Source organism: Pseudophryne corroboree, chromosome 3 (assembly GCF_028390025.1).
Source record: "Pseudophryne corroboree isolate aPseCor3 chromosome 3, aPseCor3.hap2, whole genome shotgun sequence".
NCBI classification, from domain to species: Eukaryota; Metazoa; Chordata; class Amphibia; order Anura; family Myobatrachidae; genus Pseudophryne; species Pseudophryne corroboree.
The window spans coordinates 372,940,775-373,012,863 of record NC_086446.1 but is presented as its reverse complement, the minus strand read 5'-3'; the positions used below and the strand labels follow the sequence as shown (position 1 = coordinate 373,012,863).

The 72,089-nt window shown below is 45.6% G+C and overlaps 1 protein-coding gene across 1 annotated transcript; it reads left to right on the top strand.

Moving 5' to 3' along the window:
- The first annotated feature begins 18,112 nt into the window (after nt 1–18,112).
- Nucleotides 18,113–64,191, top strand: SGCA (sarcoglycan alpha). Its single transcript, XM_063959901.1, has 10 exons — nt 18,113–18,204; nt 19,909–20,031; nt 29,351–29,499; nt 29,581–29,653; nt 30,558–30,756; nt 33,892–34,051; nt 41,972–42,171; nt 47,508–47,534; nt 60,013–60,236; nt 60,628–64,191. Exons 1-9 carry the CDS (start codon nt 18,174–18,176, stop codon nt 60,200–60,202), a joined length of 1,152 nt encoding a protein of 383 aa, XP_063815971.1. The 5' UTR covers nt 18,113–18,173; the 3' UTR covers nt 60,203–60,236; nt 60,628–64,191.
- Nucleotides 64,192–72,089: the final 7,898 nt, after the last annotated feature.

Sequence of the window (72,089 nt, the reverse complement as noted above, 5' to 3'; positions counted from 1 at the left end):
GTGAAAGGGGTGAGGATTCGAAGAATGAGGATAAGGTGGACATCTTGCCTCTGTAGAGCCAGTTTGTGCAAGGAGAGATTGATTTCTTCTTTTTTGGTGGGGACCCAAACCAACCAGTCATTTCAGCCACAGTTGTGTGGCAGACCCTGTGGCTGAAATGATGGGTTTGTTAAAGTTTGCATGTCCTGTTTATACAACATAAGGGTGAGTGGGAGGAGGGCCCAAGGACAATTCCATCTTGCACCTCTTTTTTTATTTTTATTTATCTCTGCATCATGTGATGTTTTGGGCAAATTTTTTGAAGTGCCATCCTGTCTGACACTGCAGTGCCACTCCTAGATGGGTCAGGTGTTTGTGCCGCTCACTTGGGTCGCTTAGCTTAGTCATCCAGCGACCTCGGTGCAAATTTTAGGACTAAAAATAGTATTGTGAGGTGTGAGGTGTTCAGAATAGACTGGTAATGAGTGGAAATTATGGTTATTGAGGTTAATAATACTATGGGATCAAAATTACCCCCAAATTCTATGATTTAAGCTGTTTTTGAGGTTGTTTTTTTAAAAAGACACCCGAATCCAAAACACACCCGAAGCCGACGAAAAATTTTCAGGGAGGTTTTGCCAAAACGCGTTCGAATCCAAAACACGGCCGCGGAACCGAATCCAAAACCAAAACACAAAACCCGAAAAATTTCCGGTGCACATCTCTAGTTGCAGCAGATCTCTTTGAATGGAGGGAGGGGGACACATTTTGTTAGTGGATTCATATTGCGTTGATTGCAGATTATCTTCTCAAATTTACATGTTCCGGCTGTTGGGGGGCAGTGAAGGAGTTGTGATGGTCAGCATTACAGAAAACGGGGGCGTGTCATCCCCGGCATCTGGGTATGCCGAGGCCAGTCGCTGCGTCTTTGGAAGCAGCTTTGCTAGTCCCGGAAGGGTTAGACGGATGACTGACATTCACGCAGATGATACTATGCCGTGTCTTCGGATGCAGCAGCAGATCACAAAACCATGCAGAAAAAAGGCTGCTATTCCACATCTATAGGCTAGCACTTGGTAGAACCACCTTTCGCTGCAATAATGTGTATGTTGGGGTTTCTACCAGGTTTGCAGTTTGCACACTGTTTGGAAGTGGCTTTTGCCCATTCTTCCTTGTAGATTTACTCCAGGTTGTTCAGGTTGGTTCGATGACTGCAGTTTTCCATTTGTGCCACAGATTCTCAATTGGATTAAGATTTGGACTTTGACTTGGCCATTGCAGAACATTTACCCTTTTGTTGTTTAACCACGCCAGTGTGGCTTTGACCGGGATGCAGTCACTATACCGGCTGTCAGGATCCTGGCGCTGAGGAGACTGATGCCGGAATCATGACAGCCAGTGAAATACCGACGCACGGAATCCTGCCGAAAGCTTGGTATTCCCACTCGGTTGGTGGGAATAGAACCTGTGGCGAGCAATGCACGCCACCGGCCTTAAAGACCCTCATTCCGAGTTGTTTGCTCTCTAGCTGCTTTTAGCAGCAGTGCACACGCTAGGCCGCCGCCCTCTGGGAGTGTATCTTAGCTTAGCAGAAGTGCGAACGAAAGATTAGCAGAACTGCGCGTGAATATTTTCATACCGTTTCTGAGTAGCTCCAGACCTACTCCTATCTTGCGATCACCTCAGTCCGTTTAGTTCCTGGTTTGACGTCACAAACACGCCCTGCTGTTCGGCTAGCCACTCCCCCGTTTCTCCAGCCACTCCTGCGTTTTTGCCTGGCACGCCTGTGGTTTTTAGCACACACCCGGAAAATGCTGAGTTGCCGCCCAGAAACACCCACTTCCTGTCAATCACACTACGATCACTCGAGCGACTGGAAAACGTCGCTCGAGCTTGGGTAAAACTACAAAGTTTTGTGTGAAAATACTTAGCGCATGCGCGCTGCGTACCATGCGCATGCGCATAAATGCCGTTTTTTCACCTAATCGCTGCGCTGCGAAAATCGGCAGCGAGCGATCAACTCGGAATGAGGGCCATTGTGTGGCAAATGGTCTTGCTGCTGGGATTCCGGCAGACAGGGTGCAACTGTCGGTATCATTGTCCTGCTGAAAGGTGAACTTTCCCCCTAACTTTCGTGCTCTAGCGGACTGAAGCAGGTTGCTGTATCTCCCTGTGTTTTGCACTATCCATGGGTCCTTCAATTTTAACAAAATGCCCAGTCTCTGCTTCCCCCGTAACATAATGCTGTCACTGCCATTCTTTACTGTTGGGATGGTGGCCCTCATTCCGAGTTGATTGCTAGCTGCTTTCGTTCGCAGCGCGGCGATCAGGCTAAAAATCGGCATTTCTGCGCATGCGTATGGGCCGCTGTGCGCACGCGTGAAGTACTTTCACACAAAACTATGCAGTTTTACACAAGGTCGAGCGACTCATTTCAGTCGCTCTGCTGATCGGTGAGTGATTGACAGGAAAGGGGCGTTTCTGGGAGGTAACTGACCATTTTCCGGGAGTGTGCTAAAAAACGCAGGCGTGTCAGAAGAAAACGCAGGCATGCGTGGGGAAACGGGGGAGTGGCTGGCCGAACGCAGGGCGTGTATGTGATCGCAAGGTAGGAGTAGGTTTCGAGCTACTCAGAAACGGCATGAAATTTTTTTCGAGCAGTTCTGCTAATCTTTCGTTCGCACTTCTGCTAAGCTAAGATACACTCCCAGGGGGCGGCGGCTTAGCGTTTGCACTGCTGCTAAAAGCTGCTAGCGAGCGATCAACTCGGAATGAGGGTCGGTGTTTGCTGAGAAATGGGCAGTGTTAGTTTTGCACAACCCATAGCAATTGCAATTGGGACACAAAAGATACATTTTTGTCTCCTCTGACCACAAAACACATTTTATCTAGGTGATTTCATATACCTTTATCGCCAGCAATGACTTTTTTCTACAGTAGTTACCTCTCATACAGGCTAGTTGTATGTATATAGGTGTTAATATATAGCCTAATTCTGACCTGATCGCAACAGCAAACTTTTTCTCTAATATGCAAAACCATGGGGGTAATTCCAAGTTGTTCGCAGCAGGACATTTTTTAGCAGTTGGGCAAAACCATGGGGGTCATTCCGAGTTGTTCGCTCGCAAGCTGCTTTTAGCAGCTTTGCACACGCTAAGCCGCCGCCTACTGGGAGTGAATCTTAGCTTCTTAAAATTGCGAACGAAAGATTCGCAATGTTGCGATAAGACATCTCTGTGCAGTTTCTGAGTAACTCGAAACTTACTCGGCATCTGCGATCAGTTCAGTGCTTGTCGTTCCTGGTTTGACGTCACAAACACACCCAGCGTTCGCCCAGACACTCCTCCGTTTCTCCAGCCACTCCCGCGTTTTTCCCAGAAACGGTAGCGTTTTTTCACACACACCCATAAAACGGCCAGTTTCCGCCCAGAAACACCCACTTCCTGTCAATCACAGTACGATCACCAGAACGAAGAAAAAACCGTGAGTAAAATTCCTAACTGCATAGCAAATTTACTTGGCGCAGTCGCAGTGCGAACATTACGCATGCGCACTAAGCGGAAAATCGCTGCGATGCGAAGAAATTTACAGAGCGAACAACTCGGAATGACCCTCCATGTGCACTGCAGGGGAGGCAGATATAACATTTGCAGAGAGATTTAGATTTGGGTGGGGGGTGTTCAAACTGAAATCTAAATTGCAGTGTAAGAATAAAGCAGCCAGTATTTACCCTGCACAGAAACAAAATAACCCACCCAAATCTAACTCTCTGCATGTGTTATATCTGGCCCACCTGCAGTGCACATTGGTGGTCATTCCGAGTTGATCGCTCGCTAGCAGTTTTTAGCAGCCATGCAAACGCTATGCCGCCTCCCACTGGGAGTGTATTTTAGCTTAGCAGAAGTGCGAACGAAAGGATCGCAGAGCGGCTACAAAATAATTTTGTGCAGTTTCAGAGTAGCTTCAGACCTACTCAGCGCTTACGATCACTTCAGACTATTCAGTTCCTGTTTTGACGTCACAAACACGCCCTGCGTTCGACCAGCCACGCCTGCGTTTTTCCTGGCACGCCTGCGTTTTTCCAAACACTCCCTGAAAACGGCCAGTTGACACCCAGAAACACCCTCTTCCTGTCAATCACTCTGTGGCCAGCAGTGCGACTGAAAAGCTTCGCTAGACCTTGTGTGAAACTACATCGTTCGTTGCAATAGTACGACGCGCGTGCGCATTGCGCCGCATACGCATGCGCAGAAGTGCCGATTTTTTGCCTGATCGCTACGCAGCGAACTAAAGCAGTTAGCGATCAACTCGGAATGACCCCCATGGTTTTACCCATTAGAGAAAGATTTTGCTTTTGCGATCAGGTCTGAATTAGGACCATAGTCAGCTGGTGCACCCGTACTTCAATCTCAGCCACTGAACTCTGTAACCGAGACAGAAATAAAGGCTAGCGTGGTCCTGGGGAAACTAATTTGTGAGGTCTCCTACAAATAAAATTGCCCCTGCCCCCTGCCACTACTATGCCTGTAACCTTGTGTCCAGACTTTCCACTGACTGGCAGCATATTATATCATGTCTGCAACAATGCCGGGAACCGAGGAAGAGAGAGTGGGGGGCGTAAAGAGAGAGAAAAAAGGGAGTAATAGAGAGAGACAGAGAGGGTGTCGGAGAGAGATAGAGGAGAGCAAGAGAGAGAGAGGGGATTGAAAGGAGAGATAGAGAGACAGAGAGAGAGGAGCAAGAGAGAGGAAGAAAGAGAGGGGATTGAGAGAGGAAGAGAGGTGGGAGACAGAAAGAGAGAGAGGTTGCCAGGAGAGAGAGAGAGAGAGAGAGAGAGAGAGAGAGCTGGAGGAAGTGAGGGAGAGGGAAACAAGAGAGACAGTGGGTGTCGGGGTGTGCCAGAGGAAAGCGATGGAGAGAGAGGGGGAGTGAGAGAGAGAGTGGTAGAGAGAGAGGGGGATAGAGAGGAGAGTGAGAAAGAGAGGGAGAGAAAGAGGGGAACAAAAGTGAGAGTGGGCGGTGAGAGAAGGTAACAAGGGAGGGAGAAAGAGAGGTGAGCGAGAGAAATAGAGAGAGACAGAGGGTGTTTAGGGACAGAGAGCGAGAGCGAGAGTGGGGTGTCAGGTCGAGAGATTTCAGGGAGAGAGTAAGAGAGAACACCACCTGTAACAGCATCAGGTCTCTGATTGGGGCATGCACTTCTTAGCATTAGGCAAATCCTCTTCCCCAGCGAATTGTGCTATTATGTACACCCACTGTAGAGATGGAGACAAATCGGTCTCCATCTCAAAAGGCAAAATTTCTGCAGCAGGGTACATTGGTTTCCACAGGGAAACATCGGGTGTAGAGTGGACCTTGATCCAGAGAGGCACCAACAGGCTAAAGCTTTAGGCTGTCCCGGTATGCATTGTGGGCCCTCCACTATAACTTCGCCTCCAGGCACTGTGAGCTCAGTTTTGAGTTGGTGCCTGTAGAAGCAGTCACTAACAGGAGGGCTGCACTGGGCAGCGCTGAAAAGCTTTTTCTGACAGAAAATTTCTTCAAAACTGGGCTGTCAGCGCTGTATGTCTGGGTGACACTTCAGTGCTGCAGCTCCATCACCTCCCAAGCGGCGTTGCATACTCCCGCGGCTTGCTCCCAGGTACTTGCGGCGGAGACGCTACGGCTCTAGGCACATGGCCGCAGATGCTCTCCTGGTTCGTGTGGCTGCTACGGGGAGGAGGTAAGAGGGTCCCCCAGAAGGGACCCGCCACTAAATTGCGTTCCTGTCGCAGTCTAGGGAGACGGACTGCGATTCTGGCGTGGACACTGTAACTGAGCAGGGAGTAGGGACCCCACTATATCTGCCAGGGCATATGAGTACAGGTCGGATATACTATTAATAAGACTCTTTAGTACCAGGTGGTGAAGTACAGCATAGGGGAATCGGCGCTTGAGCTGTAGCCTCTCCCCCGGCCCAGGGCGCCATCTACTGCTGGTGTTCCCGCTCTGGAGCTGCCTCAAACTCTCCCTCCCTGACTGAGACGCTGGGCGCCATTTTCTAAAATAGATGCGACTGGTCTCTGGGACTGCAGGGCAAGGTCTCCTTTGTAAACCCGCCTGTACATCAGCGCCGTGGTTTTACAAGCACTTACGTATACTACATGTTGATATTAAGACAGCGTTAGTTAAGAACAAGTGTACCTGTGCCAGAATATATTGTACGAGTATTCTGATATATACTGTACATCTGGACTCAGAATGTGCATTGTTATATATAATATACATATACTAGTCCAGTGCATTTTTATTGTATTACTAAAATAATGATCTGCATTGTCACTGAGACTGTGTGTGCCTGTATCTGCAAAGTGGTTTTCACTTTCAGTGTATCCTAGCTATATCTATCACTGTATTCTGTACCCTAGAGGACTAGGTGCGTCAGGGTCACATATATAGTGCTTCACAGTATTTACCGATTAAAGTGTCCTCTACTGTGTTGTACTCAGTCACCTAATGCCGGATTTATTTGCTGGTGTTGTGTACTGCGGGCTCAGTCGCATAATACCGGACTTATTCGCTGCTGTTTGTGTACTGTGGGGGAAGTTTTGTATGACGGTCTGTGTACTATGTGCCATACATCTCCCAGCCAGTCCGCGGCTCCTGTAACCAATCAGGAGCCACCTTGGGCGGCGTTCTCAACTATGCTCAATACGCTTGTGACATGCCTTATGCCCCCTATGGGACCTCCTGTGCAATTACAGCCACATATGGGCCCTCATTCCGAGTTGTTCGCTCGGTAAAAATCTTCGCATCGCAGCGATTTTCCGCTTAATGCGCATGCGCAATGTCCGCACTGCGACTGCGCTAAGTAAATTTGCTATGCAGTTAGGAATTTTACTCAGGCATTTTCATCGTTCTGGCGATCGTAATGTGATTGACAGGAAATGGGTGTTACTGGGCGGAAACAGGCCGTTTTATGGGCGTGTGGGAAAAAACGCTACCGTTTCTGGATAAAACGCAGGAGTGGCCGGAGAAACGGAGGAGTGTCTGGCCGAACGCTGGGTGTGTTTGTGACGTCAAACCAGGAACGACAAGCAGTGAAATGATCGCAGATGCTGAGTAAGTCTGGAGCTACTCAGAAACTGCTACGAGGTGTGTAATCGCAATATTGCGAATACATTGTTCGCAATTTTAAGATGCTAAGATTCACTTCCAGTAGGCGGCGGCTTAGCATGAGCAAATCTGCTAAAATCCGCTTGCGAGCGAACAACTCGGAATGAGGGCCATTGTCCCTATGGTAAATCTGCCTTGGGCGGATAATTTGTCTACCCAGTTGCAGCAATGTAGTCATTCCTTGGTTAGACATAAAACTGCCCCAAGTCACTCTCGCATCACAGGGTCATGTAAGCAGGCTGCTTCCTCCTCACAATCCACTAATCTCTCAGAAGATTCTTCTGATGAGGATGGGGAGTATACTGTCCCGTCAGACACTGACACAGCTGCTTCTGACAAGGAATCCACTACTCAGGTTAATGTCCCTAACTTAGTGGTTGCTATTAAGAAGATCCTACAAATCACTGATGATGACAAAGATTCCACTACGGTGTCTAAGAAACCTGATAGGTTTGACTGTCAGAAGGTAAATAAAACGTTATTACTTCTGATCATCTAGTGGACATACGACAAGTACCCTGGTCTTTTCCAGGAATGAAATTCTCCCTGTCTAAAAGGATGGTAGCTCGCTATCCTCTCCCTATAGAGTTGTGTAACAAGTGGGAAAATTCACCACCGGTGGATTCCCATATCACCCGTCTAGTGGTGTCATCTACTCTGCCTGTCACCACTGTCACCTCACTGAAGGAACCGACAGATAAGCGTGTGGAAGGATGCCTGAAGTCTATTTACTCCTTTACAGGTGCTGTACATAGACCCACTATAGCAGCCTCTTGGGCTGCAAAAAGGAATTGAAGCATGGGTTCAGGCATAAGCGGAAGAGCTGCCTCAGGATATATCTGACATTGCCAGACAGTACCTGACTCACATGACCACCGCCGCCTATTACATTCAGGAGGAGTCCTCTGAGGCAGGTGTGTTGGCGGCCAAGGCATCGACTACGTCCATCCTTGTTCACCGGATTCTGTGGTTGAGGTCATGGAAGGTGGACCTGGACTCCAAAAAGACCTTGGAGGTACTCCCTTGTTTGGGGAAGACCTCAATAAAATTGTGGCTGACTTGGCGGCTGCTAAGACTGACTTTCTCCCTAACACTACTCCTTCTGCACAGAAGGCAAAAGGTACCATTTTTCGCTCCTTTCGGCCTGAAGGGAAAGCAAAAGGTCAGGCATACCCGATACAATCTTGTGCTTCCAAAACCACCAAGCCCAAGGCTTAACAATCCTGGGCATCCCGTCAGCCTGCTTCTAAACACGACAAGCCTGCTGCATGACGGGACAAACCTCCCCCTGGGGGATCCCAGGGTGGGAGGCCAACTTCTGCGATTCACCCAGGTCTGGTTAAAGACCACTTCAGACGCATAGGTGCGAGAAGTTGTCTCTCACGGATACGCAGTATCTTTCAAGAGGCATCCCCCTCGCCATTTCTGCACAACGGTTATCCCTTCGGATCCGTTACAGGCACAAGCTCTACAAATAGTTGTGAGTTCCCTCCTGGATACAGGTGTGGTGGTGCAGATACCTCTATCCCAGAGAGGCAGAGGATACTACTCGACCCTGTTTCTGGTACTAAAACCCAATGGGTCTTTCCGGCCTATACTCAACCTCAAATCACTAAACAAGTTTGTGAGAATATCCAAGTTCTGTTTGGAAACACTGCGCTGAATTGTACTGGCCATGGAACCCGGAGATTATATGGTATCCCTGGATATACAAGATGCTTACCTGCATCTACCTATTGCCATATCGCATCAGCAATATCTGCAGTTTGCTATTGGCAACCTTCACGATCATTTCCAGGCTCTGCCGTTTGGACTGGCCACGGACCCCCCGATCTATACCAAGGTTATGGCCGTGATCATGGCCCATCTCCGTCACCAGGGAGTAAGGATCCTGCCGTATCTGGACGACTTGCTGATCCTGGCAAACTCCCACGATGTCCTCCTCAGTCATTGCAACTGATGGTAAACTTCCTACAAGCCCACAGATGGCTCCTCAACTGGAAGAAGTCCTCACTGATCTCTGCTCGGAGCATGGTGCACCTGGGGGCACTGCTAGACACACACAGTTAACATCTGTTTCTGTCTCCAGAGAAGGTCCTAAAGCTTCAGGACAGGATACTTCCTCTCTCGCCCAATAGTGTCGATACACTCGGCGATGCAAGTACTAGGCCTGATGGTGTCGGCTTTCGACATGGTAGAGTACGCTCAATTTCATTCCCGCCATCCCGCCATCTGGGACGGCCTACCTCATCGGAACATGTCTCACATGATTTCCTTGACTCAGAAGGTTCGTCTATCGCTGACCTGGTGGCTATAGGACCAGCAGTTCAGCAGGGGCCGTCCCTTCTGGATCCCCAACTGGGTCTTACTGACTACGGATGCCAGTCTGAGGGGCCTGGGTGCGGTGTTGGAGCAACACTCTTTCCGGGGTTGGTGTACCAGGAGGAATCACTCCTCCCGATAAACATTCTGGAATTGCGGGCAGTGTTCAATGCTTTGTCTCTCGCCCTGCCTCTGTTAAAGAACGGGCCTGTTCAAGTATAGTCATACAACACCACCACGGTGGCATACATAAACCATCAAGTAGGCACTCGAAGCAGCATGGCAATGATGGAAGTGTCAAAAATCCTTTGTTAGACGAAATGCCATCTGCCAGCAATATCAGCAGTGTTCATTCCGGGAGTCCTCAACTGGAAAGCAGATTTCCTCAGTTGTCAGGATGTGCATGACGGAGAGTGGAGTCTTCATCAGGAAGTCTTTCAACTCCTAGTGGACAAATGGGGCCTACCAGATGAAGACCTGATGGCGTCTCGACACAATCCCAACGTTCCGGTCTTCGGATCAAGAACCAGGGATCCTCAAGCAGCGTTCGTGGATGCATTGGCAATTCCTTGGAACTTTCGGCTGTCCTATGTGTTCCCTCCAGTGTCACTCCTGCCCAGGGTACTACGGAAGTTCAGACAAGAAGGAAGAATACTACTTCAAGTCGCTCCAGATGACATTGGCTCTCAGACCTGCAGGGTCTATCGATAGAGCGTCCTCTTCTACTTCCTCAACGCCCAGACCTCCTCGTTCAGGGCCCTTGTGTCTACCCGGACCTGGCCAGACTGGCTTTGACGGCGTGGCTCTTGGAGCATCACTCCTGAGGGCCAAAGGATTCTCGGAGGCGGTTATCCAAATTATGCTAAAGGACAGAAAACCTGCATTTGCACGGATATATTACAGGGTCTGGAATTCTTACTTCACCTGGTGTGCTGCTAAGAATTACGATGCATAAAAATTCAGAACTTCCAGACTTCTGGCTTTTCTGCAACAATGCCTGGACTTCGGTTTTTGTCTTTTGTCTGGCCTCCCTCAAGGTTCCTATATCTGCCTTGTCGGTGTAGTTTCAGAGAAAAATTGCGTCTATTCCTGACGTTCATACTTTCACTCAGGGTGTTTTACAGATTCAGCCTCCCTATGTCCCTCCTGTGGCTCAATGGGATCTGCCTGTTGTCCTGAATGCCCTGCAAGGGTCTCCATTTGAACCTCTTTGGTCACTGGACCTTAAATGGCTCATGGTCAAGGTCCTGTTCCTACTGACTATTGCCTCTGCTAGGAGGGAGTCAGACCTAGGTGCTTTGTCCTGTCGTCTACCCTTCCTGATATTTCACCGTGACCGGGCAGTTCTTAGAATGCACCCTGGTTATTTACCTAAGGTGGTGTCATCTTTTCACTTAAACCAAGAGATTGTGGCTCCGACCTTTATCTCTTCTGGTCTGTCCTCCAAAGAGCGATCTTTGGATGTGATACGGGCTCGCCGTATATATGTAGAGAGCACTGCCTCTATCTGGAGGTCAGATTCCCTTTTTGTACGGTTTGGTTTTCACAAACGTGGCTTGCCTGCGAGTAAGCAATCCCTGGCCAGATGGATTAGAATGGTGAATGCACAAGCTTAAGCACAGGCTGGACTCCCAGTTCCTGCTGCTATTATTGCCCATTCTACTCGGTCTATTGGACCTTCTCGAGCGGCCCGCCGTGGCGCGTCCGCTGAACATTTGCGCAAGGCGGCTACGTGGTCCTCAGTGAACATGTTTATTAGGTTCTATGCCTTTGATACTTCCGCCTCCCAGGATGCTTCCTTTGGACGCCGGGTTCTCATACCCGCTAAGGCGCGTCCCCTCTCTTGAGGAACTGCTTTAGGACATCACCCGATGTTTCCCTGTGAAAACCAATGTACCCTGCTGCAGAAAAGGAGATTTATGGTAGACTTCCCATTGTTAAATCTCTTTCTGCAAAGTACATTGGGTTCCACAGGGCGCCCACCCTGACGCACCTAGCTTCTATGGGTTTGTATGGCATTAGCCGCTGGTCCCTTCTCCTGTCGTGCGAATATGGTTTTATGTGACTAACATCTGCCTTCTCTTTTGCCTGCTCCTACATTGGACTGGTTAACAAAACTGAGCTCACAGTGCCTAGAGGCGGTGTTATAGAGGAGGCCCCACAATGCATCCTGGGACAGCCTAAAGCTTTAGCCTGTTGGAGAATCTCTGGATCAAGATCCACTCTACACCCAATGTTTACCTGTGGAACCCAATTTACTTTGCAGAAAGAGATTTAACATTGGTAAGTCTACCATAAATCTCCTTTTCTCCATTACATACTGACTGTGATGCAGAGGATAGTCGGCCAGGGAGTGTGCAGAATGGGCCGGGTTGGGGCAATGTTTGCCTCACTGTGGGGCCCCCAATGTGTGAAGGCCCCTGGGTGTCCGCCCTGCCTTTAATCCGATCCTGTCTGTAGCTCCCTCAAAGTAATAGTTGGCCTCTGTGTGACTTCTCTTACAAGTCTGCTGCTTGCTTTTGTGCTGAGTTTGGCCTGGTCTTGTGATGGCCTTGTCTTCTACTCATATAAGCTGACCTTTTTAAATTAATCACAGGGAGAGGCAATATCTTTCATCGCAATAATCTTAGAGCTTCCACAGCATATGGTTGGAATACTTATGCAAGCAGCATTTTTCAGTTTTTATTTTGAAAAAAAATCTCCACAAAAATGTTGAATTAGGAATTTACTGTGTGGAACAATCTGTGTGTCATTTTTAACATAGACAAATCTGTTAACTTTGTATTAGGGGGTTGAATACTTTCACAAGCCACTTTATATTGTTAAAAAGTGCCGACTATGATGTAAATTTACATAATTCAGACCTGATCGTAGCAGCAAAATTTGTTAGCTTATGGGCAATGTCCCTCATTCCGAGTTGTTCGCTCGCTAGCTCGCCGCCCTCTGGGAGTGTATCTTAGCTTAGCAGAATAGCGAACGAAAGATGATTGGCAGAACTGCTACTAAATAATTCCCCGCAGTTTCTGAGTAGCTCCTGACCTACTCCTAGGGGTAAATTTACTAAGGTGGGAGATTTTTAGAACTGGTGATGTTGCCCATAGCAACCAATCAGATTATATCTATTATCTGCTAGAAGTAGCTAGATAAATGGTAAGTAGAATCTGATTGGTCACCATGGGCAACATCACCAGTTCTAAAAATCTCCCACCTTAGTAAATTTACCCCCTAGACTGCGATCACCTCAGTCCGTTTAGTTCCTGGTTTGACGTCACAAACACGCCCTGCGTTCAGCCAGCCACTCCCCCGTTTTTCCAGCCACTCCTGCGTTTTTACCTGGCACGCCTGCGTTTTTTAGCACACTCCCTGAAAACAACCAGTTTCCGCCCAGAAACACCCACTTCCTGTCAATCACACTACGATCACTCGAGCGATGAAAAAACGTCGCTCGAGCTTATGTAAATCTACAAAGTTTGGTGTGAAAGTACTTAGCGCATGCACACAGCGTACCATGCGCATGCGCATTTTTGCAGTTTTTTCACTTGATCGCTGCACTGCGAAAATCGGCAGCGAGCGAACAACTCGGAATGACCACCAAAACCATGGGGGTAATTCAGAGTTGATCGCAGCAGCAAATTTGTTAGCAGTTGGGCAAAACCTTGGGGGTCATTCCGAGTTGATCGCACGTAGCAACTTTTTACTGCTTGTGCGATCAACTATAAGCCGCTTATGGGGGAGTGTATTTTAGCATAGCAAGGCTGCGATCGCTTGTGCAGCCCTGCTATGCTAAAAAAGTTTTGTGTAAAACAAGACTAGCCCTGCAGTTACTTACCTTGTGCGATGGATCCAGTGATGAAGGTCCCACGCCTGGAAAACGGTGAGTTGACGCCCCGGAACGCCTTCCTCCTGTCAATCTTCTTGTGATCGCCGCTGCGACCGCTTTCTTCGTGCGCGGCATTGCTGCTCGGCGACGTCCATCGCAACAACGTTCCTGTGCAATGCGGCCGCCGCGCATGCGTAGTTACGACCCGTTTGCACCACTGCGATGAACCGCAGGGTGCGAACGGGTCGGAATGACCCCCCATGTGCACTGCAGGTTTGGCAGATATAACATTTGCAGAGAGAGTTAGATTTGGGTGGGTTATTTTGTTTCTGTGCAGGGTAAATACTGTCTGCTTTATTTCTACACTGCAATTTAGATTTCAGTTTGAACAAACCCCACCTAAATCTAAAGGTGCATACACACGGAGAGATTTTGACTGAGCGATTTCCCTTGAACTGGCAGTAGGAGATTTTGACTAACTTTACCAGATATTTTGACTAACTTTTCCAGCAATTTTGGCTATGGGCTCATTCAAGCAAGGGGATGCTTTTTCTTTTCCAGCGACCTAGCCAAAATTGACTTGCCTGCACAGTCTATTTTTAGCAGCGATAGCGACCTGGCGGGGACGCGCATCGCTATCGCTGGCTGTGTACACATGGAGAGATATGCACTAACTTTCTGAGTGATTTTGACTATATAGTCAAAATCGGTCAGTTATATCGCTCCGTGTGTATGCACCTTAACTCTCTCTGCACATCAGGGACGTGCAGTCAGGGGAGGCAGTGCCTCCCCTGTCATTAATGATTACAGTAATACAAAGAAGATACTTCTGACACATTCTGTGTCATAAGTATCATCTTTACATTATTCTAATAATTTTTAGGTAATAAATTAGTTTGGGAGGCACTATTAGCAGTGCCTCCCGCTGACAACGGTTACGGGGATAGAGAGGGGGGCGGGGCCGAGCACTGGGCTGTAAATGCCCATTGAAAAAAAGCAGTGAAAGCGGCACTTATACATGTGCCTCATTGACAGTGACGGGCTTCCCCTGCCAGCGAGGCACATGTGATTGGAGAGCGGATCCAGTGCTGGATCTGCTGGTCCAATTACCATACGAGGTTAACTCACCCCCCTTCATTCCTCCCCTGCTGGTGGAGATGATGGGAGCCGCTGCTGCCTTCCTGACAGGATCCGCCCGCGCCCGGAGTTCTCCGTTACCCGGCCACTGGTGGTGATGATGGGAGCCGCTGCTGCCTTGCTGACAGGATCCGCCCGCGGCCGGAGTTCTCCGTTACCCGGCCGCTGGTGGTGATGATGGGAGCCGCTGCTGCCTTCCTGACAGGATCCGCCCGCGGCCGGAGTTCTCCGTTACCCGGCCGCTGGTGGTGATGATGGGAGCCGCTGCTGCCTTCCTGACAGGATCCGCCCGCGGCCGGAGTTCTCCGTTACCCGGCCGCTGGTGGTGATGATGGGAGCCGCTGCTGCCTTGCTGACAGGATCCGCCCGCGGCCTGAGTTCTCCGATACCCGGCCGCTGGTGGTGATGATGGGAGCAGCTGCTGCCTTGCTTACAGGATCCGCCCGCACCCGGAGCTCTCCGATACCCAGCAATCAGCGGCGGCCGGCGCTCTCCTCGTCCGGAGGTGGTGGTAAGCTGAAGCTGGGAGTACACTGTGCGGCGGCAGCAGGCGCTCTCCCCCTACATCTCAGGAAGCAGCCTCTGCAGTGCCGCCGCCAGCTGCACTCTCCCGCTGGCAGCTCTCTGAACACAGGACCCAGGTGAGGGGCTAAGGGAGGAAAGTCATTGGAGAGCGGATCCAGCCCTGAGCGAGCTGTGACTATCTGACTGTCACTGCCAGTGCTGCGCCCCGGCTCTCTCTCTCTCCCTGTATTCCCGAGCCTCAGCATCACCACATCATTCAGTGCTACAATGCACAGCACCTTGGCCCAGAACCTCTGTTTTATCCAGCAGGGACTCTACGGGAACGGTTTGACGATCATTAGTGCAGGGGTGAGTGGTTCCTTTCTCCCTGGCATGCCAGCTGCACAGCAACGCTGTCTCCCCATACCTGCCGCAAACCAACTGAATTTAACATTCTCCAGCAGCGGACACATCTCTGTGACTCCATAAATAAAGTAATATAGCCAAATTCAAACAGTACTTGCATTTTTGCACAGCACTGCTTCATGTCAAGTGCATAAAACCCCCCTTTTCCACCCCCATGTGTGCCTCCCCAGACAATGACCCCACCGCACGTCACTGCTGCACATGTTATATCTGCCCCCCCTGCAGTGCGCATGGTTTTGCCCATTAGTTGACAAATTTGCTGCTGCGATCAGGTCTGAATTAGGCCCATTATCGGTTGTTGCATTTAATGGGGAAACTCTATTAAATACAAAACAAGCCTAATTTTGTATTTAATATTATAGACCCTTAAAATCCAGTGGCCGAAACCACCACCACGATGGCTCTGAAAAGTGCTGAAGAGTAAATTTTATACCTAGGTACTGTACCTTGCAACGCTGCATTACTGGGAGGTCATGACTGAGGTCAAAGCAGGACTGAAACGTTCATGAAAACTATGCATGTGACATCCCAAAATAGCGTTTGCTCTGTGTTCTGTAGTTTTACAGCTATGTTGTGACTGACCCTTATTATCATCATCAGTATGCTCTGTAATACAGTTTGGGGGGCATGTACTAAGCAGTGATAAAAGTGGATAAGTGAACCAGTGGAGAAATTTCCCATGGCAACCAATCAGCTGCTCCGTGCAATTGTGTAATATGCAAATTATAAATGTTACGTCAATGCTGATTGGTTGCCATGGGCAACTTCTCCACTGGCACACTTCTCCACTTTTATCACTGCTCAGTACATGTCCCCCTAAGTCACCAACAAATCATATAATAATTGTATTACTGCCTTTCTTTTTGTGAGTGACTCAAAGAAGCAAATAGTAATTTTTAGCAACAGATCTGAGGAGAAGGTATAATATTTATTGGTGGAAAACCCAATATACAGCATATTGGGCCCAATTCAGCATGAGTTGTAGTTGTACGAAAAGTCGCACAACTACAACTCACTCCACCAGCTTGCAGGGGGCGCCCACCACACGGCAAGTCCACCCTGCATGCCAGGTCCAGTCCCCCCCTGCTGAAATTCGAGCGCATCACTATACAGTGATGCGCTCACTTCTTAAGGGTTGTCCCCTGCCTCCACATGTTTTGGGTCACAGCAGCTGTGTGTGACGTTACGCAGCCACCGCGGCCTGCCCCGCAAACGGTGCGGACATGTCTGCGTTGTCTGGACCGCGCCCATCCCAATGCCGAATCAACACCCCCACCCACCCTGCAAACGCCTCTGCCTGTCAATCACGCAGAGGTGTTCGCATAAGTGAGATGCCGTCGTATCTCACTGTGCGCATGTGCAGTACGGCTCCTGCACGTGCGCATACACAGGGCTTCAGTATGCGAACGCCCATACTGAGTTAGGCCCATTATACAGTGTGTGTTACATAGCACTCTGGCACTGTGCCAGAGTCTCAGTGCTCAGAGTGCTAACAGCGATGGTGCTGGCTACGGGAGAGGAGGGAGCCCACACACGGAGTCTGCACACGGGTCCCCTCCTCTCTAGATATGCCTCTGCTTACGGGAGTATTTATTTATTTATTAACAGTTTCTTATATAGCGCAGCATATTCCGTTGCGCTTTACAATTAGAATGTAGTAGCACAGTGACCCCCGAACCAGGAATTATTTGCATTAGCAATCGCTTTACTTTTACACACCAAAAGGGATAACCACCTATTGTAGCCGCAGTACTTGCATATATATTTAAATGTATCCTGGCAAGCTCCAATTTATAATTACTGCATTAAGTAGCAATAAGAAATTACAATCAACAGGTCTAAAACATGCTAATTAAATAATATACCCCTTAGTGCATTTTAAGGAGAAAAAAATAGAACATTGGAAATACAGTAGGTGTCAGAATTACTTTTGGAAAACTGTAACAAAATAGTCAGCGGAAGTGCTAGTCAGAATTTAGGGGGTAATTCCAAGTTGATCGCAGCAGGAAATTTTTTAGCAGTTGGGCAAAACCATGGGGGTAATTCCAAGTAGACCGCAGCAGGATTTTTGATAGCAACTGGGCAAAACCATGTGCACTGCAGGGGAGGCAGATATAACATGTGCAGAGAGAGTTAGATTTGGGTGTGGTGTGTTCAATCTGCAATCTAATTTGCAGTGTAAAAATAAAGCAGCCAGTATTTACCCTGCACAGAAACAATATAACCCACCCAAATCTAACTCTTTCTGCACATGTTATATCTGCCTCCCCTGCAGTGCACATGATTTTGCCCAGTTGCTATCAAAAATCCTGCTGCGATCAACTTGGAATTACCCCCCATGTGCACTGCAGGGGGGGCAGATATAACATGTGCAGAGAGAGTTAGATTTGGGTGGGGTGTGTTCAATCTGCAATCTAATTTGCAGTGTAAAAATAAAGCAGCCAGTATTTACCCTGCACAAAAATAAAATAACCCACCCAAATCTAACTCTCTCTGCACATGTTATATCTGCCTCCCCTGCAGTGCACATGGTTTTGCCCATCTGCTAAAAAAAAGTCCTGCTGTGATCAACTTGGAATTACCCCCTTAGTGCATATAAAGAAAGTGCACTAACACTTTTGGTGATTTTAGTTCACGTTGCAGTAAATACAGAAGTGTTGCTAGCTGAATGTTAGAGGAACATGCTATATAAGTGGTCAAAGCCAGCATAAGATTGCGGTTTGTCCCAGACATGCCACAGTCCCTATGTCACTACTGTCCATGTCTCTCCTCCCCTTCAGCTGCCATTGTCACTCTTTCCCTGTCTATCTCTTCAGCAGTCACAGGAGATATGGCACCAGAGAGAGTGGCTCTTCTGACAGGCATGTCCTAGCTATACCGGGTCTATGTGTATGTGTGTAGCATGATGCAGTTACCTTTACCCCGCTTATTGTCCCCCTCCCTATCTGTGTATTTGTTCTGTACCTTTCTCTCCCCTCTAGTTACTTCTCTATCTCTCTGTTTTCTCCTTGAGTTCACTCTTTCCAAACATCTCCCTTCTCTCTGCGATTGTCTCTCTTCACACACCCTCACCCTGCGTAGATCTGTCAGATATTTCCTTCTATTCTTTATTTCTGTGATTTCCCTTTTTGGCTCAGATTTGACAGCTCTGCTGTATATATATATACAGTATATATATATCCAAGAGATATAAATAAACGCAGGCATGTGTGAGTGAATGTGTGTATATTTAGAAGGACTCTAGTTAATATGTAAATGTGAAATATTTATACCACCCAGTGATCTGTAAGCTATGCTTGTGTTCATGTTAAACGAGTGCTTCAAAGCTGTAACTGTGAGCAGGTCACACATATTGTATAGTATAGGTGTGAACATACAAAGGCATGTAACAAAATGTACAAGTGAATGTATCATTGGTTGCTGTCATGTTTATATGTAACATGTCTATAAAATATATAGAACTGTACTGTAACATTCCGTTTATCTACTTACAAGCATACCTGCATTTATATAAGCACTATTACATTACATACAGTATGCTGAATATTCTTAATATAGATTATTTTGTTGCTGTATGTTACTATGGGACAGATTTATTAAGCCTGGTGAAGTGATAAAGTGGAAGGTGATAAAGTACCAGCCAATCAGATCCTAACTTCCATGTTACAGGCTGGGTTTGAAAAATGACAGTTGCTGACTGGCTGGTCCATTGTCCACTTTAACACACAGGCTTAATAAATCTGCCCCTATGTACCTGTAAATCACAGGTTCTCAAACTTGGTCCTCAGGACCAGGGCCGGTTCTAGCCCCAGAAGAAAATAGGGGCGTGGCTTCATAAAGGGGTGTGGTCAATGTGCCCCCAGTAGTATTGCCCCCGTTTGTGGCCCCAGTAGTATTGCCCCCATTTGTGGCCCCAGTAGTATTGCCCCCATTTGTGACCGCAGTAGTATTGCCCCCGTTTGTGCCGCTTTTGGAAAAAATAATAATAATACTTACCATCCTCGCTCCTGATGCCCGACTGCTGCTGCCCTCCGTCTCTGGCCGCTGGCGCCGCTCATCTGATCTATGGGAGAGACGTCATGACGTCTCTCCCATAGAACCGCATAGACCCTAGTGTCTAAGTGCCGCTCCCACAATGCAGTGCGGTGCGCGATGACTTCACAGCAGTACCGGCACCGGGGGGGAGGGGGGGGGGCACCACCAGTAGCGGATCTTGCCACGGCGGCAGCAGCGCCCTCCGGATGGCGGCGCCTAGGCAAAAATCCTGTGTGCCCGTAGCAAGATCCGCTACTGCTCAGGACCCCCACATTTTCCAGTTCTCCTCACAAAATCACAAGTGAAATAATTAGCTCCACTGGTGGATGTTTTAAAATGTATCATTAAGAAATGAATACACCTGTGTGCCTGCTAGGTGAACTGGGAACGTGAACTGTGGGGGGTCCTGAGAACCGAGTTTGAGAACCACTGTCCTACACGGTAGCATTGTATTGAAGTTCTGCAGAATATATTTTTATGCGCTGCTCAGTTCACTCAATATTTTTACCATGCTGTCTTTTCCTGCCTAGTATCTATCTGGCTGTTTCTTGTGGGTTGTCTCTGTGATCAGAATGTCTATCCGGCAGTAGGCGCTCTCTTTGTACATGAGCTGAACACTGAGGATTACCAACAACAGTTCCTTAATAAATCTGGTGAGTAAAGGAACGGTACATTCTCTATATGAGTGATACAAATAGGACCTCACAGAGGTTATTGGAGGCTGATAAAAGTTTAAGTTAATATGTGACTATATGGTAACTTTCTAATACTGAGTATGTTAAGCACAAATATTTTCAGAGATGCATTAGCCTAGAAGTTATTATATCTAATAGCTTTGTCTTTGTCAAGTCTCCTGCTAGGGGTGTGCTATGTTACAGGGCCATCTTAAAGTATAGAGTATAGACACACTAGGAAGCTGCCCAGGGCCCCAAAATTCTATGGGCATTTGAGCAGGGGTGAGCTGGGCCAGTGATCATCTGCTCCCTATGCTGGTGCATACTTCTTGGGAGGCAGGTAGAGAATGCTGCCTGGCCACTATGATTGTTAATTACACTCAGAACAGCCAGGCGGCATTCCCTACCTGCCTCCCAACCTGCAACCAGACAGTGAATGGCTGGAAGCAGGGTCAACATTATCCACTCAGCAAAGGGATGAAGAGCAGGGAGGCGCCAGGCTGGAGAAGTGCTCTCCCGGCTCCTGCACCTGTCACACTGTATGACAGGCAGTGGTGCCATCAGATTGAAGCCCTCCCCCATGCAAGCACCAGGGTGCAGGACATGAAAAGGAAATGTAGCTACAGTACACAGGAATGAGGTGCGGAGCTACACGGGAATGATGGGTCGGAGCTACATTGGACCTGGCTGCTACAGAGGAAGATGAGCTGCTACAGATCGGCAGCCTCTTTGTTAAGTAAGTGGAGGGAAAGAGAGTGAGAAAGTGTGTGTGTGTGTGTGTATATGTATGTATGTTTGTGTGTGTGTATTATGTGTTTAAGTGGCACTTCTGTGGGCATTATGTGTATAACAGATGCTACTACTATCGGCATTATGTGTATAAGGGGCACTACTACTAGGAGCATTATGTGTATAAGCAGCACTACTATTGGGGACATTATGTGTTTAAGCGTCACAAGTACTACGGGCAATATGTGTATAAGGGGCACTACTACTGTGGGCATTATGTGTATACGTGGCACTACTACTGTGGGTATTGTGTGTATAAGGGACACTACTACTGTGGGCATTATGTGTATATGTGGCACTACTACTACAGGCAATATGTGTATAAGCGTTACTACTATGGGCAATATGTGTGTAAGGGGCGCTACTACTGGGGGCATTATGTGTATAAGTGGCACTTCTGTGGGCATTATGTGTATAAGTGGCACTACTACTATTGGTTATTATCTGTATAAGTGGTACTACTGGGGGCATTTTGTGTATAAGTGGCATTACAACTGGTGGCATTATGTGTATAAGCAGCACTTCTGTTGGCATTATGTGTATAAGCAACACTACTACTATGGCCATTATCTGTATAAGTGGTACACCTGGGGGCATTATGTGTATAATCGGCACTACTACTTTTGGCATTATGTGTATAAGCAGCACTACTGCTATGGGCAATATGTGTATAAGGGGCGCTACTACTAAGAGCATTATGTGTATAAGCTGCACTTATTACTTACTGAGACACAGTGCTCAGGCATAAAGAGCATGATGCATTCAAATAGCAAATGATAAAATAACAGAGATTGTTAGCACACAGGTGATGGATCATGATTAGGATCAAAGTCCAGATGCTGATGACACAGTCTGTGAAATATAGTAGGAATTTGTAGCTGAAAGTTAGTACGTAATAGTCATGATCAAATAGGTTCCAAATGCTGGTTCCAGTAAAAGTGGTGCATTCCTTGTTGCACATAGATGGAAGGGTCTCTGTTCTAGAGAGCCGGCACCCTGACCCTCCAGGTACAGTACTCACCCCTCTAGTGTACGATGGTGCCATTCCCGGCACTGGTGTCTAACTCTGAGGTCCCAGCCAATGGTGTTATCCGTTTTGTTGCTGCGCCTCTGTATAGGCATTATGTCTATAAGCGGCACTACTACTGTGAGCATTATGAATAAGGGGCACTACTACTGGGGGCATTATGTGTATAAGCGGCACTACTGTGGGTATTAAGTCTGTAAGTGGCACTACTACTGGGGGCATTATGTATAAGGGACACTACTACTGGGGGCGTTGTGTATAAGCAGCACTCCTACTGTGGGCATTATGTATAAGGGGCACTACTACTGGGGGCATTATATGTATAAGCGGCACTACTACTGTGGGCATTATGTATACGCCTTTTTTCAATGTGTGTTAAGGCGCATGCTGTCCCTTTTGTAAAGTATGGGAGGGTGTAAATTTACAGTTTACAGGGGGCCCCGAAAACTTGTCAGGCCCTGCACTAGCCAAGTAGCTCCCTGGCTGTGTCCTGGGTTGCAGCAGCTGAGTGTGATGTCACCACCTCCCCCCCCCCCCCCCCGCAACGGTCCAGACACGCCTGCATTGTGCGACAGAGGGCTGTGCTCCTTCTCCCTCTCCTGTCAGCGTGATGACCATTACACTGCTTGTGACACCTATTCACATCTGTCTTGCTATGCTCAATCATAGAACCAACTCCTGGAAAGATCTAGACAATTTTCCGCTAAAATAGGGACATTTGGGATGGATATCTTACCTGCTTACCTGATCTTTTCTCCAGGCGAAGAGGACGGTCAGGTGAGAGGGGTGGGAGTGTTGTGCTATAAATCATATCATCTCAGCTCCACAGCATCTCACAGTCCCGGTTTCAGGCCAGGCTGAGACACTGGCCAGAGAGCCTCAGGAAAAAGATTGCATGGGGCATTGGAAAGGGTGAGGAAATACTATACTTTACACCAGGGTGGCAGCGCAGCTTTAAGAATTAGTGACTCATTGCACACTAAGACGCCAAAATATAACACAGTAGCAATTAGATGAAATTCATGCATGTTAAATAGATCTATATTTAGCAGAGATTTTCAACCTTTTACAACTCGCGGCACACTGAACAAGATTTAAATATCGCCAAGGCACACTCAAATATAATGGTGATGCATGGTGCAGTTGTGTGTCCTAGGATGTCATGTCGCAGCTTCTCCATAGGTAATGCCTGAGCCACATCTGAGAAAGCCAGAAGAGCCCAACACTGCCTGGGCCCAAAATTAGAACTGGCTCTGCAACCACTAAACCCAACAGTATTGATCGTTCCAGGGACTCAGTAGCGGCAATACACTGACGGGCCTGTCTGTGCTTATTTAGCGGCACACCTGGAGACTGCTCAGGGCGCACTAGCAGTGCCAGATTAAGGTCCTCATGGGCCTGGAGCTGAAATTTCTGCAGGGCCCATTACATACCTTCAGACTGTCCCGGCAGGGAGGGCATAGAGAGACGCGGGCGTCTTGGACAGCATAGAGAGACGTGGGGCAGTAGGGGGGGTATAGAGAGGCGGGGCGGTAGGGAAGGCATAGAAACGCGGGGCGGTAGGGAGGACATAGAGACGCGGGGTGGTAGGAAGGGCATAGAGACGCGGGGCGGTAGGGAGGGCATAGAGACGCGAAGCAGTAGGGAGGGCATAGAGACGTGGGGCGGTAGAGAGGGCATAAAAACGCGGAGTGTGAGGGAGGGCATAGAGAGACACGGGGTGGCATTCACAGAATAGAGAGATGTGGGGCAGTAGGGAGGGTATAAAGATGCGGGGCGGTAGGGAGGGCATAGAGACGTGGGGTAGGAGGGAGGGCATAGAGACACGGGGCGGTTGGGAGGGCATAGAGATGCAGGGAGGTAGGGAGAGCATAGAGATGAGGGGCGGTAGGGAGGGCACAGAGAGACGTGGGGCGATAGGGAAGGCATAGGGAGAAGAAAGGTGGTAGGGAGGGCATAGAGAGACGTGGGGTGGCATGAACAGCATAGAGAGACACGGGGCAGTAGGAGGGTATAGAGACGTGGGGCGGTAGGAAGGGCATAGAGACGTGGGGCAGTAAGGAGGGCATAGAGAAGCAGGGTGGGAGGGAGGGTATAGAGAGATGTGGGGCGGTTGGGAGGGCATAGAGATGCAGGGAGTTAGGGAGAGCATAGAGACAAGGGGCAGTAGGAAGGGCATAAAGACGCGGAGTGGGAGGGCATAGAGAGACACGGGGTGGCATGGACAGAATAGAGAGACATGGGGCAGTAGGGAGGGTATAAAGATGCGGGGCGGTAGGGAGGGCATACAGACGCAGGGCGGTAGGGAGGGCATAGAGATGCGGGTGGTAGGGAGGGCATAGAGACGCGGGGCGGTAGGGAGGGCATAGAGACATGGGGTGATAGGGAGGGCATTGAGACGAGGGGCGGTAGGGAGGGCATAGAGAGACGCGGTGCAGTAGGGAGAACATAGAGAGATCTGGGGTGATAGGGAAGGCATAGGGAGAAGCAAGGTGGTAGGGAGGTCATAGAAAGACGCGGGGTGGCATGGACAGCATAGAGAGACGCGGGGCAGTAGGAGGGTATAGAGACGTGGGGCAATAGGAAGGGCATAGAGAAGCAGGGTGGGAGGGAGGGTATAGAGAGGTGTGAGGTGGTAGGGATGGCATAGTCTCGGGGCGGTAGGGAGGGCATATAGATGCGGGGCAGTAGGGAGAGCATAGAGACGAGGGGCAGTAGGGAGGGCATAAAGATGCGGAGTTGGAGAGAGGGCATAGAGAGACACGGGGTGGCATGGACAGAATTGAGAGACATGGGGCAGTAGGGAGGGTATAAAGACGCGGGGCGGTAGGGAGGGCATGGAGATGCGGGGCGGTAGAGAGGGCATAGAGACGCGGGGTGGTAGGGAGGGCATAGAGACACAGGGTGGTGGGAAGGGCATTGAGATGAGGGGCGGTAGGGAGGGCATAGAGAGACGCGGTGCGGTAGGGAGAACATAGAGAGATCTGGGGCGATAGGGAATGCATAGGGAGAAGCATGGTAGTAGAGAGGGCATAGAGAGACGCGGGGTGGCATGGACAGCATAGAGAGACGCGGGGCGGTAGGGAGGGCACAGAGATGCAGGGCGGTAGGAAGGGCGGAGAGGAGGAGGCGCCGGGTCCCAGTGAGTATGCGGCGCAGGGATGGCTATGAAAGCCTTCTGCTAAGCCGCTATCACAAATGGGCCGCAGCAGCAGCTGTTACACTGGCGCTGCAGCCGGAGAGTGGGGGCTGTTAATGCCGGAGGGGCAAGGGGCACTGACAGCATGGCCTAGGAGACTGCTGTAAAAGGATTTATTTTACCAATTACAGCAGAGACTTGCTGCAGCAGATGCAGTGGGCCTATTTTGAGGTGTGGGCCTGGAGCTGCAGCTCCATCCGCCCCATTATTAATCCGGCCCTGCGCACTAGTGTGCCACGGCACAGTGGTTGAAAAACACTGATATATAGAAATGAATCTGTATCATAAAACACAAGTATAACGGTAATCTCAAATAAAGACTAATAAGCATAGAATAGTTAACTGAAACATGCAACAGACACCATCTGCTGAACGATGAGTCCATCTGACAAGAATAAGGCAGGCCACAGATTGCACAATATTGCAGTCAATTAGCACACAGTGATGAGGGTAGGATCGACCTCATGATAAATGGAGTGCCTCCATTCATTGTTCAAAACGTATGGAGGCAATCTCTATGTATTGCCTGGAGTTGGCTGAAGGACATTTGGGAGGCTTGATAACAAAGAAAGGCAATCCGATAGTTTTTCAACCATTTTCAGGCTGTGAACGATTATCATTAAGTGCGCTGTGTTGGAGTAATCCTTGACTACTCCCTCTCCTTCAAACCACACATTCAGCACCTCTCACAAACCTGCCGTTTTCATCTAAAAAATATTTCCAGGATCAGACCCTTTCTGACCCAGGATGCTACTAAGACCCTCATCCAGCCACTGATCATCTCCAGACTGGTCTACTGTAATCTCCTCCTGTCTGGCCTCCCTGACAAATACCACTCTCCACTCCAATCTATCCTCAATGCTACTGCCCGGCTCATTTTCCTCACCAAATGCACTACATCCACCTCCCCTCTCTTACTAGCCCTTTACTGGCTTCCCTTTCAAAATCCATTTCAAGCTTCTCACAGTCACAAAGCCCTTACCCACTCCTCTTCCATTTACATCTCAGACCATATCTCCCTTTACTCTGCCACTCGTCCTCTTCGCTCTGCTAATGCACGCCGACTCACCTGCCTACCTATTACTTCCTTCCACTCCTACCTTCAAGATTTTTCACGTGCTGCTCCATTTCTCTGGAATTCCCTACCTCTCCCCCTCAGACTCTCCACCTCTCTACAAAACTTCAAATGGGCTCTCAGGACCCCTTCTTCACCAAACCTAGCCAAATCTCATCCTAACCCTCTGTTCCACACTCTCTATGTACCCCATATGTGTCACCCCTGTCTCTCTATCCCTCCCCTTTAGAATGTAAGTTCTAACGAGTAGGGCCCACTTCCTTATATGCTTATCCTTTTTCTTACTTTAATAATCTTCAACTGCACCAAATCCCGCAGTCTTTGGACACCTGATAGTTATTTCAGTGTCATCTGCTGATGTAGCTATGTTTATTTACCCTGTACTTGTCCTATATTGACTTCATCTGTAAAGGCCCGTACACACTGGTCGATATATTGGGCGTTCTCTTGAACGGCCGATATATCGCGGGACCGTCGGCCAGTGTGTACGGCCGATACGTCTGTGAACTCCGTCGTTCACAGACGTATCGCGTCGGCCGCGCAACACAGCCGACGGCCAATATATCTAACGATATATTGGCGCTTCGCTGTGTGTGTACGGGGCGGTCGTCCGACCGCCCGTACACATGCTGCGGCGGCCGGCGGTGATTGAGAGCAGAACTGGGCGGGCGGGCGCCCGCCCAGTTCATGACGTCAGTCCCCCGACGGATCGGGCAGTGTGTATGCACAGCACACTGCCCGATCCGTACATAGATATATCTGCAGATCAATTGATCTGCAGATATATCTATTAGTGTGTACCCACCTTAAGTCGTTGTTTTCCTGTTTTGATTATTTGTTTATGTACGTCCGCACCTGGAATATTGTGTTCAGTTTTGGGCACCATTGTATAAAAAAGACATCAGTGAACTCGAAAGTGTTCAAAGGCGAGCTACTAAATTGATTAAAGGCCTAGAAGGACTGGACTATAAGGAAAGACTTACTAGGCTGAATATGTATACACTAGAAAAGAGGCGCGTAAGAGGAGATACTATTAATATCTTCAAATATGTAAAGGGACATCACAAAGAGTTATCAGAGGAATTATTTATTAAAAGAACACAGTTTAGGACACGTGGGCACTCGCTGCGATTGGAGGAGAGAAAGTTCCGAATGCAACGGAGGAAAGGGTTCTTCACTGTTAGGGCAATCAGGATGTGGAATTCCCTGCCAGGGAAAGTGGTAATGGCGGACTGTGTAATTGGATTTAAAAAAGGAATGGATACGTTTCTGAATGAAAAAGCTATCCAAGGTTATAATACTTAAAGTATCAACGTGGTTAATCCGGGGATAACATGAGTTATAGTAGTTAACTAGTCACAAAACATTATTTAGCAAGTATGTAGAATCATCACAACTTAAGTTAAAACAGGTTGAACACGATGGGCAATATGCCTCTATTCAACCTCAAATACTATGTTACTATGTTACTCTGTAATTGAGCACTGCGGAACCCATGTGGCACCATATAAATAAAGGATAATAATAATAATAATCATTCAGCCTATCGCCAGCTTAAAACTGGGTACACGCTGGAGGGGTTGGGTATGCTTTGCAGCCACTGGGAATCCCGGCGGTCAGCATACCGACTGCGGGATCCCTGCGGTGGAATACCGGCGGGGGGATGAGCACGACAAGCCCCTTGCGGGCTTGGTGGCGAGCTGCGCTCACCACAGCTTGTATTCCCACTCTGCAGGTGTTGTGGACATCCACGAGTGGGAATAGTCCTTGCCAGTCTGCATGCCGACTGTCAGGATTTTTAGGGGGGGTTGGATGATGCCGTCGGTAATGTGACACATAACACATCCCCACTGTGACACATAACTACATCCTCACTGTGACACATAACTACATCCCCACTGGAGTGATTTGTACCTGGACGATATATTGACCGACGTGCCAACATATCATACTGTGTGTACACATCAAAATGGTGTAATGAAGGAAGTAAAGATCCCTTGTTCCGACCTTCATTACCTTGCACGGCCCCGCATGCAGTATCATCCGGTCGGTCGTGCAGCATGGCTGACCGAAAGATAACGCTACCGACTGTGGAAGCACGCAGATTGGCTGACCACACTAAACGATTCGCCCGATATGTCGTTCCAATTCAATGCCAACTACAATAATGCTATTTTGTTCCGATTCTAGGTGTCTGCACAAATACTAATGTACTGTTTGCACCAACGGTTGTTGTCATTTAATGCATTTTCTGTATGTTTTCTACCACGATTTATCTCTTCATAAATAAAGGCTCTTTGCATATTATTGTTTGCTCCCCCTGTTAAATACTGTTTTCTTTATGCAATACTCAGTATTACAAAGTTACCATGAATGTCATAGCTTTAAATATATTTAAAACTGCGGTGCTGATGTTTTTTTTATGTTTGTTTCCCTTTTTATGAGCTGCTCTAATTTTAATTGAGAGTAAAATGAAACAGTTGCAGAGCGCATGTTACAAAAGTAATAAAGTGTGAACTGTGTCTGAGGAACAGATACTGGTGGTCATTCCGAGTTGTTCGCTCGCTAGCAGTTTTTAGCAGCCGTGCAAACGCTATGCCGCCTCCCACTGGGAGTGTATTTTAGCTTAGCAGAAGTGCAACCGAAAGGATGGCAGTGCGGTGGCTAACTCTTTTTGTGCAGTTTCAGAGTAGCTCAATATCTACTCAGCGCTTGCGATGACTTCAGACTATTCAGTTCCTGTTTTGATGTCACAAACACGCCCTGCGTTCGCCCAGCCACGTCTGCATTTTTCCTGGCACGCCTGCATTTTTCCAAACACTCCCTGAAAACGGTCAGTTGACACCCAGAAACGCCCTCTTCCTGTCAATCACTCTGTGGCCAGCAGTGTGACTGAAAAGCTTTGCTAGACCTTGTGTGAAACTACATCGTTCGTTGCAATTGTACAACGCGCGTGCGCATTGCGCCGCATACGCATGTGCGGAAGTGCCATTTTTTTGCCTCATCGCTGCACAGCGAACGAATGCAGCTAGCGATCAACTCGGAATGACCCCCACTGTTTCCAATGAAACTGCAGTGATCCTTGATAAAGGGCATGTAGCCTGAAACGCGTTGGTGTGGTACTTTATATTTCTGTAAAAATAAACTTGTATTAATGTTTAGTTGCCAATGTCCTCATTTAATTCCATACTGTCATTTTTCTCTTCAGGTAATGTCCGTACTCACCCATTTTCCTTTTATGCTAATTTGGAAGGATTCCCAGACCTGCCACAATGGTTGCGTTATACCCAGCGCTCTCCCTGGCACAGTGCTTATCTGTATGGATCCCCGACCAAGCCGGGCAAAGAAGTTATAGAAGTAAAATAATTATACTGTGGAATGCCGTTAGATTGCATAGCGTCTGCTCATTCTAATCTATTGCTCAATTCTTTATTTTAGGTAACTGTATATAACAGGCGCACATATGAAATTTTTCAAGAAAAGATAATTTTCTACATTCGTTCTGCAGCTGGTAAGTGATAACAAACATGGTGCATATGTAAAGTACCAAAGCCTCAGAAGTGCGGTCACACTGACCAAGTGAAAAATGGCAATGAAAGACAGCGCCAGCATTTTCAATCAAAAGTAGCCATTTCTTCAAAAACATTGTTTACTTGCCCTTATTGTGGGCATTGTCTTGATAATGGGCCAATGTTTGGCCCACAGTGTTGATCAATGTTATATCTGCACTCCTTAGTGAAGACAAGGAGAGAATGTGTTTGCATTCGCATCTGCTTGTCAGTTGTGTAGATGCTTCTTGTTATTGTCAGTTTGTTATTTTTGCTCTCAACCAAACCCATGGGCTGAGTGTTCTTATAAGAGGAATGCTCTTGAATGGAAGTATGTGTTGACTTTTGTGTAAAAAACTTACTAACCAACACTGATCATTGGCGGCATGCAACAGATACAGTAGATATAACATGACAATAGAAATAGATACTAAGAAAGCCCGATTTACCATTCTGACTTCTTTTAAACCTATCAATCAAAGCAACCGATAAACAATGGCTTTGACAACCATTGGCTACTCAAAATTCCAAAATTCTGTGCTACTTACATTGTTCAATGGCTTGGCCTAGATTTGCTTTAAATACATTAGTTTGTTTTATCCTATTGTTTTGCCGACTCTACCCATTTATCCTTTCCGTTTGTTACCCATTTATCCTTTCCTTTTGTTAGTTTCACAATACTTTCCACCTTTGCATGTCCGTCATGTCAGATTACCAGTTTGCATGACCCTTCAAACATCTGTTCTTGGGTCTGAAATCATCTTTTTTTTATGTATGTCATCTCAGATCAAATCAACCTACTACTTTTATTCCAGTTATTTATTTCTCTCATATTAATAATTTGTTAATCCCATTATCAACTTCAAGATGTGCCGCACCTGTATCAGGCTGAATTCATGATTCAGAATATGGATGTGGAAGAGATGCTTTTGCCAGAGGCCCAGCACAACTTTCAGATCCCCCTACAGGATGTTTGGAATACAGAGAGACTTTCTGTCATTAACATAACATCAGCGCTGGACAAGGGTGGGAGAGTACCACTTCCGCTGCCAGGACATAAAGAGGGGTATTTTTATTTTTTTTCCTCTACCACTTTCAAACAAGTAAATACTACTGCTACATGCCCTGCCAATCTATTATTCTGAGTGACTCTTACAAAGAAGGTTAGACAAGTTGGCACATTAAATGGCTCTTGACACTATTATATAAATGTCACCATGTGTTATTCCATATTTTGTTTAATATGGGAAATCCAAATGTCTTCTTAAAAGCACAAGACATAAGGAAACCACTTCATACCTCCAGGCCAATCCTTGTCTATAATAAACAAATGTAAAATCCCCCTTCTGCCCTTTTGCCAACTTGTCCTATGATGAACTGTTATAATTCAGTGTTATCCAGTCACAGTTCCACACTACCTGAGATGCCTAATTGTAATAATCAAACCTTGACTTTCAGCCTTCACATTCAAGCAGCATCTCCTACCTGTGTTTCCCGGGGGTCTATCAGTCAACAATATGGACATGTGTGGGGTTGCAATCCCTCACATGGGCACAATTCATCAAGCAGGCTTCTGGGGACTGCATCGGCTGCAGCTCCTAGAAGCCAGATAGGGCTGTAAGGGAGTGGATTCCCATGGGTAGCGCTCTCTCTTCTAATTGTGGCTTCCCGTGGGTAGCGTTCTCTATTTTAATTGTAGTCCGGACTGGCAGTCTGTCTGGCTGTGATTAGTAAGGAGCGTTTCCCATGGGAATCTACTGCCAGGCTGCCACTGGGGTGGAATATTTGGCCGGGGGGATTCGGGTATTGCCATTTGCAATTAAAATGGTCAAAGTATATAAACTGTAGCTCAATTAAGTCTGACTGTTCAAAGCTGTGTGAAACAGCTAGACAACGTGTGATCCATCTCCTTTATCTCCTTTATGGCTCCTTTATGTGCTCTCTTGCGCTAACGTTTTGAACATGCCGAAACCTGGTCTAAAAGCTAGCTCTGTTGTGTTAATTAATGTAAAGTTTGAGAAATTACCAAAGAATATTACACATTTTTGGACCAATTTGGACCAAAATGCTTTAAAAATCCATATGCGACCAGTTTGTACATCTCTTCACACAATGCTTTTCCATTTACAATAAGAGAGGTTAAGCTTGTCACTGGAAGAATCCATGTCATGGATTCATTCCACCTAATTAACATGCTAATAAAAACAGAAACACTATGACTGATAAAAAGAATATCTAAAATGTTCAAACACTGACATAATACACAAGTGATGTAAATATAAAGCAGAGGTTCTCAAACATGGTTCTCAAGGCACGCCAACATTCTGGGTTTTAGGTATATCCATGGCTCAGCACAGATAGTTAAATCAAATTGACTGGGGTGCTAATTTAAGTCACTTGTGGCAAAGCATGGATATACTTAAACCCGGGACCGTTGGGGTGCCTTGAGGACTGTGTATAAGAACCTCTGGTATGAAGAGTGCTCTGGTATCTTTGCTTATAATTGTTAAGGTCTGATGACATCATTGTTCATTAGGATGAACTTGTGTATTATAATAATGGCATGTAGTACTGTCAATCATAAACATAACAGATATTTGAAGTCACCTTGGATTTTTGTGACCTGCATAAAAGCACTCAGCCTACATCTCTCTGCTTGTGTGTGGTACAAAATGTTGACGCAAGAATGTGGAGTTGTTCTGATTGTCGGCCGTCAGAATGTCACATGGATGTTATGTCCATATGTCTAATGTCAACATTCACAATTATGACATTGTGTTTTCAGCTGATTTTAGCCCTAACCCTGTCCGCTGCCTAACCCTAACACTAAAATGGACAGTCGACATTATGTCCATGTCGACATTGTGAATTTGACATCTTGACCATGTTCACATTCTGAATGTTGACATTCCGGCCATGTCAACATAATGCTGCTAATTCAGATGTGGACAGAGTAGATTTCGCAGGTGCTTCATTGGAAGCAGCAGTGATAGCTCTGTATGTAAATGCAGCAGGATGCATCTATTACATGCAGACGCTTCCTGCTGCAGTAGTGATCCAAGCTGTGTCCTAGAACGCAGTCATTGGATCACTGCGACGCCATCGGGCGACTTACGGCACCCATGGGGTCTCGCATGCCGCCCGTCTCAGGTGCTTGTATGAGTCCGTAAAGCTCTGTCCAATAACAGAGATCCGGGCCTCTTTCCTCCCCCTAAACGATGGTGACATGCCTGCTTTTACAAACAGAGGCCATCGCCACTCCCTCCCCACCCCCAAACGGCATCAGACTGTCAATCACTGACAGTCTGATACCGGACTGATTCCGATATCGCAGGACCCGTTCGCGTATGTGCAGAATGGATCCTGCATAAGCGCAAAGTACCGATAATTGGTACTTTATGAGGAAAGCAGCAACTCTGTATCCTCTGAATCACCCCCAATGGCAGCATATCCTGTACTTTAATATGTCCGCAGATATTGTCAGTGACTGACAGCCTTATCATTTATATAAGGGAGCACGAAAGAGAGACCTTTTATACTTATATTCATTGGAATAAATAATATTGCAGGAGATGTCCCATTACATATGCCACCAATGACATTATACGGTCTTCATCGTACACTACTGTAATTACTGTAACAGGCATTTCAGAAGGGCTCATTGAGCCACAGCCAACATTAGCTTTAGCACTTACTGCAAAATCATGTGCAGTATAAAGTACTTACTGTAGTCACTTCCCACTTCCAGAAAATAATCTTCCAGTATTTACCATCATTCTCACAAGAATCAATTTTCAGCACTTTTACATATAACAAGAATTTCATTTTATATTTGTCATTCAGTTTTCCCAATCTAGCAATCATATCTTTACATAATGACTATCAATATGCATGTTTTATGTTAGGGAAATCAGACTGTAGGAATTGTTAATATGTATATATATTGTACTGATCTGCTTTAACTACTCTGTAAATAAATAGTAATAAACAATATTTAATTTTATATAACTGATCTAATAACATTCAAAAATCATAACAAATAACATGTTGTTACAATCACTCATGGCACTTAAATGTCCTTATCTTTTTAGTTTCCAGCTGTCTGGCTCAAAATCCAGTACTCTATAATAACTGAAGTCCAGTGTCCTTATGTTGAACAACAATGATGACTGATCTTGACATAACTGCCTCTTCCTTGCAGGGTGTTTATAAAGGTGGGATCGGTTGTCCCCTTTCCGGAGTGCTTTTATAAGACCCAGAGTCCAACGATCCGGCAGCAGTGTCAAGCAGGATTGAAGCCAGAGTTATGCATGATTCCAGCAGCACTTGACTTCAGCATAGATTGGTGCAATGTAAGCTTGGTGAGTATCAGGTGTAGTACTGAGAATGAACACCAGATGGCTTAGGAACTCAATATAGCCATATAGCCACAGAAACTGCATAGTCCACCAGATGAGACAAAACATTAGTGTGTGTCTATCTATCTATCTATCTATCTATCTATCTATCTATCTATCTATCTATCTATCTATCTATCTGGTCTGTCTATCTATCTGGTCTATCTATCTGGTCTATCTATCTATCTATCTATCTATCTATCTATCTATCTATCTATCTATCTATCTATCTATCTATCTATTTATTCTTCATTCAAGAATCCGCACTCACATCCTATGTAATCCATCAGTGGGGTGCTCCATAAAGGTAATATACCAATAATAGACTGTTTGCTAACCATTAAAGTTAGGAGAGGGCACTCATCAAGCATAAAGATAAAAAAGTCCAATTTATTAATTAATCTAAATTCATCTTACATTGTAGTAGAGTCGACGTTTCGGCCCTCAGCAGGGGCCTTTGTCAAGACAGATATCACTGACAACCTCACAGCATGGAGACAAAGGTGTACTGACAATGCCTCCCAGGCTCACATAAATACCCAAATTCAGCGGACACAGGTTGCTCAATCAGCCAATCAATCAATTAGGAACACTGCCCGCAATTCCAGAATGTTTATTGGGAGGAGTGATTCCTCCTGGTCCACCGACCCTGGAAAGAGTGTTTCTCCAACACCGCGCCCCAGCCCCTCAGACTGGCATCAGTAATCAGTAAGACCCAGTTGGGGATCCAGAAGGGACGGCCCCTGTTGAACTGCTGGTCCTGTAGCCAAAAGGTCAGCAATAGACGAACCTCTGGAGTCAAGGAGATCATATGAGACCTGATCCAATGAGTTAGGCTGCCCCACTTGGAAAGGATTAACCTCTGCAGAGGGCGGGAATGAAATTGAGCATACTCTCCCATGTCACAAGCCGACACCATCAGGCCTAGTACTTGCATCGCAGAGTGTATCGACACTCTTGGGCAGAGAGTAAGTATCTTATCCTGTCCAGAAGCTTCAGGACCTTCTCTGGAGACAGAAACAGCCATTGACTGTGTATGTCTAGCAGTGCCCCCAGGTGCACCATGCTCTGAGCAGGGACCAGTGAGGACTTCTTCCAGTTGAGGAGCCATCTATGGGTTAGTAGGAAGTTTACCATCAGTTGCAGATGACTGAGGAGGACATTATGGGAGTTTGCCAGGATCAGCAAGTCATCCAGATATGGCAGGATCCTTACTGGTGTCGGAGATGAGCCGTCATCACGGCCATAGCCTTGGTTAAGATTCAAGGGGCCGTGGCCAGTCCAAACGTCAGATATGAACAAAACAAGAAATACCAACTGCGCTAACATATAAATTAAATTTTTATATTAATTAAAATCAATTGCACAAATACACATACACATACACATACACAAATTAAAATAATGCGGCACTAATGATGTCAAGAAATTGATATTGACACTGAGCCTTAATAAGCCACTCTCTGACAACAATTATTCACTCAGGGCAGTCTTTGTGCAAAATTGCCGGCATATGCCACTGATTGCTGGAAGATGGAAAAAGTCCTGCAACACATGCACTTTGATAAAGCTGCCAAGTGACAGTGAAACGCGTTAGGGGGGGCCACATCTCTGACCAGGGCGTTCCTGAGGATTCCTGCAGGCGTTATACAGGACTTTGCCTTTCATCAGAAATTCCAGTCCCTTCAGTGTGGACATTAATAAAGGGAGAACCACCGTCTTCACTGCGTGGGATAGAGAGATCACTCCAGAACCCCGCTAGGTGGGATACCCGGCTGAATTACCACCAGGGACTTGGTAACTATTCTTCACTACCTGGACGCCATTCCATTTATACAAACGCATGTGTTGCAGGACTTTTTCCATCTTCCAGCAATCAGTGGCATATGCCGGCAATTTTGCACAAAGACTGCCCTGGGTGAATAATTGTTGTCAGAGAGTGGCTTATTAAGGCTCAGTTTCAATATCAATTTCTTGGCATCATTAGTGCCGCATTATTTTAATTTGTGTATGTGTATTTGTTCAATTGATTTTAATTAATATAAAAATTGAATTTATATGTTAGCGCAGTTGGTATTTCTTGTTTTGTTCATATTTATGCTATTGGGGTGAACGACTATCACCCCCTCTCCAACAGCAGCTTAGAAAACCAGCCCAGTTACAGCGCCTGTTGTTTTTACCATTCATGGTAAAATTTACTTAGTCCAAACGTCAGAGCCTGGAAATGATAGTGAAGGTTGCCAATAGCAAACCGCAGATATTGCTGATGTGATATGGCAATAAGTTTATGCAGGTAAGCATTTTATATATCCAGGGATACCATATAATCTCCGAGTTCCATGGGCAGTACAATTGAGCGCAGTGTTTCCATACGGAATTTGGATACTCTCACACACTTGTTCAGTGATTTGAGTTTGAGTATAGGCCGGAAAGACCCATTGGGTTTCAGTACTAGAAACAGGGTTGAGTAGTATCCTCTGCCTCTCTGGGATAGAGGTATCAGCACCACCACTCCTGTATCCAGGAGGGAACTCACAACCATTTGTAGAGCTTGCGCCTGTAACGGATCCGAAGGGATAACCATTGTGCTGAACTGGCGAGGGGGATGCCTCTTGAAAGAGACTGCATACCCGTGAGAGACACCCATGTGTCTGAAGTGGTCTTTAACCAAACCTGGGTGAATTGCAGAAGTCAGCCTCCCACCCTGGGGTCCCCCAGCGGAAGGCTTGTCACATCATGCAGCAAGCTTGTTGTGTTTAGAAGCAGGCTGATGGGATGTCCAGGATTGTTTAGCCTTGTTTATGCTCAGATGACGACTTACGCGTTTCTCCGCTTTCAGCAGCACTGCTTACATCGGCGGCTTCCTCAGAGACGGTATCTTACAGTCTCTGAGGAAGCCGTCGATGTAAGCAGTTCTGCTGAAAGCAGAGAAACGCGTAAGACGTCATCTGAGCCCAATACTGGTTTAGCCTGCACGGCATAATACACCTGCACCAGCGATTTCTATTTGGACACTCCAGATATGGCACCACAAAAGGTTTGAAAAGCACCAGGAGCCGGGAGGAGCCTGTGGATATTTGTTTAAAAGACAGGTGATATTTAAAAAGCTGCCTATGCCACGTTGTGCTGCATTGCTACTAACCCTGTGAAACAGGTGTCTTATAAAGCATCTAACTAAGCATTACTAATACAGCTGGACTTTATATGTCAGTGCACTGATTCCGTTGCATGCATTAACTTTAACACCGCTATGAGCTCTACTAACATAAGGATCAATGCACTAATTAAGCAGGACTAATCTAGTTACTGAAAAGCTGCTAAATTGAAGGTCATACTATAGCCGTGTGGCTTTATAAATGGTTAATCCTCATATATAAATGGTTTTGTAATGTAAACTATATACTGGACGGTATTGTGCTTTTTAGTTTTTAATTGGTTTTTAATTTATGTGTAAATAAATAAATTATACACGATTCCTGGAAAGCGCTGTTTTTGTTTTTGTACTGTACCGTGAACTAGGGGTTGAATAGCCTCTTATTACAGCAGCTGAAGGAACCGTGTGTCATTTAAAATACTGTGAATATACCATTGCTATTAATTGGTTTGTGATTTACCTTGCTTAAATCTAAAAAGCGCCTAGTCTTTCTTCCTATTTGTAGGATCTGTTTAATAGTAACCACTAAGTTAGGGACATCAACCTGAGTAGTTTCTTCCTCATCAGAAGCAGCTGTGTCAGTGTCTGACGGGACAGTATACTCCCCATTCTCATCAGAAGAATCTTCTGAGAGATTAGTGAATTGTGAGGAGGAAGCAGCCTGCTTAGATGAATCCGTGACGCAAGAGTGACTTGAGGCAGTTTTATGTCTAACCAAGGAGTGACTCCGTTGCTGCAACTGGGTAGACAAATTATCCGCTCAAGGCGAATTTACCATGGGGACAATATGTGGCTGTAATTGCACAGGAGGTCCCATAGGGGGGCGTAAGTCGTGTCACAAGCGTATTGAGCATAGTTGAGAACGCCACCCAAGGTGGCTCCTGATTGGTTACAGGAGCCATGGACTGACTGGGAGATGTATGGCACATAGTACACAGACCATCATACAAAACTTCCCCCTCAGGCAAATCCTTGGTGCATGCGCTGCAGGATGCAGAAGCATCCTCGGATTTCCTGCCCTTTGTGTTATTATTAGTGAATGCAACTGCAGGATGTTTTAATACGATATAGCCAGACAGAGTACAATACCTGTGAATAAATTCCCTTACACAGTACACAAACAGCAGCGATTAAGTCCGGTATTATGTGACTGAGCCCACAGTACACAACACCAGCAAATAAATCCGGCATTAGGTGACTGAGTACACAGTAGAGTACACTTTAATCGGTAAATACTGTGAAGCACTATATATGTGACCCTGACGCACCTAGTCCCTTAGGGTACAGAATACAGTGATAGATATAGCTGTGATACACTGTAAGTGAAATCCACACAGCAGATACAGGCACACACAGTCACAGTGACAATGCAGATAATTATTTTAGTAATACAATAAAACTGCACTGGACTAGTATATGACTAGTATATGTATATTATATATAACAATGCACAGTCTGAGACCAGATGCACAGGTACACTTGTTCTTAACTAACGCTATCTTAATATCGACATGTAGAATATATAAGTGCTTGTAAAACCACAACGCTGATGTACAGGCCGGTTTACAAAGGAGACCTTGCCCTGCAGTCCCGGAGACCAGTCGCATCTATTTTATAAAATGGCGCCCAGCATCTCAGTCAGGGAGTGAGGGAGAGTGTGAGGCAGCTCCCGGGCAGGAACACCAGCAGTAGCGGCGCCAGTGGCCAGCCTTTCAACGCCAGCGTGGGGAGCCGGGAGCCTCCGGGAACAGCAGTCTGTGGCGGCAGCGGGGGGCCTTTCAAAAAGGGGGCTCGGGGTACTTACCCCCAGGGCCCCTTTCTTAACACGGCTCTGTCTACAGGGAGAGAGGTGGGATACAGGAGTTCCAAAGCAGACATTCTAGGCAGCTACCTAAAGTTACATAATGGTAGCGCCAGCCCTGACAAATATTATAATAAATAGCAATGTATGCTATGCTTAATCTCTACATATCTTCTATACTGCTATCTATGTTTTTAGTGCTTAAAGTATATTCCTGCATTTTTGTTTGTTTTTCCTCAAAGAATACTTTTGATATTTGATTATTTCTGAAAGTGAACATGCTGTTTTATAATGTAAAGTACAAATGCACCTGTGTTTACTGTTTACTGGGTAGCAATGGATCTGCAGTCCAAGATCGCCACATCTAGTAGGCCCTACACACTGGCCGACATCAGTCAAAGATATGAACGATCTCGTTCATAAATGAACAAGATACCGTTCATATCTTTGAGTGTGGAGGCTCCAGCGATGTACGATGCGCGGTCCCGCGCTCGTTCATCGCTGGTCCCCCGTCGGCTGTGCATGCAGGCCAATATGGACGATCTCGTCCATATTTGCCTGCACGTCAATACAGGCGGGTGACGGGGGAGTGAAGAAACTTCACTCCCCCCGTCACTGCCCCCCCGCCGCCGGGTCGCCCGTCGGCCGTATCCGCCGTCGGGCATGTCAAAGTCAGAAAAATATCACTATGCACACTGCCATATTTGCACCTCATACATGTCCGCGCTGCGCATGCGTGAGCTCTCCCGTGCGTGCGCATACTCACTGTTGCGTGCACCCGCAGGCGCACGGTATGCGCATTTACGGTAGAGTTTATGTGTTCGTAGCGTGCAACTCAATCGTTACATAATTTAACCATATAATGTATTTTATAAGTTAATATTCCCCTGAGTCCAGCAGGTATCAGTGGGTCTCAAATGGCTCTTTGACCTTAGAGATTCCCCAAACAATAGTTTGCATGTTGGGAGGGCTTCACATCTTCATATGCATAGTTAAGCACAGGAATAGTAATTGAAGATTAATTGTATTCCGAATCAGTATCTTTCCCGCAGACGGAGTACAATAGCCTTTAATTACACTGAGCTTTGAGACTCAATGAGGAGGGCCAACACCTGTGTTTACGAAATGGGACTGGATTTGTCTCCAGAAGAATGATTGCTGAGATGTCATTGTCTCAACTGAGAGTGGACAGTGGGACAGTATTCGCCAAACAATAGCTTCCCACAAGACAGGAATGTGTTAGTCATCATCCATTGTTTTGCATAACCAAACCCACTGATGCAGCTGGCTCACATGCTGTGAGGGACACACACACATCCTGTTGTTGACACCCCCCCACAGCTGGAATGAGGGTATGATATACCCACTGGAGATCACAGGGCTCACTCACTCACACAGCTACCTGGCACCCAGCAGCATGGCTGCTTCCTCCCTAGGTCTGACCTCCAAGCGGAAGGCTAAGTATAGAATTCACATGGCTAGATAAGGAAATATAGACAGATTGCTTTAAGGTCAATGGTGCTGGTTTAAATAGGATATTGTAACTTGTTTGTGTGATAGATCTGGGAATCTGTGATGGTAGCTGGGACATTAGACAACCTGTAGCATAGCATTTGTGGTATTTGTTTGCCTATGGTGATTTAAAATAGATTGTGCTGGTTTGTTATAATATATCTTGTTAATCATGAATACCACCATGCAGTTACTTTTGAATATGTGCTTGTAGCAATGGCAGGCTGATACTTGTGGGTACCTGGTGGTCTGGTCTTGTGATAGCTCATATGCTCTGGTTATTGAGATACTGTGTTTGCTTGAAATTGTGAAAGGTGATTTAGATGGTTTGGAATTGTAAAATCAGAACATATGCATTGTTTTGAGGCTTGGACATTTTGGAATAAAATGGAGTCTTGTGTCTTCTGCTATGTGATTGTGGTGTAGCAGAGAGTGCCATGTGTTTGGACCTGCAAATCTAAAATGGCTGCTAGCATCCCCCTTTCAACCATGTGTTGCAGTCCTTGGAATCATGGGAGGTTTCCCAAAATGGAGTCTAGCTTCTGTCCCATGCGGTATTGTAGGGTTGTGTATATAGGGACAGCCAGTATGGGTAAGCTCAAGTATTTTCTCCACAAAGATTCTCAGCATTGACTAACATGCGCAGCGATTGTTCCTCACATGTGTAAGCTTCTCTGCAATCATATTGTCTTTATTGTTATTGTGAGCCATCTCTCTCTCTCTCTCTCTCTTCTCTTCTTTCTCTCTCATTTTCCCTTAAACATAATTGTATTGTATATCCTGTGTAGTTATCTGGTTAGTTAGTCTGTGTTATATTGTAGTGTGTGACTTGTACTGTATTACTCTTTTTGCAAGTAATAACATTCTTACTAAAGGCGTTAGAACCTTAGACCGGTATTTGATTGGTTATTATAAATGCATAAAGGTTTCTCAGAGCGTCATAGTCGCACATACAGCTTTTAAGCTAACAAGGTTACACTGCATTACATCTAAACATTGTCACTGCACAAATGTTTACAGTATAAGTACATTCCTTAAGGTATAGTTAAGGGAGTACCCTTGCGGTACTTTTTGCGCCAATTGCGTACTGTGTTCTTTAACCTTTAACGTGTTTTTAATAGGACAAATATTATAGACATTGTCAGGCAGCTCGGCGGCGGATCAGCCAATGTGTAGGGCCCTTAAGGGAGTGCATGGATTTGCATCTCTGGAATGCAAGATGTGAATGAGTTCTTAGGATATGGGCATACACTTTGAAATGTCTGCATGTAGATACATTGCAGAAATAAGAAGCAGTGCAAATTTGTGTGTGTGTGTGGTTAAATGAGCCATAATTTCTTAAAGAATTGTTCCCTATTGTTTATGTGAAAATGTAAATATATGTACTAATTTTCATTACATCATATCCTCCTTACAGGTAGATAAATCAGAACCATCTCCTACACCATATAGCTCTGGGGCTCTTGAATGGGAAGTCGAGTTTAATCCTCCTTCTGATGACTTAGGTGAAACTCATTACCTCTCGGATTACTTGCTCACTCTGCTCCTTCCTATTCTAATTGCTGTGCTCCTGTGTGTTCTGCTGTCCTATATCATGTGCTGCCGCAGAGAAGGGGTGTAAGTGTTGACAGCAATTTTCTATATGCTTTTGGAGGGAATTATATAAGCAACTAGATATATGTATACATATTCACAGTGGCGGCTCCTACCTTGTTGGAGGAGGAGGGCTGCCGCTGCTGCCGGGTTTCCCCCTCCTTGTCCCTGCCGCTGCCGTCGCCTGTGCTATGTACAGTTCACAGACGGCAGGACCCGGCGCATGCGCAGTAGCAGCGACGGTACTGGGCTTGCGCAAAACCATGGCTTCTATGTGGCCTGCATCGGCGGCAGGGAGCTGGATTCCTACAGGAAGCTAGCTCTCTGCCTATTGCAGCCCGGTCTGGCAGTTCCGGAGTGAGGAAACACCTCCCAATAGGACTGCCTGTAGTGTCTGTGACTGCCAGGTACGGTCTCACGGACTGCATCTAGCTTCACTGTTAGTGAACTGGGTGTCGGATTTGACCTGGGAAGGGGGAAGGGGGGGGCGGAGGGAGGGGGCTGCAGTCCTGCAGCCTATAGGTAAAAACTGCCGCTGTAATATGTATACTTTCAGTTTACTTTTATGGCACTATATAATGAAGCTGTACTTATAGCAAATAATGTATTATTACATATTAGGGAGAGGCTCATTTTATGAGGGAGGTAGTGCTGGAGGATGACATAATCAGGCGCACAGTGCTAGGGGATCACATAAGGAGACACACAGTGCTGGGAGATCACATAATCAGGCACGCAGTGCTAGGGGATCACATAATGATACACGCAGTTCTGGGGGATCACATTATCAGGCATGCGGTGCTGGAGGATCACATGCAGTGCTGGGGGATCACATAATTAGACGAGCAGTGCTGGGGAATCACATAATTAGATAGGCAGTGCTGGGGGATCACATAATTAGACAGGCAGTGCTGGGCGATAATCTTATGACACACCTCTCGGAGCAGTACAGGCCGTCTTCAGTGCCTTGTGCATAAGTGTTGCATTCACAATCATTGAGGCACCATCGGTTGCAACATCAACTCAGTGAGCAGCCCCTGTCTGGCAAACAGCCTCCCTTGTAAGGCTCTCAAAATATGACCATTGTGGCTGCTGTGGTGTGAAAGAGAACGCAGCCACATGCCAAAACACGCCCATGACACTTTCTCTTTTTGGGATCACTTTAGGTCCCTTTCGAGTCTCCACCCTGAAACGACCCACGAATCTCAGAAGCCATCTCAAGTAGTAGCGATGTCGCGACTTGGTTAACAAGTGTGCAATAAGGGATTCCTAGGCTTTTTGCACATGTGCAAACATTAATACAGCGTCCTCAGGCCCAGTGTTGGGTATTATAGAAAGAGTTAGGCTAACTGTGTCATCGCTTGAAGAGTGATAAAATGGAGAGAGAAAAGTACCAGCCAACAGCTCCTAACTGTAATTTTTCAAACACAACCTGCACATGCCCAGAGACTACTGGGCATGTGCAGGTATCCAGGAAAATGGCACCCGTGTTACGTTCCCGGGGACATCTCTATTGCGCATGCGAGAATCACTAAAAAATGGCCACTGGTATGTCACTACCATTTCTCAGCCTGCGGACGTGTCTGTGTATGCAGTTACAATGGCTCCAACTCAGGGCCGGATTAAAGGAGGGCAACATGGTCGGTAGTCCCGGGGGCCCCACACATTAGGGGCCCCACACCCTGGTATTTCAACCAAAGCAGTTCCCCTTTTGTGGCTCAGCTGTTCATTTACAGTGGCTGCCGAAGAGATCCTCCATCTACAGTTAGTCTCACGGTATAGTGAAGTGAAATCCCATGATGCACTGACCCTGAGCTGGCAGCGTCTGCTGCTCGACACATTGTCCCTGCCCAGGCTGCTGCTCCGTGACATCCAGATAGTGTGTGTGTTTTTTAATGGTTGCGCACAGGGAGGGGCAGGCGGTGCACAGGAGTACTTGGAAGCAATTTTAGTAGCGTTAATCCAGCCCTGCTTCAGCTGCTTACTTCCAATGGACATTCTGAGCAACCATAGGATGTGACTGATGTGTGTTTGAAAGATGATCGATGGTGCGACTAATGTGTGTCCGATAGTAATCGATGGTGCATCTGATGTGTGTCTGATAGTGCATGTATGTATGCATGCGGCACATTAGAGGTGCTGCCCATGGGTATCTCTCTACAAATCCCAGTGGCTGTGACATGAGCATATTTTCACATACAGAATCGCAGTTACGACAGGATTAGCATGCACCTCCGAATCAGGATCAATGTATGAGAGACAGTGCAGGTGACCACAAAATGGAACAAGCAATGGTGTGAGGCTCACACCATAGAGACATAGGGGGTCATTCTGATCTGAACGCTGCTGTGCGTTTTTAGCGGGCGTTCAGATCTGAACTGCACATGCGTATGTACTGTTCCGGCGCGTCGCACAGCTGTAATGGACATCAGTGCCCTGCGATGGGATGGTGCGAATAATCCATTCGCACGGGCGTTCACAAGGAGATTGACAGGAAGAGGCAGTTTGTGGGTGGCAACTGACCGTTTTCAGGGAGTGTCTGGAAAAACGCAGGCAGGCTCAGGCGTTTTCAGAGAGGGTGTCTGACGTCAGCTCCGGTTGCGATCAGCCTGTCCTCATCACACTGGAAGAGTAAGTCCTGGGCTGCACAGAGACTGCACAAAATCAGTTTGTGCAGCTCTGCTACACATGCAGTTGCACACCTGCACAGCTAAAAGCCACTCCCTATGTAGGCATCGACTATCTGATCGCAGGGCAGCAAAAACACAGCCCAGCGATCAGATCTGAATGACCCTCATATTTGCCTACTTTTGGAAAAGCATTTAGGGAGGTTGTGAAAGCAACACTTATGCAGGAGGCACTGAAGAGGGCGTGTACTGCTCTGAGATACGTGTCATAAGATTGTCTTACTGTATGTCCGGCTGTAAATGAACATCAAAGCAGTTACTGTACATAGTAGCCATTATTGTGCTGTAGAGCTTTATCCATCCTCTTTATTTTTCTCCCCAGTGTTTCCTCCATGGTGGGCAGAGAGTAATGACATCATCACTGTATTGCTCCCTCCTTGCCCATCCTCAGGGCTATTTCTAGTGGTATTTTTACTAAAGTGCCGGTTTTTAGAAGTGGCGATGTTGCCCATAGCAACCAATCAGATTCTAGCTATTATCTTCTAGAATGTGCTAGATAAATAAGTATAATCTGATTGATTGCTATGGGCAACATCGCCACTTCTAAAAACCTGCACTTAAGTAACTATACCCCTAGACAATTCAGGGAGTCAGGGAGATCACCGCTATTTAAGAGAGAGTTGGCAAGTATGCATAGAGAAATTGCTGGTGATCACATAATTGAGGGGCGTGTCCTGAGAAAATGTAGGATAAATGAGACAGTATACAGAGTTCATATCATGGTATGTTAGTTAGTACTGGAGGGATTATAACAATGGGGTGTAGACAATGTTCTTGAAAGATTGCTTTTTAAGGGAAGCAATACTGGGTAACACATCAGCAGGAGTCAGTGTAAGGGAAGCACTACTAGGGAACACATCAGCAGGAGTCAGTGTAAGGGAAGCACTACTAGGGAACACATCAGCAGGAGTAAGTGTAAGGGAAGCACTACTGGGAAACACATCAGCAGGAGTCAGTGTAAGGGAAGCACTACTAGGGAACACATCAGCAGGAGTCAGTGTAAGGGAAGTACTACTGGGGAACACATCAGCAGGAGTCAGTGTAAGGGAAGCACTACTGGGGAACACATCAGCAGGAGTCAGTGTAAGGGAAGCACTACAGGGTAACACATCAGCAGGAGTCAGTGTAAGAGAAGCACTACTGGGGAACACATCAGCAGGAGTCAGTGTAAGGGAAGCACTACAGGGTAACACATCAGCAGGAGTCAGTGTAAGAGAAGCACTACTGGGGAACACATCAGCAGGAGTCAGTGTAAGGGAAGCACTACAGGGTAACACATCAGCAGGAGTCAGTGTAAGAGAAGCACTACTGGGAAACACATCAGCAGGAGTCAGTGTAAGGGAAGCACTACTGGGGAACACATCAGCAGGAGTCAGTGTAAGGGAAGCACTACTGGGAAACACATCAGCAGGAGTCAGTGTAAGGGAAGCACTACTAGGGAACACATCAGCAGGAGTCAGTGTAAGGGAAGCACTACTGGGGAACACATCAGCAGGAGTCAGTGTAAGGGAAGCACTACTAGGGAACACATCAGCAGGAGTCAGTGTAAGGGAAGCACTACTGGGAAACACATCAGCAGGAGTCAGTGTAAGGGAAGCACTACAGGGTAACACATCAGTCAGTGTAAGAGAAGCACGACTGGGAAACACATCAGCAGGACTCAGTGTAAGGGAAGCACTACTGGAAAACACATCAGCAGGAGTCAGTGTAAGGGAAGCACTACTAGGGAACACATCAGCAGGAGTCAGTGTAAGGGAAGCAATACTAGGGAACACATCAGCAGGAGTCAGTGTAAGGGAAGCACTACAGGGTAACACATCAGCAGGAGTCAGTGTAAGGGAAGCACTACTGGGGAACACATCAGCAGGAGTCAGTGTAAGGGAAGCACTACTGGGGAACACATCAGCAGGAGTCAGTGTAAGGGAAGCACTACTGGGGAACACATCAGCAGGAGTCAGTGTAAGGGAAGCAGTACTGAGGGATTTGGAGCCTTTTAGAATAATTTCTTCGTAGTTTTATACAGTTTAGGTACTTTTTCGTAGTACTATATAGCACACACAAACTCCCACGTGAGCAAACCCCATCATGAGGGAGGCAGTGGTAGGAATCACATCATAAAAGAGGTTTTGGTGGGAAAACATATGCAGTAGATAGTGCTGGAGAATCAAATCTTGAGGAAGACAGATCTGCTGGATCATATCATGGGGCAGTCAATATTGGTTGGATCACATCACAAATGAGGTATTGTTTAGAGAAAATACATTATACTGGATTCAATACAAGAGGAACATATAACAAAGAAGCTGTGTGTCAGAGATACAGAAATCCTGAGCATAACAATGCAAGCAGACTAAGGGGCCCATTTATCAAACCTTGGAGAGTGATAAATAGCACAGTGATAAAGGGATCTATTCATGAAGCAGTGAAAAGAGCGGAGAAGTGAGCCAGTGGAGAAGCTGCCCAAGGCAACCAATCAGCATTGAATTATGATGGCCCAAAATCGCCCCAGTGTGAACCCAGCTTAATAGCATGAGGGAAATTAATATAATGTGTAAAGTGCCCACAGTTAATGGCCACTTTAGACCTGTGTTCATGCATATTAAGATTAGATAATCTACACAATATTTACCGTTGTTGTTGGATATTGATAAAACATTTCATTTTTATATTAAGAGAGAAGAGAGATGCAGAAACATCAGTGTAAGTTTTGGAGCTTGTGTGTTTTATACTTTCATTGCATGCATGCATTGTGTCCTTAAGCTGCATACACACTATGAGATATTGCTGATATTGTATGATTTCAAACAATATTTCATAGTGTGTACACACGATTTATCATATGATGTGCGCTCCCGTGGACATCCAATATCTGACCTGCATGCAGTCTTGATGGTGCAATATCATGAGCTTTTTTGTAGTATGTACATACAACCATACGATTTTAGGGTGTTGACGTCAGCCTGGACCCTCCTCCTTGTGCTTCCTTAAAAACAACACCAGCCCCATAAGATATAATTTCATCTTATCTTATTGTTTTATTGTATAATGCGTATGCCCAATATCGTATGTTGGGAAATTGTATACAACATCACATGAGGCGCACATCGTACTAGTGTGTACACAGCCTACATAACACATTCCACAGTGCTACGCAATTTGACTTTATTGAGGCACATCAGTCCCTTCCCCACAGGCACTTGCAATCTAATTTCACCACAGGGAGACAAACACCTACAGCAATCAAAAGCCAAAATGTGTCTTTTTACAATGAGAGAAAACTGGAAACCCTGTGGGAAACACATATGAACATAGAATTAATATTAAAACCACAAGTGCAATTATACTAACCACTCTGCCATATGAAAACACATTGGGGTATATTTACTAAGGTATGAGTTTTTTAGAAGTGGAAATATTGCCCATAGCATAGCAACCAGATTCCACTTAACATTTATCGAGCTGCTTCTAGAAGATACTATCTAGACTTTAGAATTTGTTGCTAACATCTCCACTTCTAAAAACTCTCACCTTAGTAAATATACCTCATTGCGAATAATTCAATTGCTAGCGAAGGAGGAAAATTGCCATTGCCGCAGCGTTTAAATGCTCCCAATGGCAGCCCAATTCATATGAAATATAAAAATGTGATGTCACACGGCGCTACCAACCAATATAGCTCTTAAACATTCTTCACATAAATATGATGATGAGCTTTTTCTTTCCCCGAAAAATACTCTAAGAAACAAAGAAATACACACAATTGTGCAATACAGGGAGACAGAAATGAAATCCAAGAGTGTTTTTATTGGTCCCACTCACAATTGTACAGGTTATTGATTGCGTATCACCCTCATAGGGTAAATCATCCTCAGAGTGAATAATTCTCCTTTAAAACTGGAACTTAAAAAGGACATATATAGTGCAATATTGTCTAATTTAAAAACAAATTTTAATATACAAATGCACTCACAAGATTAACAAATCAACAAGCAGAGAGGACTTTACAGCTTGGTGATATGCTTGTTGATTTTTTTATTTCAAAGCTTTATTTGGTTTATACAACTTATGTAAGAAGATACAAAAAAATTGTAATACATTCAATAAAGTGAGGAAAAGTCATATAGATGACTGTTTACGATAAACAATGTTTCTTGAATACAGAAGTTAAGCAGCAAATGGTAAGGAGAGTCATGATGGCCATCTTAGTATCCTTGCAGAAAACGTATAATTAGATCGAGCTTAGTATGGAAACATCTAGGCCTATAGTCCGAGAAGTTATAAATTATAACAGGATTTATATAGCTTCAGCGCCAACTATAACCTATACAGTAGACATAAACAAGTATCACAATTGCAAGGATATAAAGTATTGTTTCGATATCATAAGATAGATACCTACAAAACTATTTAAGGACATCATGTATGGGAAGACGCAGACAAGGCAAACAAATGGGAAAGAGGTGGAGGGGAGGGGGGGAAGAGGATCAGAAAGAACCCTAGTAATAGAAGCATTTGCGAGGAAAACACATTCAAATGTAATGGCATGAAAAACAGGTACTTGAGGGACATCAATAATGGGGTCTTGAGACATACATTTCAAACATCTACTTTGTATAACAAAGCCTCACTTCCAAAGCATTATTAATCAGTGAAGGTTCTAGTATGCATATCGAGCAAGATGCGTGATTGTAAGTTGATATCTAAGGATATATGCTGTCCCCATTTATCTAAAAACGTCGACATTCGATAGCCTGGATTAAGAGAGAGTGCCCTTTTGTCAAAGTAAAGTAACTGCAATAATCTCGTTTTCAATTCCTGGATCGTAGGGGCATATCTCTTAGTCCAGTAAGTCAGAATACGTTTTTTAGCTACGGTCAAAGCCACAGTTAGAAAAGGAATAACATGTTTCTGTTGCGGGGTAAATGCCCAGTGTACAAAATTAATACAGAGGCAAGCTAGAGGGTGGGGGTCAAGGGATAGGTTAAACGTTGAATTAAGGAAGGAAAGAACCTTACGCCAGAAATGGAGGACTTTGGAGCAAGCCCAGAAGCAGTGGAAATATTTGGCATTTGCCATTCTACATTTAGGGCACGCTTCAGATTCTGAAGAATCCATGTACTTCCGTTGTGCCGGAGCCAGGGGTGGATTGGGATTGAACACCAGCCCGGGAAATTTATGGAAGCAGCCCTAATGGGGGCGGAGTCTGAGAGGTGAGGTCTGTCAAGAGGGTGAGGTCACTCCTCAGAGGTCTTGATTCTGAAACAGAAACAGTTGGGGCCTCCTTTGCTTTACGACTTTAGGCATATGCTGCTACAATGCCCTTCCCTGATGTACATCTGTACATCTGAATATACAAGGACTGATAACCTACTTTCAGTGTCTACTGACACTGCAGTCATGCCTTTAATCTACTTCTGATTTTATTGATTTTTCATTCTACAAACCCCTTTTTTTAACCTTATATGTTTCAAAGTACAGGGAGTGGGAGCACATATTACATACAGCACAGTACAGGGAGGGAGCACACACTACATACAGAACAGTACAGGGAGGGAGCACACACTACATACAGCACAGTACAGGGAGGAGGAGCACACACTACATACAGCACAGTTCAGGGAGGGAGCACACACTACATACAGCACAGTACAGGGAGGGAGCACACACTACATACAGAACAGTACAGGGAGGGAGCACACACTACATACAGAACAGTACAGGGAGGGAGCACACACTACATACAGCACAGTACAGGGAGGAGGAGCACACACTACATACAGCACAGTACAAGGAGGAGGAGCACACACTACATACAGCACAGTACAGGGAGGGAGCACACACTACATACAGCACAGTACAGGGAGGGAGCACACACTACATACAACACAGTACAGGGAGGGAGCACACACTACATACAGCACAGTACAGGGAGGGAGCACACACTACATACAGCACAGTACAGGGAGGGAGCACACACTACATACAACACAGTACAGGGAGGGAGCACACACTACATACAGCACAGTACAGGGAGGGAGCACACACTACATACAGCACAGTACAGGGAGGAAGAGCACACACTACATTCAGCACAGTACAGGGACGGAGCACACACAAGTAGTGAAACACAGACACAGAGGACTAGCGCATCAGAATCCGTCCAAGTGGCCAATCCGCCCCTGATTACATACATAGTCACCATATTACATACATAGCCACCACATCACACGTATAGCACTGCATTACATGTATAGCACCGCACTACACAAATAGCACTGCATAACACGAATAGCACCACATTACACGTATAGCACCGCACTACATGTATAGCACCGCATTATACAAATAGCACCACATTACATACGTAGCCACCACATTACATACGTAGCCACTGTATTACATACGTAGTCACTGCATTACATACGTAGCCACCACATTATATAAATAGTCCCATCATCATGGACAGACATTGGGATGCTTTAGGGCTGAAGGACTTTGCATCAGAGATTGTCCCAGGGCTGGCTGTGAGTGCTGCCTGGTCAGCTGGCATCCTGAGAACAAGGTACATCCTGCTCCTGTCCAGTCCCCAAACCATACACTGTGACCGGGGACTCCTTAACCCTTACACTAACATGATAATGCAAATAATGTAATTAAAAATAACCTCTCTGCCGGGTCCCCTTCAGTGCTCAGTTGCCGCTCTGGACAGTTCAGTGAGAGTGCGGGAGCTGGGGTAGCAGCGGGTATAGTGAACCCGGCTCCGACCATCGCTTTGCTGCTGCTCCTGGGCCGGGCTCATTGAAGAGACCTTTGGCTGGGGTCAGGGAGAAGATGCTGCTGGGCTGGTTAACTTTCTCCAGGTCACCCGTTGGTAGAACACTTTTCACGGCTTGCGGCACCTGGAAGTACTTTCTAGCCTAACTTCTGGATTGCGTTCCAATGAACCACAAGTATTGGAAGCAGTGTGAGCCAGCCCAGCCTGAGTGTGAATCAGCCTGGCTGAGGGGGATATGGGACCGGCCCATCGGAATCTGTCATGGTGTCCTAGTGGGCCAATCCGCCCCTGGCCAGGGCTATGTATATCCTATGGATAGTCTTGAAATGGACTTCCTGGAGATATGCAGATTGTAGAATAGACATGGTTTTGGAGTAAGGCTGTAATAATAGGTCCATTTCATCAACATCAGGCATGTCTCTTTTCCAAGATTCCAACAGAGGTCCTACACCTTTGTCGTTACGTGGAGAGAGGAGTAGAGTGTTTAGAGAAGATGATTTAAACTTACAGCGTGGCAGAGAACGAAGCAGGTTTGCAAGAGGTGTATTAACCTTAGCAATTGGTCGCTTGATTCGTAGGGAAGATACAAAGTGGCGTATTTGAAGGTATAGGTAGAAGTGAGAGTTAGGTATATTGTATTGCTCTACAATGTTTGCAAAGGAGAGGATGTGACCTCCTGGATCAAACAATTTTGTCGCTAAATTCAATACCTTTTCACGCCACAATCGGATTGCGGGATTATGCAAGGAGGGCTGGATTGTCCCAAATCGGGATAAATGGGGAGTTGGTATGAGTGGAATGCAGAATTTTATGTATTGTAAGCCAGCTGTCATAAGTGTCTCTTTAAAGTATGTGTTGTAAAATGGATGAGGGAATAAGTTGTATTGGGGAATGAAGAAGGGCACTTGGAGAAAACGGCTGGAAATTAGATTGTTCTAAGGTAAAGTCAACATAATCTGAAGTTTCTAATAGCCAATCGGATATGTATCGAAATTGCGCAACTTTAGAGTATAACAGAAAATCTGGGATTCCCAAACCCCCTTCCTTTTTGAGTTTAGTCAGTTTCAGGAGGGATAGTCTGGCTCTTTTATTCTGCCAGAGAAAGGATGATATGGCTTTATTAAGTTTAAGGACATCTTGTGAGGAGATGGTTCATGGGAGCATCTGTACCGTGTAATAAACTTTAGGAAAAATTTTCTTTTGACAACGGCTGCCCTACCAAGTAAAGACAGTGGTAATTTATTCCATCCATCGAATTGAGAAAGAACTTTATCAAGCAAAGGTGTGAAGTTGGCCTTCTATATTTGGAGTGGATTCCTGGTAATTTGAATTCCCAAATATTTAATAGAGTGAGTTTGGACAGTAAATCGACTTATAAGTGGTAAGGATTGGGTTAAAGCGGATAGTGGCGTTATAGGTAAAATGTCAGATTTAGAAACATTAATTTTGTATCCAGACTGAACATGATATGTGGATATTATGTCCATGATTGCAGGGAGATTTAGCTCCGAAGAGGCGATCAAAATGCCTCTGAATAAAGTAGATGGACGGAGTGACATTGCTAGGGGTTCGATCGCCAAAGCAAACAGGAGTGGGGACATGGGACATCCTTGCTTTGTGCCTCTCTGAATAGGGAAAGGAGGGGACAAAAATCCATTACAGGCAATCTGTGAGGATGAGGATCTGTACAAAATCTGGATAAATGAAACAAATAGGGAAGGAAATCCAAAGCGTTCCATAGTGGAAAATAGATGGGGCCATAGTATCAAGTCAAAGGCCTTTTCTGCATCTACACTCAGTATGATTTTTTCATCTGAGTTCTCGCTATGGAATGCTTGGATCGCTGCTAAAACTTTCCAAATATTTATGACAGAGTGTCTGTTTGTAAGTAATTTATAATCTGAATTTAGCAATGAAATTGGTCTATAAGACCCTGGTAGATCAGATGGTCTGCCTGCTATAGGGAGGACCTTAATAATGGCCAAATTTAAATAAAGAGGGGCATTGTGATTGAAAAGGATATAATTAAAAACAGAGACCAAAATAGGACATATTTTATCTCTGAACATTTTGTAAAGGTCCCCAGTAAATCCATCAGGACCAGGTGATTTAGCTTGTTTAAGTGTTTTAACTGCCTCTTGGACTTCCGTTAAAGATATGGACATAGTCAGTCGTGGGAGATATTCTTCAGGAACAGGGGTAAAGGGCAAGTTTGTCAAAGAAGGAGGAACATGTGAAGTGGAACAAGTATCAGTTATTGGCCTAGAAGTGTCTATAGTATGAGGTGTCGAGTGTACTTCAGCATAGAACGTTCTCATAACTTCAGTTATTTGTTTGTTGGATGTAGTATGGGAGCCATCAGGTAACATTAATGGATGGACCGCCATAGCAGGTCTGGTGCCATTCAGAATATTAGTAAGCAATTTACTTGTCTTATTGCCAAATTGATGGTATCTAAAATTAGACGCAAACTGATATTTATCTGTTAGTGATTGAAGAACCTCATCAAAGTGAGTCTGAGCCAAAAGATAATTTGCCCTATTCGTGGGCGAAGGATAACTAGTGTAGGTAGAATAAGCATTAGTTAACAGCTGTTGTTTTAAAAGATAGGAGTCTGAGGTCGCCTTTTTCAATTGAGACTTATAAGACATGATAGACCCTCTTAAAACTGCTTTAGCCGTCATCCAGTAAAGGGCGGGATCAGAGGCTAAAGTCATTTCATTGTTCACATGGTATTCATCCCAGGAATGATTGACATGAGAGATAAAATTCGGGGATTTGTGCAGGTGAGCAGGGAATCTCCAGATTTTGTGATCAGAAATTTCATGCTGTGTTTTAAAAGTCACCCATACAAGAGCATGGTCTGAAATAATAATCGGTTCGATATCAGAATCTATAACTTGAGTAAATAAAGAATTAGATACTGTAGGGCAATGTAATCTATTCTGGAAAAAGTGTGGTGTGCCGAGGACAAGCAGGTATAGCCTTTATCAATTGGGTGAGTAGCTCTCCATATATCGATCACTTGTAGTAAGTGAAAGAGGGTGGGAAGTGAACCCCTAATTTAGGGAGAGATGGTGCATGTTTCTTAGGATGGGATTTATCCAAGTGTAAGTGTGAAATAAGGTTGAAATCTCTGCATAAAATAATATTGGAAGAGGAGTGAGGAAGTAAAATACGGAGTATATTTTTGAAAAAGGTTTTAGTGTAAACGTTTGGGCATATAGAGTACAGAGCGTGTAAGTTTTAGCATAAAGTTGGAAAGACACCACTACATATCTGCCATTTGTATCTGCCTGGACAGTGACTTCATCTATAGGCAAAGATTTGGAAACTAGGACTACTACTCCTCTCGACTTGGTATTGTAGGGGGCGGACGCAAGAACACGCCAATTTAGCATTTGTAGTTTAACAGTTTCAGCAGCTGACAGGTGAGTTTCCTGAATACAAGCTATATGTAATTTAAGCTCATTCAAATATGTGAGTGCCTTACGTCTCTTCGCCGGAGTATGAATTCCCCCGATATTGATGGAACCGACCTTAGCATTCGTTACCCTGGGAGTAGGGAATGGAGGGCATGATGGAAGGAGTATGTATTCAAGAAGCCACTAATTATCCTTGATAAGGGGAGAAAATAGAAATGGGAAAGAACAAGAGGGTGGAGGGAGACACAAGACAAAACAAACGAAACATGTACAGCAAAATGAACCGATGCATGAACAACATGCAGAGAAGTTATCAAACTCTGTCAAAGGTAACTTCCGAGCCGTGTGGGAATAAAGGCGGAGGTGGAGCCGTTCAATCGAGGCAGCTATAAGTCAATACTTGATTAGGGCACGGCAGAGGCTCCATGGCCCTTAACATGAATATATACCCCTATTAACATGTATGAGTAATAAAACATATGTGAAAAAAAGGAGGGGGGGGGGAGGGGCGAAGAAACAAAGGAAAGCCCACAATTACATCTTAGTAAACAAAATATTGTGTCACAAATATCTTAAACTTTGCAGAGTATTAAGTAATCGTATATTGAGCAGCAGGTGGTAGGTAGCAAGTAGAAGACCAAGAATAAAGCAAGGTCGTATATCCCCCATCTAAAGCATATATAGCATATAATATACTCAATATTTAGAACAGAGGGAGAAACATTGATCTAAGTACAAAAGAAGAAATGAGGGGAAGTTGGGAAAAGTTAAACTAATTAAGTCCACTAAAGCATTGGCAGCCGGCGGAGAGTCGGAGATGTCATCATAGGCCACGTGGGATCCTTCATCCAAAAAGGCCTGGGCATCAGCGGGAGAGGTAAAGTCATAATGTTTGTCATCAATAAAGATGCGGAGCCTGGCCGGATACATGAGAGCAAACTTTTGTTTTGCAGCCACTAAGGAGAAACAGATTGGCGAGTGCCTTAGTAAGTTCGACGGAAAAGTCCTGAAATATACGGATCCATGTACCTTCCCAAAGCAAGGTATGTTCTCTGCAGGACGCTTTCCATATAGCGAGTTTGTGGAGGTAATTTAAACATTTGACTATAACTACCCTTGGCCGTTTGTTGTGCGGCTTCGGGGAGGGTCCAATTCTGTGAACCCTTTCCACTACTAGATCAGCACATTCAGATTCAATTTCAGGAGTTTAGGAAGATTCAGGAACTCCGACCAATTGTATATTACATCTTCTTGTCCTGTTTTCACTATCGTCTATCTTATTCCAGAGGTGATAGTTATCTCTCTGGAGTCTAGCAATAGCACTCTGTGCGTCAGCTAAATCATGGCAAACAGCGCCAACACGGCGTTCAGTGTCTCCCACCCTGACCTGCAGTTGCTGTATCTGCTGGGTGATCTCCGTCACTGCCTGTGCTAGGAGAGGGGTCATGGCATGTTTGATCGCATCCACAATGTTCCCATACGTGGCTGGGGCGTCCGGGGACTTGCGTACCTGTGGAAGGTTGTCATCTGGGGAGGGCGCCGCTGCTTTCTTGGAAGCAGGGAGAGGGGATGCAGCGTCTTGATCCGCCGCCATGTGCGTCCCTGCGCGGCACTTCTCCAAGCGGCTCTGCTGCTGCGGCTTAGCGGAGGGCGGAGAGGAACTTGTCCATCTGGTGCCCCGGGAGTAGAGAGGTAAATGTGCGTGTGGTATTGGAGGCAGGGGTGCCTTGAAATGTATATTTCTGTGGGCCACGGAGCAGAGCTGAGCGATCACGCTGCAGCTCCCATGAACCCGGAAGCGGAAGTCGCTTGTTGATTTTTTAATCTTGTGAATGCAATTGTATATTAAAATTTGTTTTTAAATTAGACAATATTGTACTATATATGTCCTTTTTAAGTTCCAGTTTTAAAGGAGAATTATTCACTCTGAGGATGACTTACACTATGAGGGTGATACGCAATCAATAACCTGTACAACTGTGAGTGGGACCAATAAAAACACTCTTGGATTTCATTTCTGTCTCTCTGTATTGCACAATTGTGTGGATTTCTTTGTTTCTTAGAGTATTTTTCGGGGAAAGAAAAAGCTCATCATCATATTTATGTGAAGAATGTATAAGAGCTATATTGGTTGGTAGCGCCGTGTGACATCACATTTTTATATTTCATATGCACCTAAGAGTTTGTTGGTGAAGGCTCTATCTGTTTTATCACTGGCTGCAAGTGCAAACTCATATTGTGAGCGCAGTGTGGATTGTTATTCTTTTTTCAGCCCAATTCATACCCTTCACCTGGCCTGATTCGCACCCATTTGCCCAAAAATGCTCGCTACCCTATGGGGTAGTGAACACTTTTGAGTGAGATCTCTCCACTGTAAAGTGTGGGGTGTTGAGCAAATTCGTCCGGGCAAGATATTCGCTGGCAAATGAATTCCCCCATTATGTTAGTGCTGTTTGTTTTTGTCTAATCCTGGAGTATGTAGCTCAATGTAATCTAGAATTTACCATTTTAAGTTATGTGCCACTGAAAAATTGTAATTGTATAATGCCAAGTTTTATGCTAAAGATTAAACTATAAGCTATGACTTATTTCCTTACAATGTATTATAGTATGGGATATTTCAGTCCTTATAATACTGTACAGATAAGAATCCCTGTTAAATAGGGAAATAATCAGCTTTGGATCAATTTTAAGGGGTACTTGTAATTGATTTTTCATTGGTTTTAAATCAATGAAAATCTATGTAAATTGATGTTGTGTTTAGTGGGCTATCGCAGACATTTACTAAGATTTAAAAATTAATACAAATAATCGTAAATGTGAGTTTTAGCCCCTGCACAACATCCATTTAGATTAATTGTCATCAATTTAAAATTGCTAACAATCGATTAAAGTCAACCTTTAGTAAATGTAACCCTAAGCATGGCTGTAGAGTGCCAGGCCAGGCCCCGAGACTGTAGAGGGTATAATCATGGAGGCGTGGCTATGGCCCTTTAAAGAAATGTAAAAATACTGCATGCACAACTGCGTAGCTGGGTGCCGTGAACTTCTTAGCCAGGGGCAGATCTGTGAAGGGCGGGAGGGAGAAAGTGTGATATCTCCCTCCCCCCACACCTGCACATCCCAACCCTAGTGAAATGTGGCTGGCCAGTTGTATACGGAAGTACTCGGGTATTGTATGGCTGGGGAATGAGGGTAAGATAGAATGCAGTGCAGCAGGAGCTGTTAGGGATTCAGTGAAATTTTGTTGCCTCACTCACCATACTGGAGGCCCAGGAGCGATGCCAGCTGCAGTGATCAGAGACCTGGCTCGCTAGTACAAAGGTTATGGCTAAAACCAAGTTGGAGAAAGGACCTGTGACGTCACCAGGGGAGGTGCTATGGCCAGACAGGGTACCCAAAATTTACCCTCGCGGGCTTGATTTGTTTGCCACGCTTCGGGCTCGGTGGCTTGCTCCGCTACGCTCGCCACCAAGTTACTAAAGAGAGTAGTGGGTGGCGTGGATAGTGAAAATGCTATCCCGCAGGCAAAGCTTCTCCCCCTGACATCAGAGGTCCTTTAGCCGACTTGGTTCTAGCATCTACCCTAGTACAAATAGAGAGCACTGGGGCAGATGTATTAACCTGGAGAAGGCATAAGGAAGTGATAAACCAGTGATAAGTGCAAGGTGATAAATGCACCAGCCAATCAGCTCCAATATGTAAATTAACAGTTAGGAGCTGATTGACTGGTGCGTTTATCGCCTTGCACTTATCACTGGTTTATCGCTTCCTTATGCCTTCTCCAGGTTAATACATCTGCCCATCTGTGTGGCCAACTTCCGTCTCACCCAAAACACCTCCTCTCTTCTGCTAGTACATCCCCTTTTATATAAATATCCACTCCTCTTCAGGACCCCTCCAGATCAGTGCTGAAGTCCTGGGGCCATACCTCAAAGCATAACTGAGGAGGGCTCCTCCCTCGTTGCAGCCCAGGCTTAAGCCTATCATCTGCTGATAGCCCGGGGACTTCCTCCTCTATTTCAACTCTGCTCTGAAGCAGGTTCCAATCAGCAACTCTGCTCCAGTCCCCTCACCCCTTCCCCATCAGTACCACTGCTCCTAAGTATAGGCATCACTCTATACCACAAATACTGTAGCAGAACAGTGCAGAAGGAGTGTACAGTAATTCTTCAGTGCAAAGTTATCTATCAGAAGGGGTGACAATGACATTTATTATGTGATATTTATTATGACTGTATGGCTGACACTGCACAGTGCCCGTTTGGCTGTTTTGGAACTACACATGCAGTCTACCCTGCACCAGTTTTGGCAAGCCCTAACAGCAGCGCTACTGTGGTGGGGCAGGATGCTACTGTGATGGGGGTTATCACAATGGGTGTGGCAATAAATTTATGAAGCAGCACATAATGGGTGTGTAGTTAGTCACTGCAAAGTTCTCTAGCAGGAGGGGTTGCAAAGAGTTTTGCTACTGTATGAGACATTTAGGGATATAATATGACTATAGGAGTGACATGACAGGATCACTGTCTTCTCGTGCACAGTGCTCTTCCTTCAGTAGGCAGTCCAGGAACTACACATGCCAGCCTACTCTGTCACAGATTTGCTGTTACTGCATATTAAAACTGCATCAGAGCATATTGGCGTGTTTAGTGTTACAGCAGCTGGAGTACCACCGGTCGCCTACCCCTGTTCTACACATATCTTGATATGACAATTAGGCTGACATGCTGGGATCAGTGTGTGTGCATGCACAATGCTTTCCTGTATACCTTATGAATGCTTAGTATTAATTATCATTTTATATAGGTAGACATTGTGACTATCAACATTTGACTTGTTGACTGTCAAACGAACTACCCTGTCGACCTCATGCCCATGTCATCATTGTGAATATTTTGAGTACATCCCCTTGTTTAGAGTGGTGATCTCAGTACAAAGTGATGTGTGACAGATTCCATGTTGGTGTGTCTCACAGAATCCAGTTAGTTCACCAGCAGTCAATCTTTTCCAACACGGAAGAGCTTCGGAACATGGCTTCAAGTAGAGACGTTCCACGACCTCTCTCCACGCTTCCTATGTTCAATGTCCGCACAGGACAGAGGACATCTCCAATGGAGCTGTCAGGAGATAGTGCCCGTGTGCCTCTTATCCTGTCCCAGCAGTAAATGTACCGCACTTACCTCATCACTGCTCAACAAGGTATGTAGCGATTGAAGACACACTTACATGTATGTGTACAGTTCAAGGTGTATTTGAAAGACCACTGAAGCAAGTTATAGCTGGGTTCTTTATGTAGTGTAATTTTGCAAAATATGTTATTTTCAGGAGTTTGTACATGTATGAGATCACTAAATGTAGTGCTGGGGGGATGACTTTCCATCACTTAAGAGACAGTTTTATTCTAGGGGAAAAATAAAGTGGTAGAGAATCATAAGGGTTTAATGGCCTATTGCCCCCCTTTCTGTCCCTTTCCTGTTCCTTCACCATTAAAGATTCTGAGCCAGATGATGACACGGGTGCGACATTCTTTGTCATGCAGTTCACTCTTTTATCTCTTCTTCTAAGGCTATATGTATTCAATATCTCTTAGGGAATGAAACACACGTACCCGGGAAGCAGATGTCAGGAGGCTGTCTATGGCACAGGAACACTTCCGGAACAGGAGCAGCTAATAATCCTATTGTAGTGTGTGTGTTGTAACTGCAATATACAGTTATCAGAGCGGCCCAATAAATTTAATGACCTCTCATGCACACTCAGAATACACTCATTAAACTAACCAATCATCCATCTAAACTCTGTACATATGATGCAGAGGTAAAAGAAAATTGGGTGTACAGCACATTGCTCAAAAGATGCGTACACAGAATAATGCATATACTCACCAATATGTCAAGTCTTACACATCTCATAAAGCAACTACAACAAGCATGCATGTCTGGTGTGCTACAAGTCATCATTGTAATCTGGGTGCACTTGCACATGCCCTATAGTAAGTGCCCTTGAGTCCATGGGGGTCATTCCGAGTTGTTCGCTCGCAAGTGAATTTTAGCAGATTTGCTCATGCTAAGCCGCCGCCTACTGGGAGTGAATCTTAGCATCTTAAAATTGCGAACGATGTATTCGCAATATTGCGATTACACACCTCGTAGCAGTTTCTGAGTAGCTTCAGACTTACTCGGCATCTGCGATCATTTCACTGCTTGTCGTTCCTGGTTTGACGTCACAAACACACCCAGCGTTCGCCCAGACACTCCCCCGTTTCTCCAGCCACTCCTGCGTTTTTTCCGGAAACGGTAGCGTTTTTTCCCACACGCCCATAAAACGGCCTGTTTCCGCCCAGTAACACCCATTTCCTGTCAATCACATTACGATCGCCAGAACGATGAAAATGCCGTGAGTAAAATTCCTAAGTGCATAGCAAATTTACTTGGCGCAGTCGCAGTGCGGACATTGCGCATGTGCATTAAGCGGAAAATCGCTGCGATGCGAAGATTTTTACCGAGCGAACAACTCGGAATGACCCCCCATGTCTGTATATTCCGCTTTGCCTACATAAGAATGCTCCTTTACAATCCAGTTCCCCCTCTTGTGCCATAAAGCCATAAAGTGTAGAGGGGGAGTGTGAGCAGGGGGAAGCAATCACAGGCAGCAATATCTGGATTACAACAATCTCTTGATTCCAGTTTGTGATTGTTCCTCCAACTCACTCTCATCTCCTCCCAGGTTTCAGTCGGGTCTATATGAGGAGTAAAAGCGGACACTCCATGAAAAATAGCTACACTGAAAATCCCCCAGCTACAGGTGGGGCAGATTGTTTTTTTCTTGGTGGTAGTGCAGATTTAATATACCACCATATCTATACTGCCTCTACTGTGGGGTTATTGGCAAAAATGATCCAAACTCAAGGTAGCAACTACAAACCATCATGAGAATGGAAATACATTCATTGTGACCAGCAGCCTTACCATGGTTCTACTTTTTTCCTCTTCAGATGTCATCACTAAACCTAAACCTAATAGGTGCTATACCCTTTGACTCCGCAGCTTCTACTTAGGACACTAACTGCAACATCAAAGGAAATGGCATATTGCCTCCATACTGGATATATCATAAAGACAAGAAATGTCTGGTTGCATTAGTTCTCCTTCCCCATTATAACCAGTTCTTCTTTCTATCTCACTCTCCACTGACCACTTCACAATACCTCTCTCTCTCTCTCTTAGTTATATGATTCTCCCCAACCTCTCTTTGTTATAATTTTGACCTGTCCATCAAACTCCTACTTTCTAACCCATATATCTCTCAATGGGAAGCAGTTAGCTTCCCGACGAATGGGGGGGACACAATCCCAGCATCAGTATACCGACGCCGACATCCTGAACGTTCTGACAGCGGGATGCGCTGCTGTCCTGCCGCATCGGTGGTTTGGGGATTAGGTTTAGGCAGCAGAAAGGGGGGTTAGGCTTAGGGTACACGCACAGGAACGTTAGGGTTAGGGACCGGGCCATACAGGGGGAGGTTAGGGTTAGGCACCTAGCGGAGAGGGTTAGGTTTATGCAGTGGGGAAGGGAGGAATAGGCACCTAGCGAGGAGGGTTAGGGTTAGGCACCACTGGGGAAGGTTAGGGTAGGGAAAAGATGAGGGTTAGGGTGCTAAATGGGGGGCTGTCGGGATTATGATGGACGGGGTGCCGCTATCAGTATACTGACAGCCGGCACCCCGTCCATCGGTATATCATACAGAACCCCTCTCAATATCTAAAAACATTTCATATTTTAACATCTCATTCTCTCATTACATTTTTCTCTTTATTTGATATGTAACTCTGAACCCCGATACTCACTTTCGGCATCCCAGCTGTCGGTGATCCGGCGCTGGTCTCCCGAGTGGTATCGGGATTCCGGCGTCGGTTGCGAAGTATTATCCATTGATTTTACAAGTTGCATTAGAAAATTGGTGTAAAGTACAGTATAGTAATACAGTCTGTATTGGAAAAAAAAAAGTACCTACAGGTATGTGAAAGGGCAATGCCTTATTGCTACTCCTTGTATGTGTTGCTTTGGGTGTTTATTAATATCTTATGCAACATCTAAACCTCACAGTCAGCTATAGCAACATTGGCTGCTGCTAGCACAAGAAGGTACAAACTCTGGAAATGAAAGTAACGTAATAAAACAACACACTTACTGTATTTCTAATGTTGTTATAAATTCAGTTAGATTAAATTTTATGCAATTAAAAAAACATTGAAACTTCATTTTTATCTAAATACTGGCTTAGTTTTTAGACTTGGCTTTTGCCTTTTGGAAATATTAGGAGATTACCATATACTCATTTTCCTGCTGCAGGATATTACATACAGTAGCTTGCATAAAGGTGTTACTATCTGGTTGCACATCTACTCAACCATTTCAAGTGTCTTCAAGGAGTTCACTTTAGTATGAGTGCAAAATAACAAAGGGCTTTTTTTTTTAAAGATAAACTAACAAAATTAAAAACAAAATAAGAAAGGCTTGTTGTGCATGTGTGTAATAGAGAGCGACCGTCTCGCACTTTATTACATCCGGACCAGTATGTCACTAAGCAAGACTGCTACAACACAGACAACAATCAAATAGATGGTAATAAATCTTCCATTTATTCATTGTCAAATCCAACCACTACTGCATAGTATATTTAGTAAAACATATTACAACATAATATTTTTGCTGTGTATTTAATGTAATATTACTACATGATTAATTACAACAGTGATGCATGTATTTCCATATTAATATAATACATTAAGGGGAACATTTACTAAGCAGTGATAAGAGCGGAGAAGTGAGCCAGTGGAGAAATTTCCCCATCAACCAATCAGCAGCTCTGTATCATTTTACAGTATGCAAATTATAGATGTTACTTCAGTGCTGATTGGTTCCCATGGGCAACTTCTCCACTGGCTCACTTCTCCGCTCTTATCACCGCTTAGTAAATGTACCCCATAGATATTAAATAATATCCTTTTGAAATATGATGTCACCCATTGTTCATTAATGTATGGCTCAGTTTCTTAACTTTTCTTCTACACAGTGACATTTGTGTATAGAATTGATAAATGGTACCTACCTGTGCCCTTAAATGTTTAATAAACACCATTGTTGCTGCTCAAGTTGTCTAGGTGGTACTGTGGTACTTACGGTAGATGTCTTCCAGACAAAATACACCCATATACATCTTTACATGTTGAATACATTTTGCCAACTAAGAAGAACTAATATAATGTATCTTCATTCTCTTCTAGTGCTTCAAGTTCAGATAGAATTTTATTTTAAACTAAATCAAATCCCCATTAGTGAATTGGTATGTCAGTGGTTTTCCTCTAGAAACCCATATTGTGTACCTATGAATTACTATTCCAGCGGTTCCCTTGAATCCCCTGTCTAATGATGTCTGTTCTATGTATTCCCTCTTACATACTGTACATGTGTTTTTTATTCTGAGTAGGGATCAAGGTGTGGTAGTGTCTCAACATATTACCTCATGTCCTATTCTCCTCTGCATCTTTTTCTTTTGCCCTGGCCTTCCTCCCTTTTCCTTTTTTAGGTTGTTTTGCCTTTGTCTCTCACTGTGTTTCTGTGCAGGAATCTCCTCCATCTTGCTCTTTGTAGCATTCTCTGCCTATTGGCTCTGTGTTTCCCTCTGAATCCTTCTCTCCTCCTGTACACATCTGTAGACCTCTCTTCATATATCGTCTGTTTAGAACTATCTCTCTCCTTGTCTTTCTAATAGATTATCTTTTCTTTCTCTTTACATCCCTTTTCCTTACTGCGTCTTTATTTATTTATTAAGTTTCTTATATAGCGCAGCAAATTCAGTTGTGCTTTACAATTGGAAATAACAATGATATAACAAAACTGGGTAATAACAAACAGTCATAGAGGTAGGAAGGCCCTGCTCGCAAGCTTACAATCTATAGGGGTCTTTCTCCCTATCTCTCTACATCATCCTGTCTTTTGGCAGTAACCTTCTCTTAATATCACCTATGCAGAATGATGCTTCTTTGTATTGCTCCTCTCACTCCTTCTGCTTCGCTATCCTATCCTACTCTCAGCCTGTCATGCTGATTTCTTCTATGCAGCTTTCCTTTTGTAGTACTGTGCCTCACTTTGTGTTATGTAGCCCTTTTTGTATATGTAGACACCTATTTCTCTGTTTCTGCCATGATCTTATCTATCTTGAATCCCTTACACCATGTAGACCGTTTTTTCCCCTGACTCTTCGTAGACCGTTTTTACCTCTGATTCCCTGTAGACCCACACTCCTTTTCACTGTAGACCCTCCTCTACCATATGTACATGCCACTCCCCCAATTTTGTACATCCCCTCTTCAATGTTTTTGTAGGTTGCAAGAAACTCAGATTCTCCACAACTCTCATCCTTTCTCATTTAGACCCTTTATTTTCCTTTTCTCTCTGCAGACCTCCACTTTTCTAACCTAAGAATTTTTGGGGATACCCAATTAGCCCCGGTAATTTACCGGGGCTAATTGTCCTACTTAGCTCAAATAAATCGGCGCAAGATGTGGCTTATGAGGGATTTTATTTCACCTGCCTCAGGCAGGCAAAACCAAATCCCTGGAAACAGCCCTGAAAACGGGGCTGTTTCTACCGAAAGCACACGGGATTCACTGAACCTGCGTGTTTTCGGGAGATAATGTATTTTTTTTTTTACAGGCGACCAAATTGGATATTCTGTAAAAAAAATATCAGTGATTCATCTGCAAAAAGTGCAAAAAAAATGCAATTTTTCGCACATGATATTGTTTTACCTCTAATTGGATACCCTTGCCTCTCTAGTTCTAGCTCTTGCTTGACTCTGTGAACACCCTTCTTCCCTGTGTCTCTCCTGAATCCCTGTGGACCAAGTTTTTCTTGTCTCTTCCTCTTGCCTCCTTCTCTCCTGTCTCTCTCCGTAGATCCTCTCTCCTGAATTCTGAAGATTCCCCTCTTACAAGACTCTATATAGAACTCCCGCCCGCATGTCTCTCAGCAGGTTCCTTCCTTTCTCCCTTTTCTGTAACCCCCCCCCCCACCCCGTCTCTCCTATACTTGTCTTACTTGTCTATAATATGCAGCGCCTTCCTCTCCAAGCCACTATGTTTCTGCAGACCCATTAAGACTTTTCAGACCCTCCCCTTTCTCTTTGTGAATCCCCTCTTCTTCTGTCTCTCCATAAATTCTCTCTCTATAGATCACCTGCTTTCTGTTTGTAACCCCCCCCCCCCCCCCATCAGTCTTTCTTAGCACACTTCTTACATGTTTCTCTGTAAACCTCTGTTCCTGTTTCTCTGTAGATGACTTTGTCCCCTTGCCTCCCTGTAGGACGCATTCTCTGACTCTCTCTCTCCATCATTAACCCTGAGTGGGAGAAAAAATAAAGTTGTAAATTAAAATACATTTGTTTAACCATAATTTGTACCCTCAGCCTGGCCAGCTTTCTATATTGCTATAGACAGATTTTTCTCTCCTTCTCATTAAGATTTTTGTTTACACCTCTCCTCCCGTCTCTCCCTTTGCATCCTGTTTATATAACACCCCACTCATTTCCAGACATACACAATGTTCCCTCTGTATAATGTGACAAAAAGCTTTTTCATTTAGAAGTTTTAATCTAAAGGTCACATATGGAGAGTTTCCAACATGAATAGGCTACAGTGTGTTCTCTATCCCCACCAATGCATCCTGGGACTGTGGGACACATGATGATTTAACCCTTACTTTGCCAGATAATGAACATATAAACAGAATACAATAACAATGCAGTATAATGCAGAAAGATGTGAGTCTCTTCAAAAGCATCAATATAAAGTACTGAAAATCTAAATTATTCAATAGCTTATGTCATTATGGTTTCTGAATGTCTTCAAAGTCTGTTTACTAAAAGGATCATATCATATACAGGGGGACCATCGAGAGAGGTAAAGGGGGGGATTTATCATAGCTTGGAGAGAGAAAAGGTGGAGAGAGATAAAGTACCACCTATTCCGCTCCTGGCTGCTGTGAAACAGAGGCTGTTTTTGAGAAATTACATTTAGGAGCTTATTGCTTGGTAGTTTATCTCTCTCCAGTTTATCTCTCCAAGCCCATAAAAACCAATCAGTTTCTACCTGTCATTTATCTTGCACAGTTTAAAAATGACAGTTAGGAGCTTATTGAATGCTACAGGCCACTTCTACATGTCATCTCTCTTAAAGGTTTGATACATTCATCCCCCATAAATTCTTATGGTATAAATTTTATTGGTATAAAGGTGACTTGGCCAACAGAAGCTCTGTTGTAATGTTCATTTAGCTAGATGTTAATTTAGTTTGCCTCGCACTGCGGCCATGGGTTAAATTCCAACCAGAGCAGTATATGTGTAGAGTTTGTACGTGCTCCCTGTGTTTGCGTAGGGTTTTTTTTTCTTATATATATTAAGGTTAATAATATTAGTTATAGTTATCACATTATCTCCAAGATAAGCCAAGAGTATGTCTTGCAGGTACAATGTTATGACTAGATTCTGAAGCACACACAGCATGAGCCACTTTGGAGTAAATATATGTTTTATTCTGTGTTTTTCCCCCCCACTACTTCTACATAGTCCACCTGGGGTGAATAAAAATGTTACCAGTGTTTTAATTGTAATGTGTTCTATCTGGGTTATAGCGACAGGAAATAAGTGGGAAAATCAGCTCTAGATCAATAGCTCAGTACAAAATGATTTATATGCCTATGCTGAGAGAATATTTTCCTGCAATTACCTGACAGAAGACAATCTTACCTCTGGCAAGGCTTCCTGTAAACAAAAAAATTGTAACTATCTAACTCAAAGAAATTTTTCAACTCCATCACCATGGTTTAGCAAGTAGTATATTTTGCTTTTCAGTTAAACCTATGGAAATCATAAATAATAATTGTATAATGATAATAATTATTATTATTATTTATCTGTTTTTAAGCAGTTCCGGAATCTGTATATACTGTAACTGCAGCCATGTGTTCTATTACCAACAATGCTAAATAAAGATGGTAGGATTGTTCTTTTACCACAAAGTATTATGGGAAGTTGATTGTCAGCTGAGGCCGCCTCAGATTGCAGTGTGTCCATGCAGACAGGGTTTTCAAGGGGGGGAAACTTGAAAAAATAAACAGATGGCATGGCAGACAATTCCAGGATCAGCTCTGATTCTATGTTGCTAACATCAGCTAACAACGCTGTAGGTGGCAGTAGAAAGATGAGTATCTTCAAAGGATTAATTTATCCAAAAAGTCCTGGCAGTAACAGCAGATCCTATTAACTCTTGTATACAAAATGATATTTTCGGAGGATGCTAAATAAAGACAGGCTGAGTTACTTGGGTGCATCCTATACCTGTGTGCAGAGATTTCTTCATCACAGATTCCTGATGGCATTCTACTTCATGCTCAAAACTTCCAATGTTCCATGGCCCAGCCGATGTCTGCCACTGCACAATTCAAACAGTCCTTGGGCTCCTACTTCTGTGCAATCCATGATAAGGATCCTTAGGAAGTCTGTTTTTAATTTTATACAATCCATGAAGTGGGTCCTTGTGCCCCTACTACTGTACAATCCACGCAGAGGGTCTGTGGGCCCCTACTTTTACACAATTCCTGCAGAAGGCTGTGTGGATTTCTGCTTCTATGCAATTCTTCTTACACAGGTCCTGTGGATACTGGTTTTTAAGCAAACTTCTGCGTTAATACCCTTTCTCTATCTTTCTGTTTCCCTTGCTGGCACTGGCTTCTCTCAGAATCTGAGCCCTTTTCATCATCCTCATCTCGTGTCATCACAAGGGGTGGTGCTTAGGGTACAATGCCCCCATTATACCATGTACGACATACCAGAGAGCGATTTACAGGGAGACGAGGAATGTTGTGTGTATGTTCTACCTCTCTTCTCTTGTATAGTATTGTAAACACTCACTGCTTTTGTACAGTACTTAGATGGGTGAGTATTTCTGTGCAGTGCATTGGTGAGCACTTACCTATATGCAGCATACTAGTGAGCACTTACCTTGGTGCAGTACATGGGTGATCGCTTACTTTACTACACTGCATGTGATGAATACTTACCTTTGTGCATTTCACAGTAGAGTACTTTTGCAATTACATGGATAAGCACTTATGTGTACAGTACACAGAGGACCAGTATACAGTTAGCTTCTGTAAAAACGTAAATGAAATAAATATTCACCTGCATACTGAATCAATGGACATGCTCCCCCACAAGCTAAATAAAGAGAAGTGCTTCTCGTGCTAAATACTCAATTCAACTGTTCAAAGGTAAGTGATCCCCTAAGTGTTTTTTTTTGAGCAAGTGAACTGAACAATAGTAACTGCTCACCATGTACTGTACCATACTAAGATGTGCAGTATACAATAAAAGGTGATATCCAGTGGCGTAAGTGCCCGGAGGCAAGATAAATATTGGTGCCCCCCATATATAGATAAATATATGTATGCAGTATATATAATATACTAGATGATTCATCGCACCCTACGGGTGCTCTTCACACCGTCGTAAGGGGCTACGCCCCCTTACCCCTTGCACGGCCTTGTGGCGTGCAATATTTGTATGGTATGGAGTATTACCTCCAATCATAACTGTGTGATTGGTTAAATATTGCACGTACAAAGGGCATGCGATGGTTAAGGGGTCGTAGCCGTTTGCAACAACGTGAACAGCGCACACAGGGCCTGATGAATCACCTAGTAGGTGCTGTGGTTGGGTGAGTGGCGGATGGGGAGGAGACGCGGATTGGGGAAGGGGTCCGGGGTGCCGCAAGCGGGGGAGGGGCGGTTGCGGGGGTGCCGCAGGAGGGGAGGGGCTGGTGCAGTGGTGTCGCGGGTGAGGGAGGGGTGGTTGCGTGGGTGCCGCGGGTGGGGTCCGGAGCCACCGCGGGTAGGGGAGGAGTGGTTGCGGGGGTGCCACGGGTGGGGGAGGGGCAGGTGTGGTGGGTGGGGGAGGGGGTCTGGAGCCACCGTGGGTGGGGGAGGGGCGGGTTCGGTGGTGCCTTGGGTGGGGGAGGGGATGTTGCGGGTGGGGGAGGCGGTCCAGAGCCACTGTGGGTGGTGGAGGGGGTGGAGGGATGCCGCAGATGGGGCCCAGAGGTACTGCGAGTGGGGGAGGGGCGGGTAATGCTTCTCCTGCTTCTCCTCCTGGAAGCAGCAAGCTGCTGTCCTTCTCTTTGGCAGTGGCTCTCCCAAGCAACCACTCACTAGTGTTAGCGCCGGTGTCCCAACGCGCCACATTACAGGGAAGATGCACTCAATAAACTACAGCTTCCAGCAGCCCATAGCGCTGGAATGCTTCGATGCTAAGGACTGCTGGGAGCTGTAGTTTAATCAATGTAGAAGGTGAGAGTGCTGTGCAGTGTCAGTGACACTGCACACCCACTGTACTGCACAGCATTGTTTCCTTTTACATTGATTCAGCGTCTAGACATTACCCACCGCGATATCACCCACTCTATCCGTTACATTAGCCATCTCGGGGCTTCCAGGCCAGCAGTCCAGGTGCTGTGTTGCGGAGTCAGGGCCTCTGGGGATTTGGGCGCGGCTTTGGCGGAGAGGCACTTCTGTGACATCACGCGCAGAGGAGGCTCCGGGGCTCAGACAGTATGCGGTGCAGGGAGGGCTATGAAAGCCTTCCGCTGCGCCGCTTTCATACATATCTATGCCGGTGGCCGCAGCAACTTTTGTTGATGCCGGAGGGGGCAGGCGGACTGGCAGCAGGACATAGGATGCTGCAGTAAAAGGTTTTCTTTCCCCTATCTACAGCTCAGAGACTTGCTGCAGATGCAGTGGCATACCTCCAACTGCACCTTTTTGGCAGGTACAGTATCTTTTTTTATGGTCTGTACCGATTTCTGGCTCTCCAAACTTCAGTTGAAAGTATAGGAAAAGGGGCGTGGCCACGTCCCTTTACCCGTGGCCACGCCCCATTTCGAATTTGTACCGATTTATGTGTAAATTGTTGGAGGGTATGTTGCTGCAGATACAGTGGGCCTATTTTGTGTTGTGGAACTGGAGCTGCAGCTCCATCACCCCATTGTTAATCCTGCTCTGGGAACACACAGCAGCCAAAGAGCAGAGCCTCCCATTGGATGTAACCTGTGTGGTAGGGCATTTCTCGCCCAATCAGCTGTGGACTGAGTGGGATAGACCTGCTGCTAACCCAATGAGAGCTCCTAGCGACGCCCAGCATTATACACACAGGCTCAGAGTCACGTATCTGGGCTATTATATAGGAGATTTTATATATATATATATATATACTAGGTGATTCATCGCGCCCTACGGGCGCTCTTCACACCGTCGCAAGGGGCTACGCCCCCTCAACCCTTGCATGCCTTTCTGGGGTTCAATATTTGTATTATATAAAGTATTACCTGCATTCCTTTGTTAGTGGTTAAATATTGCACAATGAAAGGGCGTGCGATGGTGAAGGAGGTGCAGCCCCTTGCGACGGCGTGAACAGCACCTGCAGGGCACGATGTACAGAATGTAGCGGGTGCGGGGGGGACTGCGGATGGTGTCTGTAGATGCTGCAGGTGGAGGGGGGGCAGAAGTGGGGGTGGGGCCCGGATGGGGAAGAGTCGGGAGGTGCTGCGGGTGGGGGAGGGGCAGAGGAGTGGGGGATGCAGATTGGGGAGGGGTCCGGAGGCACTGCAGGTGGGGGAGGGGCAGGGGTGCCATGGGTGGGAGAGGGGCAGGTGTGGGGATGTTGTGGATGGGTGAAGGGTTCCGGAGGTGCTGTGGGATGGGAAGGGGTGGGAGTGCCAGGGGTGGGGTAGGGGTCCGCAGGCGCCATGGGTAGGGGAGGGGCAGGTACGGGTGGTGCGGCGCATAGGGAAGGAGGTCCGGAGGTGCTGCTGGTGGTGGAGGGGCAGGTGCGGTGGTGCCATTGGTGGGGGAGGGGTGGGTGAGGGGGGGACCACGGATGGAGGAGGGTGTCTGCAGATGCTGCGGGTGGAGGGGGGCAGGTGTGGGGGGAGACATATAA

Excerpts from the sequence above, each read along its gene's own strand:
- SGCA (XM_063959901.1), top strand. The coding sequence starts at position 18,174 with ATGGCACCAGAGAGAGTGGCTCTTCTGACAG. Across the intron at positions 29,654-30,557 it reads CTACATTCGTTCTGCAGCTG|ATGTGCCGCACCTGTATCAG; the intron begins GTAAGTGATAAC and ends ATCAACTTCAAG. Across the intron at positions 42,172-47,507 it reads TGCTGCCGCAGAGAAGGGGT|AGAGAAGAGAGATGCAGAAA; the intron begins GTAAGTGTTGAC and ends TTTTATATTAAG.